The sequence below is a fragment of the Pinus tabuliformis genome, chromosome 8, assembly GCF_031772625.1.
Source record: "Pinus tabuliformis cultivar Carrire ecotype Pingquan chromosome 8, CPIR1, whole genome shotgun sequence".
Lineage (NCBI taxonomy): Eukaryota > Viridiplantae > Streptophyta > Pinopsida > Pinales > Pinaceae > Pinus > Pinus tabuliformis.
In genome coordinates, this window is record NC_142294.1 from 1,690,021,510 (window position 1) to 1,690,093,598 (window position 72,089).

General features: G+C 38.5%; 1 pseudogene; it reads right to left on the minus strand.

Moving 5' to 3' along the window:
- Positions 1–23,102: 23,102 nt before the first annotated feature.
- On the minus strand, positions 23,103–36,947 carry LOC149242743 (putative receptor-like protein kinase At1g11050 pseudogene; annotated as a pseudogene).
- Between the last annotated feature and the right edge of the window lie 35,142 nt (positions 36,948–72,089).

The window sequence follows — 72,089 nt, forward strand, 5'->3', positions numbered from 1 at the left end:
GTAGAATCCTATTTTCTTATTATTTTTGTTAACTTTTATTTAAATAATTTGTTCCATTTCTAAAAGATTGAAACTTTGGCTTACAATCTTTTATGTTGTCAGGTAAGAGGCAGAACTTGTAGCAGCTATGGCCCAACCCCTTCCCGATGATGATGATGATGCTTTTGAATAGCTTTGTTAAGATGCTTTTTCATATTTAGGGATTGGCAGATTCAATTAGTTTTGTATCATTGGATTTTGATCTTGAGTTCTGACATTCAATTCTGATTTGTATTTGGGGCTTAGAATAGCATTATCACATCTCTCTATATGTGATTTGGGTACTGTGCAAATGTTTTCATCTGTGGATTTGGCTAAGCTATCTTAGTTCAACTCCATTACAGAGCTTATTTTATACACTAAGATAGTTTTTTCCGTTATATACTCTTGCACATTTTGCACAAGAACTTTTTGTACTCTTCAAATATTTCAAGAATGCTCAAGTGCCTTTCGTTGTGTATTGTTGGGGGAAATGCTAGTTGCGATGCTTGTTGTTTGTAATATATTATGGCTTGTTAAAACTTTCTTTGAAAATTCTAGCTATGTCTGAGGATTTATTTTAACTTTGAAATTGGTTTACATAGTTGATAACTGTGGCTATCAAGCCTTCCTAGGTATTCTTTTGGGTATGTTGTCTCTCGAACACATAAAGGTATCAACATTTCATTAATTGGGCTCTCAATTTATTTCTGCATAAAGATTCACATTGTCTAAATCTAAAGTCGTTTCCATTCAACAATCTACAGATCCTTCTTTAACTATAGTAAAACTAGGAGATGGAACACTGATCAAAGCTAAGGTAGCATCTTAAATCCAAACTTTTGACTCCCATTTGAAGTAGATATTAAAGATTTATAAGATGGCACGTTGTTGAAAAGTTGACAATAATTAAATATGCTGGCTGAACATTGCATTTATATATGGGTGGCCATGTTAAACTCATGTCATATATCTCGCTGCAATTTTTTTTTTAATATATACATATACACAGCTATATAATTACCAACACATAGACATGCTTTATAAGGTTGACAGTCCTGTATCATGTGTACATAATTGTCAGCACATGAGTTATTCTCTATACGGTTGACAGGTATGCAATTCCTATTCTTATGTACGCTCACATAATGGCTCACTTTAAAACTTGCATGAAACAAGTCCTATAGTTGTACAACTACCCAACCGGTTGGACAAAACTGCAATGATTCCCACGCAGTTCTCCATGACTCGAACCTGTTATAAATTGACACGATCTCCACCCGATGATTTGTGTAATCCCCCAAGGCTATGAAATTAGCGATGCTGTCGTTTTTGTGTTGTTTGATACACATTGATCTGGGTTAACATTAATTGAGCATTAACTTGTCTGTCCCACCCTGGGTATGTGGTGTGGGTAGTCTCCAACTGTTGCCTCAGGATCCTTCATGTATCGATGGCTACAAGATGAGAGAGGCGATCCTACGGCTGCCATGGATGTGTGGCGACTTACACTACTCTTGGCACCGGGTTGTAGTCCCATTCTTCCACAAGAAGACCTGGAACTTGTTCTGCCTCCTACCTCAGCTGAGGGCTTGACAGTATCGACTCTATGGTTTGGTTGCAGAGAACATGTGCGCGAGGTTTCAGAACCTAATCCCACCACCAGAATTTATTGACTGGGTAATTATTTGACAGTTTCATTTCCTAGGTCGTTGATTTACAATCGTTTGATTTGCAGATAGACCCATCATATACAGGATAAGTATTTACAATTCTTTAACCACAGTGTTTTGCTGACACGCAGGTAACCCCACTCCTTCTGTCTAGGTTGCGGATGGCATTGGATGGAGTGGTGAGAGGATAATCATCCTGGCTTCCACCAGTATGATGATATTCCACTTGCTTTTGTTTGTAGGAATGGGATTTGGACCTAGTCTATAGGATATTGCGCCTGATTTATGTCTACCGCTTACCAGAGCTCACAGATAGGTGGCCCAGTTTCGGGTTCTGGTGAAGTTATCCCCGAGAGGGCTTCTGTTGTTTTAGTTAAATGAATATGAGGCTTCGTTCCTTGTGATTTTCTTTCTCTGAGCCGCGCTGGCTGTGCATGATGTTCTGATTGTTTACTTATACCAGGTCTGCCTGGAATTAACTTATGTCACTGGGTGGCTTCTCCATTTTCATGGCCCAACTTTTGATAATGCAATATGTATTGTGTGCTCCATTTATTTGTCTACTAGACTTGGAACTGAACATGGAAATTTTTGTTGAAATCTTGAACATGTATTATGGCTTCACTGAAATGATTTATTGCTCAGATTCTAGTTCTATTTGATTGTTTAGAGTTGTTTTTGACTCCCTAAATTGGTGGCTTTATACAATAGTATATATATATTTATTCAGTTTCTAGCTTTACGTTTCATCCTGAAGAATTGATTTTCGGTGTTAACTATGTCATTTGTTGTGTTTTCTGCTTAATCCAACCAGATGCATTTACTATTTTTAATCAGTTTGGGGGTTTGGCCCCGCATGAGGGTTTTCGAGGGTTACGGCTTTGCCACTCACAACCACTGTAACCTATCTTCCGGTTACCATGTATCAGTCTAGCCAAGACCCGAGACCCCCTGCCCATGAGTTCAACACTCTCCTAGACCCAGTGGTTTCTAATGTGGGCGCATGCAGTGTAAACTACAGAACTGGGACCTCACCCATTCTTGGTAGTGGAGATTTCCCTTTTTCATTTGGAGGAATTGTTCCACTGGAATTCCAGATTGTTAAACATCACTTATTTTGTAGGTAGGATGTTTACTACTCATCCTACTTTGTAGAGGATTTATCTTTTTGTTTTACTCCCCATTCCCAGGGCTTATACTCCCAGAGTCCACGAATTTTCAATCTGACACGTCTCACAAGGGTTCCAATGCTCAAGTTGTTAAACCTAGGGTGAATTCCATGAAGGAATCAACCTGACTTTCTTTCCTTTTTTTTTTGTTTTGGAAACCTTAGTGCTTAACTCCATTTTTTTTCGCGGTAAGGAACTTATAGCATTCTATGAAACTTGTACTTCTATTACTTATTGCACTAAATATTTCATGACTCGTTTGCTAATGATGTTTAACAAGGACGTTGTAATAGTTCTTTTCCCAACATAACCTCTACTATACACTCCCCCTTTATTTAGGAATATTCTGACAATAGTTGTCAACTACAACCACTCGGTAGCGTCCATAGCACTCGCCCACCTTCGTGGAGGTTTCGATTATCACTGCTACTATGATTTTTTCTTTAAAACAAACATTTATTAAACAACAGGGGAATACATCCTATGTTTTTTTTTTTTTCTTTTTTCAGTTATCACCACCTCAATGACAGCAGCAAGTTCTTGAGTTTTCTAAAAGTAGTTGTTAATTCTATACAGTACATTTACCTTTTCCTAATGTCCTTACAGAATTACTTATAAATGTTTACTCACTTACCTGAACTGCTGTAACTTACAAGTACTCCAGAGTCAGGCCTCCTCTATTTATCCCTCTTCTAATATGCCACCCAACCTTGAGATTCGTCCTCCAAGACCAAAATCTCCCCCCTAGCTCCCTTGCGAGACCACTACCCTCAGCAAGTTGCTGCACCCTCGTGCGTGGCTATCTGGTCCTCACCAGACTTAGGTTTTTTTTGTTTGTGTGTTTCTTTCCCTCTACCTGTCACTACAGTGCAGAACCCCCTTCCTGCCTCCTTTCCTCTGGAAGAAACCCTGTTAGGAAAGAAGTTAGGGTATATCAGGACACACATCAACCACCTTCTTGGGAAGTTGCTGTTATAGACATTTCTGTGCCTTACAGCATGAAGCATGAAATGTCAATAATCTAAGGGATCCAAAGTCCCTAAACATGTTGTTCCTACCCCTAGAGGAACAAGGTCAGCAAACCACAGCACTAAATATCAGTTCTCCACCTGAAAACACTCAAAAACAAGCTAATTCTGGATCATGTCAACTGCTCCACTGAGCATCTGCGCTGAATGTCAACTGCTCCACTCTGTACCTGCGCTGAATGTCAACAGTAATGAAGGCTACCTGCGCTGGGCGAGATTGGCCAAGTGGCACAGTCATTCCTCAATGTGTCAAATGCCCAGGAAGCTTCCAAAATGACACTTGGATCAGGGAATTCGCCTTGTGATGAGTAAGAGGATCTAGATCTCCAAGTGGAAGCAAGAACCTCCAAGTGGACTCAAGAACTGAAGAATAACTGAAGTGGGAGAGGACACTAGTCAGCTCCATGCCAAGCTCAAGCTGACTCATCCTTTCTCCAAATCTCCTATATATAGAGCTCTCTCATGAGGTCTAGGGAGGCTGGAATTTTGTGACTGTAAGGAAGTGCTGTTGGTTTGAGTTTAGAACTATTGGGTGATTGCTTTGAAGGAGGTGAAGAGGAGATTTATTTCTGCTGGGAGGTGTTGCTGGATTGGGCCTCTTATGGGAGGAGTTATGAATGTATGCTTCTTGTAGTTTCCCTCCCTTGCCATTTTGCAGGATCTTGGTGTAGCTGGGCCAGTGAAAGAGCAAGGAGCTGGGAGCAAGCAGCAAAGAGAGAAGATTGGATCAATCATTATGCTAATTGAAAATGGGTTAGGAAAGTCGTGGCTAGGGAACTAAAATTGTCGAAGGAGGCTCTTGGCAATTCAATATACCATTTAGCCGCTGGACCTATCAATGTCCTCTGAAAAAGGCGAAGCCTTATCGAATCGTCGTTTAGGGTGTTCGACGAACACCATAGATGAAAAGTCATCACGTGATTCGATGGGTCTTCACCTAGATTTCCATTGAATTTGGGAATGTCAGATGGAAGTTTATGAGGAATCGCTGGCCACCAAGGGGCATAAGCAATCGGATCATTGGTTAACCGGTGTAGATCGGGTAACTCTAAAGTTGCCACGAATGGTAACTGTTGATTCAGGTTAGGCGAAGCGTAACCAGGGTACGATGGAATCGCTTGAGCAGTGGGCCTTTGCATACCAGCGTAATGTAGTTGATACGGTTGGTGGACTTGACCACTATAAAGTGGTTGGTTTTGACCGCTTTGGATATATGGTTGTCCACTGTTCGCAAAGATCTGCTGCTCAGAACCTTGGTACACTTGCTGGAACTGCGGTTGTTGGTATTGCACAAGCCACGGTTGTGACGCCATGTTCTGTTGTGCTATGCTAACCGTTGGACCGAGGTGTGGGGTAATTGTACCTGTTTGGACCTGTGTCGCCCCACCAGTTGGCGATTGTGGTTGTGACCCATGATCAAGTGGTTGTTGCATTACAACCTGAGAAATCTGAGGTTGGCATGCAACAGGTATCGCTTGAACTTGTGACACTGTTACAATAGCCGGTGTGGTTGGGATGTTCGTCACAGGTACACATTGTTGCATAGAATATACAATCCTCGGTTGTTGAGGTAGGATAGGTACCCAACTACTTGACGCAATTCCAGTATAACCTGAACATTGTTGTGAACTCACGTATGGGTACCCTCCTGGAGGGGGTAATGAAAGGGCATATTTCCCCCCATACGGTATCAATCCCAAACTCAAGGGGATTGATTGCTCAGATTGACCTCCAAATGGATCAATTTGGCGAGTTTCAACATAAGAGTTGCCGGGTATTACTCCGGATGAACAAACTGGAACAGACCATACTGTCGAAATAGTCCCTTGGTGGACTCCTTCTAGCTGTTGTGAGCTAGTTGGGACATCTGGTATGCCGGCAAACATTGTCGGAGTGACGGCAGGGGCTTCTGCTGTCGCTGTGTCATTTGACACAGTCCTAGATGATGACGGTTGTTCAGACATCTTAAGTCTATCCAATAGATCACCTAGCGATTCTACAGGAACTTCCACTTGTGGTGGATTAACTTCTGATGAAGGAAATAGAGTGACCCCGACTCCAAAATGAGTTGGAGTACTTGCTTGCGGATCCTCTGCAATTTCCTCTATCGTAATCAAACCCGGTGGAAGAGGAATACCGTCAGGTCCGTAAAATATTTCTGGTGCCGAAGAAGTGGTTTCTTCGACAACGACAGTTGTTTGAGGAACAAAACTCTCTGGACCGGTTATAGATGGAACTGGTTCAGTTATACAAGTATTTTTCCCCAGACTAGGATCAGTATTACTGTCCTTCTATGGCTGTTGAACTTCTTCTATAGAGGCAGGGTTTCCAGAAATGTTTGGAGTAACCGGAACCTCAGATGTAGTTGGAACACTTGTTCTAACTTTCAAAGGAGATTTTGAACCGGTTAAACGAGTTCGCTTTGCCCGTACTATTTTCGATTCCGGAGACAAAGACGGTTGACTCGTAAGCCTCCGCGAACGACAGGGTTTCAATTGACTTTCTTCCACGATTGCGGATTACTCGATCAACCAAAATATTAAAAGGGGAAATTTGTGTTTTCGAATTGAATGAATTTTATTAGACGCTTTTAGACACAACTTGCTTTTTCAATTTTTAAGAGTCGAGAAAAAGTTAAAGATGACTCTAGTCTCCTTTGATGTATTAACGAGCCCGAAGTGACAAATGCTCGGTTGGACTTTTTCAGTTATAGAGTTTGAAAAAGGCCAAAAGAAACTGCTCTGGAGATCTAGGCAGAGGGTGTGCCAAACCTTTCGCAAAACCACAGAATACGTTTTACGGTACGGGTGGTCGATCTTCGTGAATGTTGTGTTCACTGCATTGTGATCAGTAGGGCGGTCGACATGACTTCCTAAGGATAAAAGATATATGCCTATAGGGGTCTCCCAATATATACGCGACGGTATGTGGGAGCACAAGTCCGTATTAGTGCCACCGACTCTCAGGAGGAATCACCCACCTTCGTGGAGATCGACAGTCACTACGTTTAACGACGCCGGAACACGTCTCTAGCTTAGACCTCTATGTGTTTGCGTTATGTTCCAAAGCATTGTTAGGTTCATTCAATATATTTTAAGTTGATCTTTTTAAAGTTTTCCTTTCAAGGTTCACCACGAGATGTATTGATACAAATTCCTTAATGCTTTCTAAGATGAGAAGCAAGCTTTTTCAATCTTTTCGACTTATGAAAATCTTAACTACTGAGGGAAAAGAGAGACAAAATCTTTTCACACAGATCAAAGAGCATTCACTAATGCACTTTTTCCTAAATCAACATACAAACTTATATGCAAAATGCAAAATGCAGGTATTTATTTTCTCTTTCTTAATGTTTGTGCGATACAAAAAGAAAGCTGTTGTATAACTTTGAATTCAATTTCAAGTGAAAGCAAACAAGCTTGTCCAAAATCAAAAGACACCTTAAGATTTACTTTTTTCGACACTAGAAATATATAAATTCAAACCATATGACGAAAGCAAAAGCTCAATCAGCTATGAACAACAAACAAACTAACTCTTAAGATCAAAATGACACTTTATCACAGGTCTAGATCTAAGAGGCCACAACAAGACTAGTTCACTTTCGTTACGGGAAACTGCAAATGATGTAAGAAATACAAAAAGAACAAACACAGTTTCTTTATACAACCAAGGCGGAATAGTGGCAAGGAAAGTTGGTTTCAGATAGGTACAATGACTGGTAACAGGCTGCAAAAACAAGAGTGAAAACAGGGCAAGAAACAGCATGAAACCCCAGTAGCACAAGGCAAGACTAGTTCAGTGAAGGTGGTACACTGGCAGTTTGACCTTCAGCATAGGTAGCCCCTTCAGGAACTGCGCTGAAATGCAGACAGCCTTCACACAGCCTGCACTGAAGAACGAAACTTTCGTTTCTCTTGGTTTCCGGGTCACAGATTGCTCAAAAATTCACAGTTTTTGGCCAAATCAGAAGCTATCAGTCAAGTACACACTAAGGGATGACAAGGAGGATGAAAAGCTATCACTAAGAGCTTATTAGAGTCCTTGTGGATCAGCTCTTCAAATCATAAACTTGCCCAGAAACTGAGCTAGAGTAGCTGCCCTCTACTTTGCATTTGAAAGATCCAAATGCAGTTCGATTCGGTACTCCCTGTGTTTATGAAATGAATAGCAAAAACACAAACAACCAACAAGATACGATCCCCAGTGGAGTCGCCAATTTGTTGTTGGGAAAAGTATCCAATACGGAATGACCCTATCCCACTCTAAGGGTGATAGTACCTCAGCAACAATCAAAGCAAAGCTATTCGAGATTACTTCTTTATGAGATGTAAGAGAGGGGAGAAAGAGATCCACTAACCGTTGTCTTCCGATAATGATTGATCCAATCTTCTCTCTTTGCTGCTTGCTCCCAGCTCCTTGCTCTTTCACTGGCCCATCTACACCAAGATCCTGCAAAATGGCAAGGGAGGGAAACTACAAGAAGCATACATTCATAACTGATTCAAGGATTAGAATAAATCAAATACACAAGTATAGCAATACACCATTGAGACACATGCATATAGAAGAACCTCGAATTCTTTATTAATGGAAGAAGTAAAGTTCTGAGAGTGTTACAACCATAAGAGGCCCAATCCAGCAACACCTCCCAGCAGAAAGAAATCTCCTCTTCACCTCCTTCAAAGGGAAACAGAATTATCCATGTCTAATATGTGATGATAAGGATCATGGCACAAAGAATTGCCCATTCAAAGCTGAGTTAGAGAGGTTCTTTAAAAGTTCCCAAACCTCAGTTGTGTTAACTGATCCATTTCCCAACCCGGGTCAAAATCTGGTTGATAGTGGAAATGCTTCCCCGTCACAAGTCCTTATGTTGTCGGTTTCAAAACAGCAGAATGATGCTTTGATTTTGACAAGGAACAAAGATTATGGGAATCCTCAGCTGTCGAACGAAAAAGGTAAAGATCAACCAAGTAGTTCGACAACAACTTCGACAGAAGTTGTAACACCCACCATCCCTGAATTAACAATAAAACCGCCAAAGGGTGTAGTACACAAGTCAACATTTAATCCTCGTGCCAGAGCGGCGCAACATTATAATATAGTGGAAGATTTGGCCCAATCGCCATCCGCTATGTCGACTCTTGAAGTGCTACAAAATTGTCCAACCCAAAGGCAGGCGTTGTTATCGGCAATTGGTGGGGTTGATCCCAAGGATTCCAATCTTGTATCCTTTGATCACAAGGGATATGATCCTCAGTTACCAGCTCAGCTAGCTTTCCTTATTCAAGTAAAATCCCTCAACAAAACTGTTCACAGAACAATAATTGATGAGGGAGCCTCGACATGTATTATGTCGATGAGTTGCTGGAAAACTTTAGGATCTCCAACCTTGTTGCGATCTTCGACGACATTAAAAGCTTTCGACGGAAGGACTTATACCCCATACGGTATCCTTAATAACTTGAAAGTTGAACTAGGAGGAAAAACAGTGGAAATTGATGTTGAGGTCATTGATGGAAATCTTGACTATAACATCCTACTGGGTAGACCATGGATTTATGCCATGGCAGCTGTCGTGTCGACTTATTTTAGGAAGATCACATTCCCGTTTGAAGGAGGGATTACGATCGTCGACCAACAGAATTTCCTCCCTAATGGTTCACAAGTTACAGGAAGCATTCCCATGATCCATGAGAGCAACCATTCAATTCAAGATATCGGAGTAGGATTATTGAAAGACCCCACATTGATGGGATTTTTCGCGCTACCACCTCCTATTTATATAGGAAATGTACCATTTGTAGCAACCTGCAACATGATATCTTCCACGAAGGTCAACATGGATCATTCAATGGTTTTGCCCCCAAGCCCTTTAGGAATATTGTAGCAATCAATGTTTCAAGCATGGGAGGCGAACCCAAATCAACGCTCATCAAGCGTTTGGGTAGATAGGTCTAAAGAATATGGAACCCCATTAGATCCTTGGTCGAGAGTACATGGGACTGACGAAGGAATCTTACAATCAATGATGATTGAGGGGGCACCATGGAATGATCACCACCATCGTTCCCTTCTTCCGGAATATGAAGAAGATACTCAAAGTGACCTTTATCACCCTTCAGTTTTTGAATTCCTAACAAATACTTTAAACACGATGGATTCCGAGCGAAACTTATCCAATATTGAAGAGACTATAGCCATAAATATCTCGACTAAAACAGATGTTGTAGAGAATATTTATGTCGGCAAAGGTTGTTCCCCTTCAGAACTGGAAATATATAACGCTCTTTTTCGCAAATTTAGAGATTTCTTTGCTTGGTCATATGATGAAATGCCAGGCATTGACTCGAGTATCGTTGAACATGAAATTAAAATGTATCCTGATGTCAAACTAGTAAGGCAACGGCTTCGGCAGGTGCACCCCAAGAAAGCCGTGGCCATTAAGGCAGAAGTTGAAAAACTTCTCCATGCTGGATCATCTACCCGGATCCTCTAACCAATTGGGTATCGAATATTGTCCCTGTTATGAAGAAACAAGGGACGATAAGAGTGTGTGTTGATTATAGGGATGTAAACCAAGCTTGTCCGAAGGACAACTACCCTACACCCTTCATCGACCAGATAATTGATGAATGCGCCGGATGTGAAATCTTTTCATTTATGGATGGATTTTCCGGGTATAATCAAATAAATATCCGTCCACAGGACCAGTCAAAGACTGCATTTATTTGTCCGTGGGGCACATTCGCTTATCGAAAATTACCCTTTGGTTTAAAGAACGCAGGGGCGACGTTTTAGAGGGAAATGAATTATGCCTTCCATGACATCAAGAACATTGTTCAACCTTATCTCGACGATCTTCCGGCTCATTCGCGAAAGCGGACTGATCATCCGCAGCATTTAAGAGCGATATTTCTACGTTGCCGACACTACAAGATAAGACTCAATCCACACAAATGTGTGTTTTGCGTCGGTTCTGGTCGTTTACTTGGCTTTGTAGTCTCTAAGGATGGGATTCGTCTCGAACCTTGTAAGGTTCAGGCAATCATTAATTTGCCTCCACCTTCAAATTTGCTTCAGATTCAGAAACTCCAAGGGAAAGCAAACTTTTTGAGGAGGTTCATTCCAAATTACGCAGAACTTGCTAAGGGTTATACTCGTCTTTTGAAAAAGGATGTGCCTTTTGTCTGGGACCAGGTGGCGCAAGCTTCCTTTGATGCTCTGAAAGATTGTCTAGTAAAAGCATCATTAATGTACGCCCCGGACTATCAAAGAGATTTCAACCTGTATCTGGCTGCAGCGGATACGACCATTGCAATGGTTTTAGTTCAAGAAGTCAATGGAATTGAGCATCCTATTTATTATTTAAGTAAAAACTTGAATGATACAGAAAGTAAATATTCTTATGTTGAAAAACTAGCACTTGCAGCTGTTCAAGCGATTCAAAGGTTTCGACATTATGTCCTCTTTCAGAAAACTACCATCTTGTCAGATTGCAACCCCATGACTTATATACTGTCGCGACAGTTGCTGGGGGGAAAATACTCAAAATGGATAGCAATCCTTCAAGAGTTTGATCTGGAATTTGTGAAATCCAAATCAAAGAAAGCTCTAGTTTTCGCAGAATTATTGTGTGATCTCCCATCGTCGTCCAACAATGAAACATCGGAAGAGTCAATCGTGGACGAAAGTTTGTTTTTGATATCTGTAAGCGATGAGTGGTATGGAGATATCATAGTTTATCTCCAAACCCAAAAGTTCAGGCCTAACACCTCTCGCTCCGAACAAAAACGTATACGATACCAAGAAAAAGACTACATGATCGTCGGTGATACACTTTACCGTCGTGGTATCGATACAATTCTGAGGAGGTGCCTTACCCATGAGGAGGCCGAAAAAGCCCTGAATGAGTGTCATTCAGGAGCGTGTGGGGGGCATCAATCTAGATATGCAACAGCACAAAGAATCTTACGAGCAGGATACTTCTGGCCAACCATGTTCAAAGATTGCATAACCGCAGTCAGAAGTTGCCATGCTTGTCAAATTTTTGATAGCAAAACCAGACGACCACCCGCACCTTTACAGCCTATTGTTGCTGTTGGGCCCTTCGCCAAGTGGGGCATCGATTTCATGCATTGTAACCCCACCTCGACCGGGGGGCATGGGTATATTATAGTCGCTATTGACTATTTTACCAAATGGGCCGACGCAATGCCTACATTGGATAACACTGGTGAAACAGCTGCCCTTTTCTTTTTCAATCATGTAGTCGCTAGGTTCAGCATACCACAGGCTATAGTTACAGATCATGGGTCGCATTTTCGCAATCACATGATGGTCGAATTAGCCGCCAAGCTAGGGCTATCTCACAACAGCTCTACCCCATATTATCCGCAAGCCAACGGACAAGTTGAGGCAATCAACAAGGTCCTGAAGCGTATGTTGCAAAGGATGATCGGGGTTCATAAAAGAAGATGGCACCTAATCCTGTACTCAGCTTTGTGGTCTTACCGAACGTCGGTAAAGAACGCAACTAGGTTCACACCTTTTCAACTGGTGTATGGCCTGGAAGCAGTCTTACCAATCCAGTGCGAAATTTCGTTGCTTAAACTTGCAATCGATCTTCTCCCCGGAACTTCAGAAGAAGAGGATCGTTTCTTGGAACTAATCCAATTGGATGAAACCCGTCGTGATGCCGCTTTGGCTAACGAAGCTCATAAGGAACGAGTCAAGGCTTAGTTTGACAAAAATGTCAAACCCCGTGTCTTCTCAGAAGGTGATTTGGTCTTGCTTTATGACCAAGAATCCGATAAGTTGGGAGCAGGTAAATTCAAGTCCTTATGGATGGGCCCCTATATTGTTAAAAGGGTGTTAGCAAAAGGAGCCTACGAGTTAATGGATTACGATGGAATTCCACTGGCGCAGCCCCGCAACGGGTTGTACCTCAAGCGTTACTATGCTTAAATAGTAACCTACATGCTTTTGTTGTATTTTGTTTTCGCTAAAGTATTTGTTCTGGTCGAGTGATCCACCTTTTCCATTTGTTGCAGATGTCGAACCTTCCGGAGACATGTGTTGGATATGCCGACGGAGCGAGTCGTAGTTCGCGGAACCTATCTTCCGCAGCTTGGGCCATTTTTGATCCAAGCGGCGAGTTAGTAAGTTTCAGCAGTGTATGTATTGGGCAATCAACGAATAACATCGCTGAGTATAGCGCGTTGATAGAACTACTCTCTGAAGCCATCACACGTGGTATACGCCGACTAATTGTCAGGCTAGAGCCACAGCTCGTAATACTACAACTCAATGGTATATATTATGTTCGCAATCCAACTATTTATCGCATGTTCCTAAGGGTTAAGATCTTGGAAAGACGATTTGATTCAATTCAATATCAACATATTTCAAGAAACTTAAACACGTTAACTGACTCATTAGCGAACTATGTGTTAGATAGACATTTGCAACATTTATAAAAGGGACACATCATCAAAGATTGTACATATGGATCACATAAATCAACCAGAATAAAACTCGAAAATCAAAATACATATAAGCTGTTTATATAGTTCATACATAATGTTCTGTAACCAAGAAAAAATTGGTCATATGACCTAAAAACTCAAAAAGATGCTAGGGGTCACCCTAGCCTAGTGGTGCTCATGATAGTACATCACGGCCTGTGCAATCATGCGCAAGAGATGAGTCCATCGTCTAGGCACGCCGATAGTATGCCACTGCAGCTGTAAAGGTAACTCGTCAATCTGTACATTCGGAAGACCGCGAGTAAGGCTCTCAACCTGCTCCTACATAGTTGTAAGGGTCTCAGTATCGTCAAGATCGCGAATAACAGCTCTCCTAGCAGGCTCCACTGCCGGGGCAGCAACTGGCGATCTTGGACGAAGTGCTGGACGAACAGGGCCAATATCTGCATGCACCCAAGAGTACAATTAAAAGTCTTGATAGAATAAAGCACAACAACATTATGAATAAGAACAGTAAACAGTAATATGGTCAAGGAATTTACCAATGGCGCCCCACTGTTCGCCATCCGGTAGCACCAAATCCGGATCACCTCGGAAATCCATACCCACATATGGATACTCAGAAAACGCCATATCCTGGCGCTCAAACCACCTAAAGAAGGCCTCAGTAAAAGTAATCTGAGGTTGACCAGCATGCCTAGACATGTGGTCGACCCACCTCTGCATGCGTGGCTCGGTCGGAGAAGGCAAGTCGAGTATGATGTACTGAGGCTGCATCAGTGGGATTTTCTCCAAGGCGAAGGCAGTCAGAATAGAACCAAATCCAAAGTTCTTCAGCTTCCCGTCCTTTACCTTGGTCAATTGACTTTTCATCTGAACAAGTACTGCATCACACCAGTTGAATACTTTCGGTTGGAGACACTCCAAGGCGTGCTGCATATAAGACCTGTTGGCAACATGTAGAGCTGCACTACCGGCCATCCTACCAATAGTGAACAGAATGGACCTGAGAGCCTGATCAATAATCTCACGGATAACAATCTTGCCGTCTCTGCTCGGCTGAGAACCTTCCCTGCAATACTGGCAGACATAATCTCTGGTGGAATCAGTCCCCCGAGCCGTACCTGACAAGGAAATGGGGGCACCTCGTCTTGACAGTCTAGTCAAGAAGTACATGTCCTCTATGGTCAAGGGGATGGCCTTTCCCCTAATCTGGAACACTTGGTTAACAGGATCCCAAGCATCAAGCATGTACTGCAGCAAAGAAATCTGTGCTCTCATGCTAGAGATACGGAAGAACTTCAGCAGGCCACAGTTCCGCAACACGTTCACCGTGACTGGATCATGGAGGGAAATCATGTCCTCCTCTTCATGTTCTCGTTCTCACCATGTAAGGGACATTTTGTTCCAGGTTCCCTGCAAAGCAAACAAGAGAAGGAGTAAGTTCCTGATTTTGATGAAAAACTGGCGAAAATTCATCAAAAAATGACCTGAAACCCCATTTTTCTGAGCTCAACGCAGGCAAAGAGTCTCCCACCTACGCTGAGGGTCAGGCTGCCTTAAGGCAGCTTGACATTCAGCGCAGGTTTCGAAAGGGGAACCTACGCTGAACCTAGGGCGCCCTGGAAAAACCCCAGGGGCTCTGAAAGACTGGAAAACAGGCATGAAACTGGAAAAGAAAACCATGAAAAGAAAGAGCTAGGGTTTAGCTCCTACCTGGTCCAGACGGTGCCAAAAATCGTCCGCAGAATCTCCCGGAATCAGCTGGTGAAAATCAAGGGGGAAGAGGCACCTCCAGAGCTCCAACAAACCAAATGCAAATGAAATGGTAAATGAGAGGTAAAAACACCTTTTAATGGCTTTTTACGTAGTTCAAAGTGAAATATTAGGGTTATAATCTCATTTTCATGCAAATATTATTCATTTCTAACAAAGTTTGTTGCAGCAATTGAAAATGCAGTACTATACTTGAAAAGAGAAAAGCTAGTAATGGTAAAAAATCAAAATTTGACCATATAATCGAGCAGTTTTAGCACATAGTTCATGCTCGTTAAAAAATAAACATAAGATCGAGCAGTTTTACCGTGGAATTTATGCTCGTTAAAAAGTAAAAAGCGTGAGCAATAGTTTCCTCCAGAGTTTAAGCTCATTAAAAAATGAACCTATTCCGGTAAATAACCATTGTGATCGTAAATTTATTAGCCATAAAAGCCTTGGTCATGTTTGCACCTGCCACCTCCATTCCATTTGGCCGATCGTTCACCCCCATATGATTGTTTACCCATTTTGAGGAACAGCTGCGAAGAGTGATTTCACTTAGCCATCCTTGTGACACTGTCGTGATTGGAAAATTCCAACCTGTACCTGGAATCTGCTGCTATCCCTGTTTATCACTCGTTCCTCAAAAGACGAGTCTTCTTTGAGCTCTTTTCTCCTAACTCATAAAATATGAAAATTTTGCCGAGTTTTGGCCTTCCAGCTCGTTAAAAGGACCAGAAGAGCTATCCCTCCTCTAGATTTTAATCTTTTTGGACCTGAGGTATTATTGCACAAAAAGGTCGAGCGCTTGTTTTATTCGGCTCGTTAAAATTATCGAAAACTCATCCCTTCTGTATTGTTTTATACTTTTTCGGACTTAAGGGATTAGATGACGAAAAAGGAACTTTGGAGTTCAATTTCTGTACCTTTTCAGGCTCTCTAAAAATGAAAAGGACTGAGTTTTCCTTGTCGTTAGACTCGTTAAAATGATTAAATAGCGACAAACTTGTCTTTAGACGAGAACGAGTTTCCCTATCGCTAGGCTCGTTAAAACATAGCGATGGGCTTGCCCGAAGGGCAGGTTATAGAACAAGCATATGTTATCCTCCTCAAGCTTAACAAAAATAAAGAGGTACTGGTCAGAAATGACTGGGGAAAAATTGGGAGAACCTCAAAGCTTTAATGGTAGCAAGTCACTCCTGAACATGACACTTTTTCCTCCGTATCACATCGGGTTGGGTTGTTTCATTCACCGGTCTCATCACCATGGTCCTCGCCAAACCATCCACATTTGGGGTAATGCTACCGATCCATCACATCAGTGTAGTTATATGTTCAAGAGATGTTGTTCAGAAAGAGTCAACCGTGTCCCATCCACTGCCATACATTAACCTTCATCCACCCATGATCGCCACCCTGAATCATATCTCACAGATTGTTTTCACCTCCACTAAAATCATTAGCTCCGTTTCGTGTCACTGATGTGGGATTCATTAAGGCCCTCCTTTGACGGATCGCTTCTTGTCGACTTCAGCTCATTATCCAAGAAGCTGATCTAGGAACAACCCCCTCAGTACTTTGAAGCTTGCATGCCTCAATGGCAAGTTTCTCACTTCCGGCGACAGGTATACATCAATGACCTTCGACCAGAAGATTTTGCGTGGTGTTCGACGCCAAGTCATATATTCACATCACGTGAATTGTACTGCAGTACCTTGAGGGTCATTGTCATTATCGGTGATTCCTCTCGCGCTTGTTAACGGTTTACATTATTGACCGGTAATCAAGCGATGTCTTTCCATGTTCGACATCAGCGCAATTCTCACATGGATCGACTTGTACTTAGAGTGAAGATCGAACGAGTTTGAAGACCCCGGATCTAGTTTCATCCATTCGGGCTGCGATATATATTCAGGATATAAAAACATTTGATATGTACATCATTGCAGCAGATGATCATCCTACTCAAAGGATGATAATTTCAGCAGAGAATTATCAGTCTACCATCAGACAATCGTCTGTTCTATGTACCAAAATGAATTTATAGAGCTGAGCATGGGAATGCCCACCTCAGCTAGATCATGAAAGCATAATGAAAAATAATGTATTGTATTGTATTGTATTACAGGTCACCTCTCAGCGATTGAATAAACTTCGGATCCTCCTGATAAAGCGTTTCACCCGATAAACGACCTCATACTTTAGGGGGCAACTGTTATAGACATTTTTGTGCCTTATAGCATGAAGCATGAAATGTCAATAATCTAAGGGATCCAAAGTCCCTAAACATGTTGTTCCTACCCCTAGAGGAACAAGGTCAGCAAACCACAGCACTAAATATCAGTTCTCCACCTGAAAACACTCAAAAACAAGCTAATTCTGGATCATGTCAACTGCTCCACTGAGCATCTGCGCTGAATGTCAACTGCTCCACTCTGTACCTGCGCTGAATGTCAACAGTAATGAAGGCTACCTGCGCTGGGCGAGATTGGCCAAGTGGCACAGTCATTCCTCAATGTGTCAAATGCCCAGGAAGCTTCCAAAATGACACTTGGATTAGGGAATTCGCCTTGTGATGAGTAAGAGGATCTAGATCTCCAAGTGGAAGAAAGAACCTCCAAGTGGACTCAAGAACTGAAGAATAACTGAAGTGGGAGAGGACACTAGTCAGCTCCATGCCAAGCTCAAGATGACTCATCCTTTCTCCAAATCTCCTATATATAGAGCTCTCTCATGAGGTCTAGGGAGGCTGGAATTTTGTGACTGTAAGGAAGTGTTGTTGGTTTGAGTTTAGAACTATTGGATGATTTCTTTGAAGGAGGTGAAGAGGAGATTTCTTTCTGCTGGGAGGTGTTGCTGGATTGGGCCTCTTATGGTTGTAACACTCTCAGAACTTTACTTCTTCCATTAATAAAGCATTTGAGGTTCTTCTATATGCATGTGTCTCAATGGTGTATTGCTATACTTGTGTATTTGATTTATTCTAATCCTTGAATCAGTTATGAATGTATGCTTCTTGTAGTTTCCCTCCCTTGCCATTTTGCAGGATCTTGGTGTAGTTGGGCCAATGAAAGAGCAAGGAGCTGGGAGCAAGCAGCAAAGAGAGAAGATTGGATCAATCATTATCGGAAGACAACGGTTAGTGGATCTCTTTCTCCCCTCTCTTACATCTCATAAAGAAGTAATCTCGAATAGCTTTGCTTTGATTGTTGCTGAGGTACTATCACCCTTAGAGTGGGATAGGGTCATTCCATATTGGATACTTTTCCCAACAACAGTTGCCAGCTTTTCAAGAAACAATTTCTTTTTAAGAAAAAAGAACCACAAGAAATATTATTAAATCAAATAGATAATAATAGTCAATTCAGTTTACCAATTACCACACTAAAATCAAATATTTACATTTATCCTGGGGCATCACAGCTCACGTGGTCTTGGAGGAAAGCATTTTCTGCTCTGTATTAATGCTGGCATGATTTATATTTTATAGGAGTGTTCCGACATCAATTGTCAGTCCTCACTTTTATATATTTATCACTTATATTCATGCCAATGTTTGGTAACTTTGGCTTTGAAGGAAATAGTTCTATGTTGTTTTATTGCTTAAGCATCACATTTTATCTGCTGTTGGTTTGACATGTTTAATGCTCGAGCAATATTTTATGAAGTGTTGCTTGTCTTCATGTCTATTGGAAGAAAACAACATTAGGCATGGAATGCTGCATTGTGATGTTGGTAATTACTGGTGCGGAAATGCGAATGCTAGATTGAGCGCTCCACACACATAGCTTGTTATTATTTAATTGGCAGAGTAAACCTATAGATTTACAGGGGTGCCAGGTTTTGTTGGAACACAAAGTAAAACTTGGGCATAAATTTAGTAATGAATTGAATCCCCTCTTGCTAAACAAAGTTAATACTAGAATTTGCACAAGATGTTGCAAAGGAAATGTTGTAAGGCAAGAGATAACATATAACACTATGTAAGGCAATAGATAGCATATAATACTAATTAGCTAAGTAAGGCAATAGATAGCATATAACACTAATTAACACTTCTTTGACAATTGTTGAAAGACAAAAAAAAAAGATCAACAAAAAGAAAGGACCATGCTATACACAATACATGCTTCTTAGCCTTACAAATCATGAGTCATATGTCATATAACACTAATTAATGCTTATATCATATCACACTAATTAGTGCTTCTTTGGCAGCTGTTGAAAGACAAAAAACGAGATCAAGAAAAGGAAAGGACCATGCTATAATGAAACAAATTAATGCTTCTTTGATAAGTGTTGAAAGAGAAAAAAAAGATAAAGAAAAGGAAAATACCATGCTATAATGAAATCTTACTGCAATACATGCTTTCTTAGCCTTACAAGTCACGAGTCTTATGTCATATAACACTAATTTAATGCTTCTTTGTCACTTGTTGAAAGACAAAAAAGAAATATCAAGAAAAGGCAAGGACCATGCCATAATGAAAACAAAATAATGGTTCTTTGACAAGTGTTGAAAGAGAAAAAAAGATCAAGAAAAGGCAAAGACCATGCTATAATGAAATCTCATTGCAATACATGCTTCCTTAGCCTTAGAAATCATGAATCCTCAAGAAGGAAAAAGGAATAATCAAAATTCTTTAACATATTATTTCTATTTTTGAAAATTAGTTAGAGAAGCATTTTGAGACCACCATAGTTTTTCTAGTTTAATGGGTCAAGTAGGTTGGTAGCTTGACATCTATTTTGACAAACTGAATCTTCCCATGTTGTTTTGGGAATAAGCTAATGCCCAGTTTCATTATGAAGCTCAAGAGAATTATTTCTTGTCTTAGAAATGTTCATTTTCTTCTTAACACTAGTAAAGATAGATAAATAATTATAGTTTTCAAGATTATAGTTGATCAACTCCATATAATATCTTAGTTTCCCTTTCCCCTTATCTCTTTATAGCTCCATAAATCCTAAATACAGGAATCCAAGTCCCATTTGTAAGTTGAAATTGACTTTCTATAAGTCCAACTATGAAATTTATATAATGCTCCTACATCATTATTTTATATTTATAAATACTTTGATTTTTAATTGTATATTTATTAATTAAATTTTTAATATTTATTAATTGTACCTTTTATATAAATATATGGCTATCAATATGAATTTTTGTTCTTTTTGTTTCTTTTAATGCGATATGATTGTAATTTTATTAATAAAAATGAGATTCCAATATAACAATATGAATTGAATCCATATATTATTTATTATTAATATATTTTAATTTAATGAATATTATGTTTTATGATTATTTTTTTTTATTATTTCACTTAATACTTTATTTTATGGAGGGAAAAATGAAACTAAGTTATTATAAGGAGCCCATAAGTTAAATATTGAAAACAATAAAAAATTTATGTGCCTTGGCTTATGTTAGGAAGAAAACAAACATTTCTAATATAAAAGTTAATTCTAATGAGCTTTGTAGTGAAACCATTTGTTTCCCAACTAGCAAAACACCATGGGAAGAAAGAGTGTAACTTGTGCCATATAAAGAGGGTTGAAGATGAAAATCACTTTCTCAAAACAACATGAGAAGAAAGAGTCTATGCTTGTGCCGTACTAAGATGGGTGAAGATGAAAATAAATTTTTCTTAGACTTATGAACTTTCATATCCATTCTAATTTTCAAAATATTTATCATATTACCAACATTCTTGACTTATTAATAAGTCTTGCTGAAAAAAAGTGAATACAATTCTTGGCCCTAATGTAAATACAATACTATCAAACTCCATTAACCTCTATTAGCAACTCTTCTTTCTTATAGATTGATTAGTAAATGCTACACTAAAAATAATATAATACATGTACTTATAAGCTTCATAAATACACTAATCTCCCAATCTGTATATTTTTATAACATTTTATCTATTTACCAATAAAATGATCAATTGCCATTTCTTACATTTCTACTTATACATTTCATGTATTAATAGATTTTATTTTTGTTGAAGTTTGAGACATATCAAGTACATTAGATACATGGTTAACATAGTCAATTTAGGACAAAATCGACTCTATTCACCTTTATTGGATATGCCATAATAATTATTCATGGCATGAACCTAGTTAATTTTTCTTTTATTTTCTTGGTAAAATTATAAACATAAATAGAACATATTATATGGTCATGGACCTATGAATATTTACCATTACAAATTCATTAATTCAATGCATTTAATAGTTTATACAACTGTGTTTTTATGACTTGACTCCATTGGTTTATGAGGTTGTACCACTACTGTACGTGGTGTGGGTGGACCTGACCAACCCCAGCTGCCACCTTGGGATTCCTCTTGTATTGATGGTATTGAGCCCTGTTGAGTGATCCAACGGCCAGGGTTGGTTCCTTCAACTTTCACTACCCTTGGCGCCGTATCGAGGTCTCATTCTTCCATCAGTGCTCATAACTCCTGCTTGGTCTATTGCTGCCTACTGTGGTCTCATTCCAGGTTCGAACGAGAGCTCTATTGAGGTTTTTGAAAGGCGCTCGAAGTGCCAATCCTTGTTCTCACTGTCAAAGTTGGCATTCCAGGTAAGTTAGCTACTCGTTAGTTTTCCTATTTTTTTTGCCTTTCCTACAACCTTGTTTTAACCTTTCTCCATAGCATATTAAGCTCTTCTCTAAGGAAATATTCGAATACTTAATATATTTGTGGTGGTTTTCTCGTAGGTACATCTTGCCCTCGTTTTTGAGTTTGCTACCAGATGGGAGCAGTGCCTTCGAGGAACAAAGATGACTCCAAGGTTTTCCACTGGGTATGAGAGTTTTCGCCCTGGTTTGTCTTACAACATGTTGTAGTTTTTTCTTGTTTCCTTCACGAAAGGAGATGGTTCACCCTTCCTGCATAGTCTAGCCCTCCTCTTGGGCGAATGTTCATATTTTCGAAAATGTTTAAGTGTATGCTTATGAAGAGGCATTGACCCTCTAGCTTCAGTCCGGAGGCCTGAATCATGTCTTTTGTTTTTTTTTAAGAAGCTTGTTAAATTTGAGGGGATTTCACCTCTGATATTTTGAGCCACACTGGCCAACTTTGTAGTTGTAATAGCTACCTTCTGTAAGTCCATTCTTTGTTTTAATTTTGGCACTAAAAGAAGCTTGTTAATGTGTAATAAAATGGTTGATTTTGTATTATCTTGAGTTACACTTCCTGGGTTATGTTCCACAAAGAACATTTTTTAAACTTATGTGATGCTTCCATATGTTACTAGCTTATTGACTATTATTTTCTTTCTGTCCTTCTGGTTATGCTATTCTGCAGAGGGTTTGGTTTAATAAATCATCTCAGTTGCCGGAAAATATACTTATTCTCTATTTCTTGATGCAATTTTAGCTGGAATTATCTCCATTGATATTTGTTGGGTTTGATTACAGTTGGGGTTTGGAAGCTCGTCCACCCAGAAATGGGGTCGAACCATGTTTTTCTTTAAAGAATTTAAACGTGTAATCCCTCTGAGTTTAATTCTGTTACATCGAGCGATAGGGTTTAGGCCTGAGTCCTCACATTCAGGGTCTTGGACTCACCTATGGTTGCATACATTCCTTTGAAAGAAATAGCTTAATTCTCTGTTGTAGAGTCATGACGAGAACCTGGTCTTTAGGAAAATATTTCCCTATTCCACCACAGTCTAACCCTGTTTTTTTTTAATAAGAACATAGTCTAATTTATTTCTGAATCATGTATTCTTCTTATTTTTTTAAGAAGCTTGTTAAATTCGAGGGGATTTCACCTCTGATATTTTGAGCCACCCTCGCAAACTCTATAATTGTAATAGCTACCTTCTGTAAGTCCATTCTCTATTTTAATTTTGAAACTGAAAGACATTTACCGACATATTCAACATCTCCATTGAGCTGAATGAAAGCCAGGAAACGCTATCAGAAAGAAGGATTAACGAACCATTCTAGTCTGTAGTAGGTGGACCCTGTAGCATAAGTGGCACAGGCCTGTCTAGGATTTCAAGAATATCACCCTCCCCCTCTAGCATCTTCACGGCTTCAACCATTCGAGGTCTGAATGCCAGCATAACATGTGAGCACAAAATACCCACCAAAACAAACTTTTACATCACGTCCTCCTCCACGCTCGGGCAGATACTTTGGTCTACTATTTCACTAGTCATGCCATTCTTCACTAGGGCCATTGCCCAATCCGCGATGAGATAATTGGCGGTTGACTGAGTAGTGGTGTCAAGAGCCTTTCTGCCGCTCATAATCTCCAACAATAGAACCCCAAAGCTGTGCACATCACTTCTGTGTGTAAGTTGGTCATAGAGAGCATATTTAGGGAACAAGTAGCCATGTGTCCCTGCTACTTTTGTCGTCAGATGGGATTCTCCTACTTCAATCATAATCCTCGCCAGACCAAAATCAGCCACATGGGCATTCATTTCCTCATCCAGTAAAATGTTATTGCGTTTGATGTCTCTATGATAAACTGCAGGCTCGATGCCATTGTGTAGATAAGCCAGTCCCTTGGAAGTCCCCAGGACAATGTTCATCCGTTGTGGCTAGCTCAAAGAAGGGCATTGGACTTTTCTCCAAAGATAGGCTCATACAAATTTCCATTGGACATGTAATCATATATTAGAAACCATTGGTGCCCTTCCTTCTTGTCACTAGCCACGCAGCAGCCCCTCAAAATGACTAGATTCAGTTGCCTGACGGTGTTGATGATCTCCACTTCGTTGAGGAATTCGGAATCCCCTTCTGGTGTGCGGTTTTTGAATCTATTCATAGCAATCTGATGACCATCGAGAAGCATCCTTTGGTACACCATGGCATTTGCTTACTTCAAACTAGAGCTCTATTGAGGTTTTTGAAAGGCGCTCAAAGTGCCAATCCTTGTCCTCACTGCCAGAGTTGGTATTCCGCGTAAGTTAGCTGCTGGTTAGTTTTCCTGTTTTTGTTTTTCTTTCCTGCAACCATGTTTTAAACTTTCTCCATAGCATACTAAGCTCTTCTATAAGGAAATCTTTGAATACTTAATCTATTTGTGGTGGTTTTCTCGTAGGTACACCTTGCTCTCACTTTTGAGTTTGCTACTAGATGGGAGCAGTGCCTTTGAGGAATAGAGATGACCTAGAGGTTTTCCACCGGGTATGAGGTTTTCTGCCCTGGTTTGTCTTAAAACATGCTGTAGTTTTTTCTTGTTTTCTTCGCGGAAGGAGATGGTTCACCCTTCCTGCATAGTCTAGCCGTCCTCTTGGGCAAATGTTCATATTTTGGAAAATGTTTAAGTGTATGCTTATGAAGAGGCACTGACCCTCTGGCTTCAGTCCGGAGGCCTGAACCATGTCTTTTGTTTTTTTTTTAAGAAGCTTGTTAAATTTGAGGGGATTTCACCTCTGATATTTTGAGCTACACTGGCCAACTTTGTAATTGTAATAGCTACCTTTTGTAAGTCCATTCTCTGTTTTAATTTTGGCACTAAAAGACATTTACACTCTTAAGCTTATTAATGTGTAATAAAATGGTCGATTTTGTATTATCTTGAGTTACTCTTCCTGGGCTATGTTCCACAGAGAACGTTTTCTAAACTTATGTGATGTTGCCCTACGTTGCTAGCTTATCGACAATTATTTTCTTTATGTCCTTCTAGTTATGCTATTCTGTAGAGGGTTTGGTTTGGTAAATCATCTCGATTACCAGACGATATACTTATTCGCTATTTCTTCATGCGCTTTTAGCTGGAATTATCTCCATTGATATTTATTGGGTTCGATTACAGTTGGGGTTTGGAAGCTCGTCCACCCGGAAACGAGGTCCAACCATGTTTTTCTTTAAAGAATTTAAACGAGTAATCCCTCTGAGTTTAATTTTGTTACGTCGAGCGACATGGTTTAGGCCCGAGTCCTCACATTCAGGGTCTTGGACTCGCTTGTGGTTGCGTACATTCCTTTGAAAGAAATAGCATAATTCTCTGTTGCAAATTCATGACCAGAACCTGGTCTTTAGGAAAATATTTCCTTGTTTCACCGCATTCTGACCCTGTTTTTTAAATAAGAATATAGTCTAATTTGTTTCTGAATCATGTCTTTTTTTTTCTAGGAAGCTTGTTAAATTTGAGGGGATTTCACCTATGATAGTTTGAGCCACACTGGCCAACTCTATAATTGTAATAGCTACCTTCTGTAAGTCCATTCTCTCTTTTAATTTTGGCACTATAAGACATTTATGCTCTTAAGCTTGTTAAGGTGTAATAAAATGGTCGATTTTGTATTATCTTGAGTTACTCTTCTTGGGTTATGTCCACATAGAACGTTTTCTAAACTTATGCGATGTTGCCATACATTGTTGGCTTATCGACTATTATTTTCTTTATGTCCTTTTGGTTGTGCTATTCTGTAGAGGGTTTGGTTTCGTAAATCGTCTCAGTTACCAGATAGTATACTTATTCATTATTTCTTGATGTGATTTTAGCTGGAATTATCTCCGTTGATATTTTTTGGGTTTGATTACACTTGGGGTTTTGTTACAGTTGGGGTTTGGAAGCTCTTCCACCCAGAAACGGGGTCGAACCATGTTTTTCTTTAAAGAATTTAAACGAGTAATCCCTTTGAGTTTAATTCTGTTACATCGAGTGATAGGGTTTAAGCCTGATTCCTCACATTCAGGGTCTTGGACTCACCTCTGGTTGTGTACTTTCCTTTGAAAGAAATATCTTAATTCTCTATTGCAGAGTCGTGACCAGAACCTGGTCTTTAGGAAAATATTTCCCTGTTCCACCGCATTCTGACCCTGTTTTTTTAATAAGAATATAGTCTAATTTATTTATGAATGTCGATGAAAGTTCATGTGTAAGGGTTGCACAACTTCCCACAGATTACGTAGTCTCTACTGCAGGGGGATACGTTGACCAACACGAGTCCTCCCACAGACTGTCTGTAGTACACACCCCCAATACTGCATCAACCATGCACCTTAACAAATGTGCAGTTCAGCATAAATATCATAGATACAGTTTCAAATCCGGTAATTGAAAAAAAAACGTGGGGAAAACAAATACGCCGTTACAGAGAAAATGGAAAACACTATATGCATTGCTAAAAGAAAACTCTTATGACTCAAATTTGCCCTGCTGCAATCTATTTTAAGAATTTGTGGCATATCAAGAAAATAGCATACTATATGAACCCAGAACATGTGAAATAGGAGATTAATAAACTGGCATCAAGATGGTATCTTTCAACGCTTCCTCGAATTTTAGTTGCACACGAATAGAGGACGATGATAGGCTGTGGCTTTAGTGACACAAGGACGATGTGGCTAGCCGGTTTCCATTGTTTACAGATGTTATGGAGGAAGAAGGGTTGTGTGCAGCTTTTTCATTAACTGTGAATGCAGCTATGGGCGCTTCAAGCTTTGCCCTAACTGTTAGTCCGGTTGTAAACCATTTTTTGCCAGTCTTTAAAAGAATGTTAGTCGCAAGCAGGGGAGTTGATTTTAAAGGGAACACCTTATGACGTAATTAATAACCCATATGCACTCGTTTCTATCAGACAACAATTTCTGTGGTGGTTTCTCTCATACACAAGTACTATTTGTGAACTTTGAATGTGAAACTACTTTGAAAGAACATTCAAAATGATTTTATTTATTTATTTTTAAATAATTTTTTATATTGTCTCTAGAGACAATAATTTGAATTATGGACATTTATTTTTTTTAAATAATTTTTTATATTGTCTCTAGAGAGACAATTATGGACATTTTTTTTTTTTTTAAATAATTTTTTATATTGTCTCTAGAGAGACAATAGTTTGAATTATGAACATTTATTTTTTTTTAAATAATTTTTTATATTGTCTCTAGAGAGACAATAGTTTGAATTATGAACATTTATTTTTTTTAAATAAATTTTTATATTGTCTCTAGAGAGACAATTATGGACATTTATTTTTCTTTAAATAATTTTTTATATTGTCTCTAGAGAGAAAATAGTTTGAATTATGGACATATTGTCTCTACAGAGACAATATGTTTTTAATCTCAGCTATTGTCTCTAAAAATACAAAAACGTAATTGTCTCTAAAGAGACACAAATGAAGTTGTCTCTAGAGAGACAAATGAAATTGTCTCTAGAGAGAAAAATCAAATTGTCCCTTAATAGACAATAATTATTGTCTTTATAGAGACAATAATAATGTGTTCTATATTGTCTTAATAGAGACAAATTTTTGAAACATTATATTTTGAGACACCCGCTTAGAGACAATATTTAAGACAATACACAAGTTTTTTTTTGTCTTAAGTTAAGACAATTGACTCAAATATTGTCTTAAAACCCCCTACATGTAGTAGTGATGGGAATCCTGATATCTCTTTGAACCAGGAAAATAAGCTGCTTGCTCGTCCCAAATTTCTTCCTCACACCATAGAAAGTAGGGCTACTGAGTATAGCCTCCCAGCTTTTGCACACAGCTTTAAGAGTATCATGTGATTTGTAAGGCATTTTCAGCAAACACTTTCGAACAACATCCTCGGGAATAACCTCCATTAGGACACTTTAAACACACTAATTTGCTGATCGATCGAGTTTACCCAGAGTTTTACCACATATAAAGAAATAAACAAGAAAGTGAACCACGGTAACTCAAAATGGAAAAGTGCAGTTAAATATATAGCGGAGATGTGGAAAACCTAATTTCAAGCCGACAAAAAACGGAGTTCATTATATCCATTCATAAACTACATTAAATGTTATTTATTAGTAATATGAAAAATATATAAATTTTTAGTTCACAATATAAGGAAGCATTTAATATTGGTCAATACTTTTAAATGGCAATGTTTTATGTAACAACAATTATGGCGAGACTCCCCTTGGGGAATAATATATATATATATATATATATATATATATATATATATATATATATATATATATATATATATATATATCTATATATATATATATATATCTATATATATATATATATATATATATATATATATATATATATATATATATATATATATATATATATATATATATCTATAGATATATATATATATACATATACATATAGATATATCTATAGATAGATATAGATATATATTAAAATTTATTTATTTATATTATGAAAAATATATAATTTTCTAATTCATAATATAATGAAGTATTTAATATAAATTTGACATGTAAATACTTTTACATGTCAATGCTTTATGTAAAAGATCATGACCTCCACACGCGATTTTATGGAGGAAAATTATATACATATGTGGGGCATGAAATGGGTTTAGTTAGTTTTGTGATTTAAATTTTTTAGATGAATTAGTATTTCACTTTATTACAACGTATTTTTTTATTATATTTTTAACTCATTCAATGTTAATTTATTATCAACATTTTATATTTAGAGTTTTTAATTTGAGGTTTTGTATTTTATTTATGGCTATTAATGATAATATGATGATGGTAAAATATTAATGATATAAAATGTGAATTTGAGTGCTATTAACTTGAGGTACCCTACAACTTGAGAATCCTTTTTTCGTCTATCCTCCTCATGACAAGTGACTGGTTAGATGCTTTTCTCACCTCAAGCTTGCCATCAAACATATGAATGGAGTGACCTTACTGGTGGATGTGGACCAAGGATAACAAGTTTCTCTTCAAGTCTGGGAGATATAGAACATGATGCAGCAGGAAGTTTGGAAGGCCAAACAATTTAAGCCTAATTGTGCCAAGCCGTGATGGCTTGAGTTTTGATATACTGCTTCATCAACATTGTCAATAAATTCTTCAAAAAAATCTTTTCTATGAGTCATGTGGCAAGTTGCTCCTAAATCATGCAACCAATCATTTTTCCAAGAAGCAAGTGAAGCATTTAATAAGTCTTCATTTACTCCAATATTACATTGTGCCACAACATAATGAGCGGACTCAGGTGCTTTACCTTTGTCTATGTCATTAGTTTCACCTTTGGTTTAGTTTATTTGTTGCTCAATTTTGTCCCAATGTAACTTGCATGTGGAGGCATCACGAGATCCATTTCTTTTGTACCGTACGCAATGAAAATCTGACTTTTCTCCTTGAGAGTGTCTGCCCCCCATACCTCTGAAATATCTTCCTCTTCCTCTTCGACCACCTCTTCCTCTGGAAAAATCTTGGGCAAGCTTCGTTTCTTTATGAGTAAGGCACACACTCTCTTCAGAAGATTCAAGGGCTATCTTCTTTCCAAAATCTTTCTCTCTTTTAGTAAATTTTTTCACAAGAGAGTGAAAGGTAATATCTTTGAGATTTCCATTTGCTTGCAATGACTCAAGATAATTGGAGTAAGTAGGATAAAGTGCCTTGAGAAAAGCTATCAAAGGAATATCTAGTTCAACTTTAGTGACTTTGATATCATGCATTATGGAGTTTACTTCTGATGCAAGAGCGAGAGGGTCATTGTTTTTTAATTCAAGAGTGAAGAGTTTAATAATGAGTTGAACAACTTCAAGTGCAGAATGTGAGTCATAGAGTTCTTTTGGCTTTTGTAAGGCTTCGAAAGCATTTGAAAATGGTGAAATATGTCGACTCACCTCTTCACTTACAGATGTTGCAATTAATGCATAGGCTTTGCTCTTGTTATTTTCCCAAATGGCGAACTCATTGTCTAAGCTACGTTGTCTTATCTCTTTGTCTCATCTCTAACACACACTCCTTTCCACAACTCATTGAAAATGAGGGTATGTTTTATCTTCTGATACCACTCATGATAGTTCTCCTTGTGAGTGAGAACTACTCCCACAATATATATTATTGAATGCATTGTAAAATCTAAGTGCTGTAAAAATACTTCTACTGGAAAAAAATGTGCTTTTGTCAAGAAGAAAAAAAAAGCTTCTGCTGCTAAAAAATAATTGATTCTGGTAGAGGTATTAGAGTGGATATACTTTTAGATCTTTTCGTTATCACTTCTTAACTTGCTATAGAAAGCAAAAATGGAAGAAACCTACTCAATCATCAAAAGCAACCTATTCTTAACCGTAAAATAAATGCATCTAATAGCAACCTAATCTACAAAATGAAATGAAACATACAAATACAAGTAAAGAGGAGCTTGGCTACTTGGATTTGGCCCTAACCCAAGAGCTTTAGCCCTCTGAGGTAACACAGTGCTAACTCAAAAATGATTCCATCTTTATTCCCAAAACAATAACAAGATTACATGAATTGTTAAGATAATAAGCTCAAAGTTGAGCAGAGTTTACATAAGGAAAACTACAACAAAAATCCAACCTTAATGAGGCCTTAGGCCTCTCTACATATACAAGTGAAGCTACCAATATCTTCCTTAAAATCAGGGAGGTTTGGCTCCCAAAACTCGAGATAATCATCAGTCATCCACCACTTGCTCGGCTGCCTTCTAGTGCATGACTTGGCTCTTGTTCTCCAAGCTAAATGAAGGGGAATTTGAAGTGAGGAGTAATAAATGACGGGGATTCCCTCCTATAAGTCCTCTTATTTTTCCACTTCGAGTTATTACTGCCATTTGTCCACTGCATCCTTGACTTTGACCACAAAACTCATCAATAATATGCATTAAACACATATTAGACCACATGGTATCATAACTAACTCAACTCACTCTCTAAGCATAAATATAATCAGAAAATCATACATTAAGCTAAGAGAATCGTTTATTTGACTAGGTTAGGAGGTAAAATGAGCCCATATAATTACCCATTTATGAGGCTCATCACAATGCACCGAGGGCTTCATTGCTACTACACCATATTTGGATCATCACTGTACCTTAGCTAGAAACATCATCATGCTTACTGTGAGTAGTAGAGAGTGTACTTTATGAAAAAAGTGCCAAGACAATGAGGGCAACGATAGATTCAATGTGATGCTTCTGAGACCGAGGCTATATGAAGACAGTAAGGATTCCAAGATTCTTTCTACCACATATATGCATTGACTGCTATGAATTAGGTTCACCGAAATCGTGATTACTTTCTTTCCTGCACTGAGATATTACTTTCCATTTAATACAAGACTGTAATGATTACTGTTGCTCCTTATTATGTCGAGATTGTAATTATTACTACTACTCCTTATTATGTCGAGACTGTAATAGTGTTCGATCACCGAGATACGCATTTATATGCCTAGATCAAAACTACAAGGATATATGTGAGGGCTTTACAGTCACTATCACAGCTTATTGTGCCACTTGAAGTTATTGTTGTCCCATATGAAATTACGGTGATCTGAGAACTGCACCTTACAGTCATGCAAAGGGTCTCATAGATATGTCAAGATCCTGTCCCCACATGGAGTTGCAGACTTGGCCGAGATTCCTCCTTCCTACTCCGTATACCTGAGATCATGACTGCACCTAAAACCCGAACGAGGTGCAGTCAAACCCTACTATGGATCTGCTCCTATATGTGAAATTTCATAGGCATGCAAGATTTTTTCTTCATGTATTTTTGCTGACCCTAGATGGGTATTTATAGCGGTTATGTCCATATATGCAAGACGACATAAAATCATGAACTGTTATGACTATTTTATTGAGTTGATGTTACTTCCATTTCTTTAATTTAATTCATTTTCGAGCCGAAATGAGGATCTTCATTATTCTGTTTCCAGACTTCAATGTTCTTGTATTTGGAGAAGTGTTCTTGCATTTGGGGATTGCTCTTGGTCTTGGAGGGCTATTACATTCAGTCGAAGATTTGTATACATCTGAATGACAGAGAATGCAAGTTCTGTGTCACTTAAATAGAATGTGAGTTGAAGATTTGAAATCATTTTTTATTTGAAATGGCTTCAAGAATGCAAGGATATCCATATGATATATGGGTTATCTTGCACGGAATAAAGGGGATTGACATAATCTTTATAGGGAAGGGAATTCATGAATAGGTCTCCTTTAAGCTCATGAGAAGGAACTCTTAAAAGTCCTCTCATCTCTATGTAGCAAGAAAGGATATAAATAAGAGATATATACAAATTAGAGAAGGAAATCTCCGACATGAAGTAGAGAAGAAATATATTCATGAGATCTCATTTGGGAGATCTAAGAAAGATGATACGAAAATAATCATCTACATTCTTAATAATAAAGATGTGAGGTGTCCTCGGGATATGGAAATTTCCTTCTGTAACAATTTGAGGTCTCTATGCTAGGTAGAGAAAGAAAACTTGAAAGGACCCAAATATGCGTGGAAAGGAAAGGGAAGGTTGACAAGGAAAAAAAATACTATATTTCCAGATGGGTGAAGGAGGCTAAAGAAAGGATCAAGGAAAAGGGAGTAATAGATCTCCATTATGAATGAGATGGTGTCCCTCTCAAAAGGATCCTATTAGAAGTCCTTGCATATATGATCATGGTAAGAAGATGCATTGTGGCATCATGGAAACAAGATATCCTATGAATCATGGACAACATAGCTCTTGGGAATCTCGTTTAATATCAAAGGAAAGGAAGAAGTCATCTAGGTCAAAGGTAACATTTTCCAAATAGGAACATTCTAGATGCTAAAGAGTCTCTGATAGAAACGTCAACGGAGGATCCCCTAGTCTGGAAAGGCAACAATAGTTTCATTAGGATTTCCAACTTACGGAAATCATGAGACAAAGGACTGATGACATGATGAAGACGATCAAGGGATTGAAAATCCATTCAATCAAGAAAGTTGTTGAAAGATACCTGAAGGAGAAATGAGGTATGTATAATTGTATTTTTATTTTCATTTGATATTGTAATGTCATGATATATGGTTGCAGATAAAATGGATCAAGCATGATCAAAAGGGAAAGGATCTCCTCCTCTGAAAGGGTGCAGAAAGACATAAGTCTAACTAGATGAAATCAACATAATATGCCCTCATATGAATTATAAGGTAGTTGACTACAACGGAAGAACTCTAAGATCTCTTGTGAATGAAAGATATTAGGATGGAAGAGATCGTGAAGTATGCAACATTGATGAAGGAAATCAACGTCCAAAAGATCAGGAAGACTTGACCGAGAAACCTCTTGGAAACATGTGAAGACTTTGGTGGAATTTTGAAAGGATGAGGACACTTGACAACATATATCATTGGAAGATGTGTCAACATCTATGCAGGATGATTGATACCTACAAGAATATGTCACTTGAAGAAGGCCATCATGAAAAGGTAATATGTAATTTGTTTTTGGTATATGACCTCTTGGAAAAATTATAGGTATGTGTGCAGGATTAAGAAAAGGAGAGCAATTCTAGGTATGTGTAACTTGTGATCCAGAGCAATCACTGTTGGAGGAAAGTGAAGATAGATGAGGTTATGAAGGAAGCCCCAGATGTAAAGCCAAGAAGGATACTTTCCGTGAAAGAACGAATGACATGATGGGGGAGAGTTATGGATGACTGAACCATACATATGAAGAAAGTGATGACATCAAAGTCTTGAATCGTCAGTCAACTAGAAGACCCTATAAAGCACTGATGATAGAGTCCCAGGGTAAGAGGGAGCTCTGGGAAGTTCCTACGAGAAAAGGAACTTGTGCAAGTTTCCGAGGAAAGATAAACTTGGAACTCTTCCCTGGTTAAGAGGGAGAGTTATACAGGACATTCTTGTCTTTAGTTTAGAAGAAATACCGGAGGATTGTGTAATCATCTGGCATCCAACACTCTTTGAGGATGTGGTAGGTAATCCAAGGCAAGAGTGAGTAAGAGGGCCAATATTCGTGAGGGTTGGGAACCCATGATGAGAATAGTCCTTGTAGGGCATACTCGGAGGACACCCAGGTGGGTATGACCCTAAGAGAAATAATGATGATGTGTGTCTATCAGTCATTGGTCTAACCAACATTGTGCTCTAATATAAGTGAGAGAGGGAGTTGTTAGTCAAGGCCTTGCTAAATGGAAACAATGTTGGTTGAAATGATGCTATAACAGATGGATTGCAAATATGATTCTTCTTATGAGAAATTCTTCAAATTGAGAATGACCAAGTACCATTATGAATACCTCCCTAGTTAAGAGGGAGTGTTGAAGAAAGTGTAACTAGGTTTGATCTTCATATTGACATGATGTTTGTATTTGTAATAAAAGGAAATAAATTATATTTGTAATATTGCCACATGGGTTTCATGAGTAAGAAGTGTCACTAGGTGAAATACTTGTTCTTTATGTCTTTAAGATTTATTTATGTGTATAGAAACTCTTCATGACTTTATGTAAATATAATCAAGTCCACAAAGGTGTGTAGAAGCCCTCCAACAACCAAGCATAATCCTCCAAAGAAGTCTGCTAGTGAAATCAAGAAGAAGATATTCATGTTGGCTGCAATATCAAATTAATTAAGAAAATGAAAGTCATTTTGGGTCAAGAAAGAGTCATGACGGCTCACAAAATCATGTTAGCTTGCATATATGGGCAAACTATTATAAATTCCCAGGAGAGGGTCACCAAGAAGAACATAAGAAATTTTGCATTTTTGTCTCTCTAAATTTTTGGGTGAAGGAACGGAAATCAAGAAGGCATAGAGAATGCAATCAAGGAAGAAGATCTCACTCTCAAATCTTGCATGGAGAAGAAATTCTGCACTAGGGTCTGACTGCACCTCAGCTAGGGTATTAGGTGTGGTCATGACAAGAAATTGGAGGTATAACGTGGACACAAAACTGATCAATGTATTGGGCTAAATACTCTCGGCATATCTATGAATAAATACATGGATTGATGAAGAAGGGACCTCATGATAGTAGATCTCGTATAGATGAAGAGGACTCTGTATTTATTTTAGTCTCATCTTCATGGAGATCATGCTATCTCAATCTCGACATACGTATATATGTATATCACATTCTCGACATAACAAGGAGCGACAACATCACTCACAGTCTCGGCTTACATAAAGAGTAAGGATCTTGGGGCAAGAGTATAATCACAATCTCAGTGGACCTATTCCATGACAATGAATGTATGTGATGAAGGAACCTTAGAATCCTGATTGTCCTCATATAGTCTTAGTCTCACTATATAATGTATGCTCTCTATTGCTCACAGTCAACATGATGATGATTCCAGCTAAGGTTCAATGATGATTCAAGAATCATGTAGCATTAATGAATCCCTTGATAAATTTATCAAGGGAGAAAATTAATATCACAATCAAATGAAGCAGATAAACAATGCAATTTTTTTTTAGAAACTAAATATTTATTACATTTTAGCCAAAAAAATAATAAAGGAGATAAAAAACACAAAGCTTGATTCGCCTGGTTTGGGAGGTTGGATTTGCATGCAATTTCTTGATTTCCTGGGTTGGAGGTTGGATTTAGCTGCAATCGCCCCAAATTCCTGGTTTGCAAATTGAGGGCATGGTTGAATTTAGGGGATTCTCCTACATAAGTTATATAGTCTCCATTCGTGCAGCTCATGACTCATTTTTTAACAAGAGACTCAATCTCAATTCGTGTAGGTCGTTATTCGTTTTCAAGAAAGAGACTTAGTCTCCATTAGTGCAGGTCATGACTAGTTTTTGAGCAAGAGACTCAGTCTCCACTTGTGTAGGTCGTGACACATTTTCAATTTTCAAGGAAGAGACTTTAGTTTAAATATAATATATCATAGCAGAGTAGCGTAGTCGTGAGTTTTACACAGGTCGTGAGTCGTTTTCAAGCAAGAGACTTTGGTTTTTAGATAATATATCGGATAAAAGAAGCTCCAAGGAGAAAATAAAGGAAATCCATATAAACCTCACCCCTATATTCAATCAAATTCATCTGCATTGTTGTGTTATGCTCTGCAAGTGCTCTTAGCGATAAAACTCCTTTAGTAGGAAGGTGGTTTATTTTATCTGTAATTCACACCCAATACTTCGTTGAAGGGGTATCAATAATTTCATGAGAATTTCATTGTTATATCTCACTGAAGCATATAAATTTACATGCAGAGAGAACTCTAAGAGGTGTGAAAATGATTGTTACTCCTAGTATTTTTATAGTGGATGGGAACTTTATGGTGTTGGGGCAATGTATTTTGTCCAAAATTCATGGAAAATCACCTTAACCCCTGCATTAGGTGTGGAAATCGTTAAAAATCCATTTTTGGGAGCCATGCCAGATGAGAGCAATAGTCATCATATTTTTCCTATATGGAAACTCAAGTGAGTTATACAAATCTTGCCTTTAGGATACGCCACTGTCTACCGCATGTTAAAAAGAAGCCAATATCATGGGGAATGGGAAGAGTAGATACAACACTCCAAGTGTCCTTCCCCACATCATACTTCTCCACCTGTTTGTGTTCTGTGAACACGTACAACTCCCCCCCACCGGAAGAAGAAGAAATGACACAACTTCTCCACAGTTCTCCCCTGAAATGTGCCATTCTCCACGTTCCCTCACTCGGATCAAAAACTTCTGCACTTTTCCCTTCCTCATCTAACACCATGAACTTACCTTCCACCAATCCACCACGGCTTCCCTGCCCTTGCGCTTCGATCATAGGACGCAATATTTCCCACTTGTCTTTCTCCAAGTCATATGCTTTTGCAGAGGCAAGAGGGTTGACACTCTCGTCGATCCCGCCAGCCACGTAGACAAGTCCGTTGGAAAAAGAGGAAGAGCACGCAAAGAATGCTCGAGGTGTGGGCATGTCAGCTCCACGACGCCACCTCACACACTCAAAGTCGTAAATATAAACACTCTTCATCAAAGTTGCTGATTGGAATCCGCCTATGAGAAGTAGCTTGCGATTCACAGCAACGCACTGACAGCATATTGGTATTTTCAGTATTGGGGGGATCATCGATTGGAGGTAGCCTTTCCGAAGTGCCCTTCACTGGGTCATATACCATTACTACAAGTAGGACGGGAATCCTGATATCTCTTTGAACCAGGAAAATAAGCTACTCGCTCGTACCAAATTTCTTCCTGTCACCATAGAAAGTACGGCTACTGAGTATAGCCTCCCAGCTTTTACACACAACTTTCAGAGTATCATGTGATTTAAAAGGCATTTTCAGCAAACACTTTCGAACAACATCCTCTGGAATAACCTCCATTAGCAGACTTTAAACACACTAATTTTCTGATCGATCGAGTTTACCCAGAGTTTTACCACATATAAGAAATAAACAAGAAAGTGAACCACGGTAACTCAAAACGGAAAAGTGCAGTTAAATATATAGTGGATATGTGGAAAACCTAATTTCAAGCTGACAAGAAACAGAGTTCGTTATATCCATTCATAAACTACATTAAATGTTATTTATTAGTAACATGAAAAATATATAAATTTTTAATTCACAATATAAGGAAGCATTTAATATTAGTCAATACTTTTAAATGGCAATGTTTTATGTAAAAACAACTATGTTCGGAATCTCCTTGGGGAATTATATATATATATATATATAAATTTATTTATTTAAATTATGAAAAATATATAATTTTTTAATTCATAATATAATGAAGTATTTAATATAAATTTGACATGTCAATACTTTTACATGTCAATGTTTTATGTAAAAGATCATGACCTCCACATGAGTTTTTATGGAGGAAAATCATATACATATGTGGGGCATGAAATGGGTTTAGTTGGTTTTGCAATTTAAAGTTTTTAAATGAATTAAGTATTTCATTTTATTACAACATATTTTTTATTATATTTTTAACTCATTCAATTATAATTTATTATCAACTTTTTATATTTAGAGTTTTTAATTTGAGGTTTTGTATTTTATTTATGGCTCTTAATTATAATATGATGATGGTAAAATATTAATAATATAAAATGTGAATTTGAGTTCTATAAAATTGAGGTACCCTACAACTTGAGAAGCCTTTTTTCTTCTATCCTCCTCATGAAAAGTGAGTGGTTAGATGCTTTTCTCACCTCAAGCTTGCCATCAAATATATGAATGGAGTGGCCTTGCTGGCGGATGTGGACTAAGGATAGCAAGTTTCTCTTCAGCTCTGGGAGATACAGAACATGATGCAGCAGGAAGTCTAGAAGGCCAAGAAATTTAACCCTAATTATGCCAAGCCGTGATGGCTTGAGTTTTGATATACTGCTCCATCAACATTGTCAGTAAATTCTTCAAAAAAATCTTTTCTATGAGTCATGTGGCAAGTTGCTCCTAAATCAAGCAACCAATCATTTTTCCAAGAAGCAAGTGAAGCATTAAATAAGTCTTTATTTACTCCAATATTACATTGTGTCACAACATAATGAGCGGATTTAGGTGCTTTACCTTTGTCTATGTCATTAGTTTTACCTTTGGTTTGGTTTCTTTGCTGCTTAATTTTGTCCCAAGGTAACTTGCATGTGGAGGCATCATGAGATCCATTTCTTTTGCAGTGTATGCAATGCAAATCTGACTTTTGTTCTTGAGAGTGTCTGCCCCCCATACCTCTGAAATATCTTCCTCTTCCTCTTAGACCACCTCTTCCTCTGGAAAAATCTTGGGCAAGATTCTTTTCTTTATGAGCAAGGCACACAGTCTCTTCAGAAGATTCAAGGGTTGTCTTCTTTCCAAAATCTTTCTCTCTTTCGGTAAATTTTTTCACAAGAGAGTGAAAGGTAATATCTTTGAGATTTCCATTTGCTTGCAATCACTCAAGATAATTGGAGTAAGTAGGATAAAGTGCCTCGAGAAAAGCTACCAGAGGAATATCCAGTTCAACGTTACTGACTTTGATATCATGCATTATGGATTTTACTTCTCATGCAAGAACAAGAGGATCATTGTTTTGTAATTCAAGAGTGAAGAGTTTAATCATGAGTTGAAAAACTTCAAGTGTAGAATGTGAGTCATAGAGTTCTTTTGGATTTTGTAAGGCTTCAAAAGCATTTGAAAATGGAAAAATATGTCGACTCACCTCTTCACTTATAGATGTTGCAATTAATCCATAGGCTTTGCTCTTGTTATTTTCCCAAATGGCGAACTCCTTGTCTGAGCTAGGCTATTCTAGCTCTTTCTCTTCGTCTCCAACACACACTCTGTTGGCATTATGATACATATGTTGTACTTTATGGCAACCCACTCATCTCAGATAATAAATTATAGTTCACGCACTTATATGCAAAGAAAATTTTATTTCATGTAGAGAAAAGTTCACGCACTTTTATGCAGAGAAAAGTTTATTTCATGTAGTGAAAAGTTCACGCACTTTTATGAGAAAAGTTTATTTCATGTAGAGAAAAATTTCACGCACATTCATGCAAGGAAAAGTGCGTATATGTTGGAGAACTTACCTTTGGTCCATGGTAGTTAGTCCTTGGTATTTGAACCTATGAGGAAAAGCGCGTATATGTTGGAGAACTTACCTTTGCTCCATGGTAGTTAGTCCTTGGTATTTGAACCTATGAGGAAAAGCATGTATATGTTGGAGAACTTACCTTTGGTCCATGGTAGTTAGTCCTTGGTATTTGAACCTATGGTTTTGGACCATGGTACCTCGTCAAAAGTGTTGATCTCACGCAATTTCATGGTTGGTTCATGGTATTAGTCCGACAATTTTTGATCCTATGGTTTTGGCCCGTGGTATTGCATCCAAACGTGTTGATCTCACGCACTTTCATGGTTGGTTCACGGTATTAGTCCAACAGTTTTTTGATCCTATGGTTTTGGCACGTGGTATTGTGAAAGGCCTAAGACTATAAAAGAGGAAGGAGATCATTTTGCAAAGCATCTTCTGAATTATCGAATATCTGATAAAGTGATAGATGTGGAATATTGTGATTGGGTTTTGGTGCATATCTGGATCTGAATGAAGAAGGAACCTGAGCATAAGGAGAAGGATAAGTTCTATTGATGGGTCAAAATCTTAAGGCTGGAATAGTGGTATCTCTATATGATTTTGATCTATGATATGTGGCATATGCTTGATCTTTAAATCTAATAATCTGGGTTTGAATTATTGATGCATGTTTTATTTTACACATGTTATGATCTGGATATGTCTGATGTAACAACTGCAAAGTTATAAGGAAATATTTGCAGATCTGTATGCGGGTTGGCTTTGGTGAAATCAGAGATTGATGATGAAAGTGTAGTTGATGGGTTTTTGATGTTCTTGGATCCAGTTTGAAAATTTATGAAAAGTGGTCCTTGAAAGAAAAGAAGTAGGGGGTTGTAGCTCCCTTCCAGGAGAGACTGGAAAATGAGAGAGAGTTGTAGCTCTCTGCAGGTTGCAGCCTGGGTACTGGTAAAGGATTGCACCAGTACAAAACCATTGTAAAAGGAGTTTCTAATTTGAAAGAAGATAGAGACATATTGCAGCAGGTGGTTTTCACCCACATTGGGTTTCCACCTTACATCTGGTGTTCTTTGGTGTGACTGTTTGTTTTCTTTATTCATGCTCATTATTTTATGGTACTGACATGCAACAATAATTCAAAGTATAAATAATGAAGATTTATTAAAAGAACTTGATAATACTGATTCACCCCCCCCCCTTCTCAGTATTATTTCCAACAATTGGTATCAGAGCAGGTTCTTCAGAGAAGCTTGATCGCTTGAAGGAAGATCACTCATCATGAGCAACTACGAGAGGGAAGCATCAATCAGGCCACCATTTTTTGATGGGACAAACTTCAATTATTGGAAGGTAAGAGTTACTGCCTATCTTCAATCTCTTGGTACAAAAGTTTGGGATATCATAGATACAGGCTACACTTTTCCTTTAGCTACTCCTACAGATTCGGCTGAGAAGAAGAAATATGAAACAAATGCTAAAGCAGTCAATACTCTGCTAGGATTTTTATCTCAAACAGAATTCGTAAAGGTTATGCAATATAAATCCACAAAGGAAATATGGGACAAGATTGTCTTGAGCTACGAAGGAGATGAACAGGTAAAGCGTGCTAAACTTCAAACCCTCAGGATTCAGTATGAGAATCTCAGAATGTATAATGATGAAAGTGTGGCTAACTATTTCCTTCAGGTAGACAAGATTGTTAGTTGCATGAAAAACTTGGGTGAAGAAATAAATGAGGCTATTGTGGTTGAAAAAGTTCTAAGATCATTGTCCCACAAGTTTGAATCTAAAGTGTCTACAATAGAAGAAAAGGAAAATTTACGAATTCTTACTATGTCTCAGCTACACGGAATTCTAACTGCTTATGAAATGAGAAAGGGAGGTCCATCAGATAGAAGAGAAGCTACTTTCAAGGCTTCAGGCAAAGGAGACTATTATGAAGCAAGCCACGTGCCAGAAGAAGAAGAAGAAGAATCAAATTTTGTCAGAAATCTTCAAAGGGGTACTGGAAGGTTCAGAGGTAAGTTACCTTTTAAATGCTTTTCTTGTGGAAGAGTAGGTCATTATGCTGCGAAATGTCCTCATAAGGATAAAGGAAAGGAACCTGCTAGATGGAACAAGAAACAGATTGCAAATAAGAAAAGCTACTACACTCATGAAGATAGTGATGGTCTATCAAATAGTGATGAAGATGAACGAGGTAATGACTATAAACTTTTAATGGCATTTGAAGATGATGATTACATGGATGCTATAGTGTGGATAGCTTTTGTGAAGAAATCTCTAGACTCAAGACATGTATAGAAGAAAAGAATAGGATCATTGATACTTTACAACTTCAAATTGATGAAAAAGAAAAATATCTTGAAAAGTTAGAAGGTGAAATTGTTGGTCTTAGAAAAGAGATTGAGAAAACAAAGGATATTAATCTTAAGTTTGTCAAAGGATCTGAAACTCTGGATGAGATCATCAATGTACAACGTTCTCCTCTAAACAAGACAGGTCTGGGCTATAATGGAGAAACTTCTCAAGCATCCACGTCAAAGAGTTATCTTGATGCAGCAAGAAGGAATGAGCAAAAGCACAATGGAGATCACCAGGTAAAGCAGGGACCAATTACAAGCAAAGACTATCAGGCAAATCAGGGGCAATCCATCTTAAGGATGAACAAAAGCTACAACCAGCCACAGGTAAAATCCTCTCAATTTGCTTCAAGAATGAATGACAGTATAAATTACAATCGTTTGGCTGGAAGATTTGATAACCGCAGAAGTTTCTTCAATGGACAATGCTTTTCTTGCGATAATTTTGGTCACAAAGCAGCTCAATGTGTTGCATATAAAACGATCCTGACTAGAGAAGCTCAAAAACAAAGAAGTATGACCGGGATTACAAAAAGGACCTATAACAACTTTTCGGTTCTTGAAAATTAAGTTGAATGTTCTATTTGCAATAATTTTGGTCATGAAGATTCTGAATGCAGGAGCAGGTTTCAGCAAACAAAGGAACAAGCCTCAAGCACCAAAACATGGAGAATAAAGGAACCACAAACAGAAAGATGTGGGATAGCATTTTATGCAGAGGGATAGGAAAATCTATGGTACACTGACAGTGGATGTTCGAAGCATATGACAGGTGATAAAGAAAAACTTGAATCATATTCTGCTCTAGAAAAAGGAAAGAAAGTTTCTTTTGGAAATGATACTCCTGCAACTATAAAAGTAAAAGGCGTTGCTCAGTTAAAAGAAAAGGTCAAAGCTGGAAATGTTTTGTATGTTGATGGATTGAAGCATAATCTTCTAAGTGTCAGCCAGATGTGTGATAAAAGAACCGAGGTGATATTCAGATCAAATGGATGTCTTGTTCGTGATCTTGATACAGGTAAAACAGTGATCAAAGGTAAAAGAACTCCAAATAATCTATACATATTTGAAGGAGGACAACAAAAATGCTATCTGAGCAAGGATGATGAGCACTGGTTATGGCACTGGAGGTTGGGGCATCTAAGCTTTTCACAAATAAGGAAAGCATTCAAATTTCAGGCAGTTCGTGATCTTCCAGATATCAAAGTTACAGAAAACACCATATGCTAATCATGTCAGTTTGGAAAGCAAACCAGAACTACCTTTCCGGAGAAGGAAGGATCAGCTAGCATGCCTCTTGAGCTAGTACATACAAATACATGTGGTCCATTCAGGAAAAGGACACCTCGAGGAGATGAATACTTGATATTATTCATTGACGATTTCTCCAGGTTTGTCTGGTTAGGACTTATGAAGCACAAATATGAAGCATTCGAAAAATTCAAATCCTTTAAACCCTTGGTTGAAAAGGAATCAGGATACAAAATTAAGTGCCTTAGATCCGACAGAGGTGGGGAGTTTACCTCAAATGAATTTTTCGATTTCTGTGAAGAACATGGGATAAGAAGAGAATTCTCTACAGCTAGAACTCCTCAGCAAAATGGAGTGGTGGAAAGAATGAACAGAACTGTCCAACAAATGGCTCGTGGTATGCTTGATGAGTCTAGAACTCCCGCAACTTTCTGAGGTGAAGTAGCACATGTTGCGGTTATTATTCTCAACAAAACAAATGTCCGGGTGAACAAAACTCAAACCCCTCATGAGCTCTGGTATGGTGAGACTCCTTCGGTAAAGCACTTCAAAATCTTTGGGAGGAAATGCTATATTAAAAATACTGATGAGCAACTTGGCAAACTTGAACCTAGAGCAGATGAAGGCATTCTTCTTAGTTATTCTCCACACAGCAAAGCATACAAATGCTACAATAAAAGACTTGGAAGAATTGTTGACAGCATTGATGTACTGGTTGATGAGAAGGGATACATTCCTAGGCAAGTAAATCCTGAAGATATCGAAGAAGATGAAGGCCACCCTCAAAGATAGAATGATGAAGAAGAAGAACCTCAAGAAGAACCAGAGGAGCAGATAAGGATAGAAGAGAAGACTCCATCCAGATATGTTGAGAAGAATCATCCAGAATCTCAGATTTTGGGACAAAAAGAAGCAGGTGTACAAACAAGAAGAAAATTTGTAGAAGCTTCAAGCTATTTGGCATTACTCTCGTCCACTCAACCACAAAATGTGAAAGATGCATGCAAAGATGAATGTTGGTCAAAGCAATGGATGAAGAACTTGAGCAGATCGAAAAGAACAACACTTGGGAGCTGGTTCCTAGACCGAAGGATAAGAACGTTATAGGGACAAAATGGGTCTTCAAAAATAAATTGAATGAAAATGGAGAAGTAATTGGAAAGAAGGCTAGACTTGTTTGTAAAGGTTATGCGCAATAAGAAGGAATAGATTTTGAAGAAACCTTTGCTCCTGTTGCAAGACTTGAGGCCATCCGAATGTTCCTTGCTCTCTCAAGCTTTCAAAACTTTAAAGTATTTCAAATGGACGTGAAATCAGCCTTTCTGAATGGAGACTTGGAAGAAGAAGTATACATTGAGCAGCTAGATTGTTTCATTCTTGGAAATGATCCAAATCTTGTATGCAGATTGAAAAAGGCTCTCTATGGTCTCAAACAAGCTCCAAGGGCTTGGTACTATCGTTTGGACAAATATCTTCATCAACAAGGTTTTTCAAAAGGATCAGCAGACAACAATCTTTATATAAAAGTTGAAAATGACAAATTTCTAATACTTGTTGTGTATGTAGATGACATTATCTTTGGCAGCAATGAAGAAGCTATGAGTCAAAGATTTGCCTTGGTGATGCAGAAAGAATTCGAAATGTCCTTGCTGGGAGAATTGACATATTTTCTTGGTTTTCAAATCCAACAAAAGTAAGGAGGGATCTTTTTGTCTCAAACAAAGTATCTCAAGAAGATTTTGAAGAAATATGGCATGGAAGATGCAAAACCAGTATGTACACCCATGGTCACAGGATGTAGCCTCAGTGCAAATGATGAATCAGCAGCAGTGAATCAACCAACCTACAAATCTATGATTGGAAGTCTACTTTATTTGACAGGTACCCGACCAGACATCATGCATGCAGTGGGAATAGTTGGAAGATTTCAAGCAAATCTGAAGGAAACTCATCTTCAGGCAGTGAAGAGAATCTTTAAATATCTTCAAGGGACTCAAAATTATGGCTTATGGTATCCTAGAGATACAGATCTCACACTTCATGCTTATACAGATGCAGATTGGGCAGGAAGCGTGGATGACAGGAAGAGCACAAGTGGTGGTGTGTTCTTGATGGGCTCCAGATTGGTATCTTGGTTCAGCAAGAAACAGAGTTCGATTGCCTTGTCTACAGCTGAAGAAGAATATGTTGCTGCTGCATCTTGCTGCACTCAACTCCTTTGGATGATGCAGACCTCACAGGACTTTCAAATCACTTGTACACCACCTATTTCCATCTTATGTGATAACACAAGTGCAATCAGCATTCCAAAGAACCCAATCATGCATTCAAAGACCAAGCACATACCGATCAAGTATCATTTTCTCCGGGAACAAGTACTTGAACAAAAGGTTAAGTTGGAGTATGTTCCTTCTAAGGAACAAGTTGCTGATATACTCACGAAACCATTGCCCAGGGAGACCTTTGAATACCTCAGACAAAAGCTGGGGGTTGTTGATGCATCATCTTGTTGAATCTCTTCTTATTGTTGGTTGTACGCAAGGTTCATCTGAAGTATATGCGTACATGTGCTGGGTTGCGGATTGGTCAAAGATCGAATGGCACAGGTTCAGGGGGAGCATATCATGCATTGTTGGCATTATGGAGGAAGTACAGAAGGAGATAATGGATGCTGGTCTGAATATTGCTGCAATACGTCTCTATCTCTTTCATGGAAATGGATTATGTTTCTTCTTTGCAGATTTGGTTTATAGTCAGGGGGAGCATGTTCTTAGGGGGAGCATAACCCTTTGCCCTTGATGTCAAAGGGGGAGAGTGATTGGTTGTTGTTGCCATCAAGTCCAAAGGGGGAGATTGAGTGATTGGTTGTTGTTGCCATCAAGTCCAAAGGGGGAGATTGTTGGCATTATGATACATATGTTGTACTGGATGGCAACCCACTCATCTCAGATAATAAATTATAGTTCACGCATTTATATGCAGAGAAAAGTTTATTTCATGTAGAGAAAAGTTCACGCACGTTTATGCAGAGAAAAGTTAATTTCATGTAGTGAAAAGTTCACGCACTTTTATGAGAAATGTTTATTTCATGTAGAGAAAAAGTTCACGCACTTTCATGCAAGGAAAAGCGCGTATATGTTGGAGAACTTACCTTTGGTCCATGGTAGTTAGTCCTTGGTATTTGAACCTATGAGGAAAAGCGTGTGTATGTTGGAGAACTTACCTTTGCTCCATGGTAGTTAGTCCTTGGTATTTGAACCTATGAGGAAAAGCGCGTATATGTTGGAGAACTTACCTTTGGTCCATGGTAGTTAGTCCTTGGTATTTGAACCTATGGTTTTGGACCATGGTACCTCGTCGAAAGTGTTGATCTCACGCACTTTCATGGTTGGTTCATGGTATTAGTCCGACAATTTTTGATCCTATGGTTTTGGCCCGTGGTATTGCATCCAAAAGTGTTGATCTCACGCACTTTCATGGTTGGTTCATGGTATTAGTCCAACAGTTTTTTGATCCTATGGTTTTGGCCCTTGGTATTGTGAAAGGCCTAAGACTATAAAAGAGGAAGGAGATCATTTGGCAAAGAATCTTCTGAATTATCGAATATCTGATAAAGTGCTAGATGTGGAATATTGTGATTGGGTTTTGGTGCAGATCTGGATCTGAATGAAGAAGGAACCTGAGCATAAGGAGAAGGATAAGTTCTATTGATGGGTCAAAATCTTAAGGCTGGAATAGTGGTATCTCTATATGATTTTGATCTGTGATATGTGGCATATGCTTGATCTATAAATCTAATAATCTGGGTCTGAATTATTGATGCATGTTTTATTTTACACATGTTATGATCTGGGTATGTCTGATGTAACAACTGAAAAGTTATAAGGAAATATTTGCAGATCTGTATGCGGGTTGGCTTTGGTGAAATCAGAGATTGGTGATGCAAGTGTAGTTGATGGGTTTTTGATGTTCTTGGATCCAGTTTGAAAATTTATGAAAAGTGGTCCTTGAAAGAAAAGAAGTAGGGGGTTTTAGCTCCCTTCCAGGAGAGACTAGAAAACGAGAGAGAGTTTTAGCTCTCTGCAGGTTGCAGCCTGCGTACTGGTAAAGGATTGCACCAGTACAAAACCATTGTAAAAGGAGTTTCTAATTTGAAAGAAGATAGAGACATATTGCAGCAGGTGGTTTGCACCCACATTGGGTTTCCACCTTACATCTGGTGTTCCTTGGTGTGACTATCTTCTTTCTTTATTCATGCTCATTATTTTATGGTACTGACATGAAAAAATAATTCAAAGTATAAATAAGGAAGATTTATTAAAAGAACTTGATAATACTGATTCACCCGCCCCCCCCCTCTCACTACTATTTCCAACAATTGGTATCAGAGCAGGTCCTTCAGAGAAGCTTGATCGCTTGAAGGAAGATCACTCATCATGAGCAACTACGAGAGGGAAGCATCAATCAGGCCACCAAATTTTGATGGGACAAAATTCAATTATTGGAAGGTAAGAGTTACTGCCTATCTTCAATCTCTTGGTACAGAAGTTTGGGATATCATAGATACAGGCTACACTTTTCCTTCAGCTACTCCTACAGATTCGGCTGAGAAGAAGAAATATGAAACAAATGCTAAAGTAGTCAATACTCTGCTAGGATGTTTATCTCAAACAAAATTCGTAAAGGTTATGCAATATAAATCTGCAAAGGAAATATGGGACAAGATTGTCTTGAGCTACGAAGGAGATGAACAGGTAAAGCATGCTAAACTTCAAACCCTCAGGATTCAGTATGAGAATCTCAGAATGTATAATGATGAAAGTGTGGCTAACTATTTCCTTCGGGTAGACGAGATTGTTAATTGCATGAAAAACTTGGGTGAAGAAATAAACGAGGCTATTGTGGTTGAAAAAGTTCTAAGATCATTGTCCCCCAAGTTTGAATCTAAAGTGTCTGCAATAGAAGAAAAGGAAAATCTACGAATTCTTACTATGTCTCAGCTACACGAAATTCTAACTTCTTATGAAATGAGAAAGGGAGGTCCATCAGACAGAAGAGAAGCTACTTTCAAGGCTTCAGGCAAAGGAGACTATTATGAAGCCAGCCACATGCCAGAAGAAGAAGAAGAAGAATCAAATTTTGTTAGAAATCTTCAAAGGGGTACTGGAAGGTTCAGAGGTAAGTTACCTTTTAAATGCTTTTCTTGTGGAAGAGTAGGTCATTATGCTGCGAAATGTCCTCATAAGGATAAAGGAAAGGAACCTGCTAGATGGAACAAGAAATAGATTGCAAATAAGAAAAGCTACTACACTCATGAAGATAGTGATGGTCTATCAAATAGTGATGAAGATGAACGAGGTAATGACTATAAAATTTTAATGGCATTTGAAGATGATGCTTACATGGATGCTATAGATGTGGATAGCTTTTGTGAAGAAATCTCTAGACTCAAGACATGTAAAACGATCATGACTAGATAAGCTCAAAAACAAAGAAGAATGACCGGGATTACAAAAAGGACCTATAACAACTTTTCGGTTCTTGAAAATGAAGTTGAATGTTCTATTTGCAATAATTTTGGTCATGAAGATTCTGAATGCAGGAGCAGGTTTCAGCAAACAAAGGAACAAACCTCAAGCACCAAAACATGGAGAATAAAGGAACCACAAACAGAAAGATGTGGGATAGCATTTTATGCAGAGGGACAGGAAAATCTATGGTACATTGGCAGTGGATGTTCGAAGCATATGACAGGTGATCAAGAAAAACTTGAATCATATTCTGCTCTAGAAAAAGGAAAGAAAGTTTCTTTTGGAAATGATACTCCTGCAACTATAAAAGGAAAAGGCACTACTCAGTTAAAATAAAAGGTCAAAGCTGGAAATGTTTTGTATGTTGATGGATTGAAGCATAATCTTCTAAGTGTGAGCCATATGTGTGATCAAAGAACCGAGGTGATATTCAGATCAAATGGATGTCTTGTTCGTGATCTTGATACAGGTAAAACAGTGATCAAAGGTAAAAGAACTCCAAATAATCTATACATATTTGAAGAAGGACAACAACAATGCTATCTGAGTAAGGATGATGAGCACTGGTTATGGCACTGGAGGTTGGGGCATCTAAGCTTTTCACAAATAAGGAAAGCATGCAAATTTCAGGCAGTTCGTGATCTTTCAGATATCAAAGTTCCAGACAACACCATATGCAAATCATGTCAGTTTGGAAAGCAAACCAGAACTACCTTTCCGGAGAAGGAAGGATCAGCTAGCATGCCTCTTGAGCTAGTACATACAGATACATGTGGTCCATTCAGGAAAAGGACACCTCGAGGAGAAAAATACTTGATATTATTCATTGACGATTTCTCCAGGTTTGTCTGGTTAGGACTTATGAAGCACAAAGATGAAGCATTCAAAAAATTCAAATCCTTTAAAGCCTTGGTTGAAAATGAATCAGGATACAAAATTAAGTGCCTTAGATCCGACAGAGGTGGGGAGTTTACCTCAAATGAATTTTTAGATTTCTGTGAAGAACATGGGATAAGAAGAGAATTCTCTACAACTAGAACTCCTCAGCAAAACGGAGTGGTGGAAAGAATGAACAGAACTTTCCAACAAATGGCTCTTGCTATGCTTGATGAGTCTGGAACTCCCGCAACTTTCTGGGGTGAAGCAGCACATGCTGCGGTTATTATTCTCAACAAAACAAATGTCCGGGTGAACAGCACTCAAACCCCTCATGAGCTCTGGTATGGTGAGACTCCTTCGGTAAAGCACTTCAAAATCTTTGGGAGAAAATGCTATATTAAAAATACTGATGAGCAACTTGGCAAACTTGAACCTGGAGCAGATGAAGGCATTATTCTTGGTTATTCTCCACACAGCAAAGCATACAAATGCTACAATAAAATACTTGGGAGAATTGTTGATAGCATTGATGTAGTGGTTGATGAGAAGGGATACATTCCTAGGCAAGTAAATCATGAAGATATCGAAGAAGATGAAGGCCATCCTCAAAGAGAGAATGATGAAGAAGAAGAACCTCAAGAAGAACTAGAGGAGCAGATAAGGATAGAAGAGAAGACTGCATCCAGATATGTTGAGAAGAATCATCCAGAATCTCAGATTTTGGGACAAAAAGAAGCAGGTGTACAAACAAGAAGAAAAATTGCAGAAGCTTCAAGCTATTTGGCATTACTCTCGTCCACTCCACCACAAAATGTGAAAGAGGCATGCAAAGATGAATGTTGGGTCAAAGCAATGGATGAAGAACTTGAGCAGATCGAAAAGAACAACACTTGGGAGCTGGTTCCTAGACCGAAGGATAAGAATGTTATAGGGACAAAATGGGTCTTCAAAAATAAATTGAGTGAAAATGGAGAAGTAATTGGAAACAAGGCTAGACTTGTTTGTAAAGGGTATGCGCAGCAAGAAGGAATAGATTTTGAAGAAACCTTTGCTCCTGTTGCAAGACTTGAGGCCATCCGAATGTTCCTTGCTCTCTCAAGCTTTCAAAACTTCAAAGTATTTCAAATGGACGTGAAATCATCCTTTCTGAATGGAGACTTGGAAGAAGAAGTATACATTGAGCATCCAGATGGTTTCATTCTTGGAAATGATCCAAATCTTGTATGCAGATTGAAAAAGGCTCTCTATGGTCTCAAACGAGCTCCAAGGGCTTGGTACTATCGTTTCGACAAATATCTTCATCAACAAGGTTTTTCAAAAGGATCAGCAGACAGCAATCTTTATATAAAAGTTGAAAATGACAAATTGCTAATACTTGTTGTGTATGTAGATGACATTATCTTTGGTAGCAATGAAGAAGCTATGAGTCAAAGCTTTGCCTTGGTGATGCAGAAAGAATTTGAAATGTCCTTTCTGGGAGAATTGACATATTTTCTTCGTTTTCAAATCCAACAAAAGGAAGGAGGGATCGTTTTGTCTCAAACCAAGTATCTCAAGCGGATTTTGAAGAAATATGGCATGGAAGATGCAAAACCAGTATGTACACACATGGTCACAGGATGTAGCCTCAGTGCAAATGATGAATCAGCAGCAATGCATCAACCAACCTACAGATCTATGATTGGAAGTCTACTTTATTTGACAGGTACCCGACCAGACATCATGCATGCAGTGGGAATAGTTGGAAGATTTCAAGCAAATCTGAAGGAAACTCATCTTCAGGCAGTGAAGAGAATCTTTAAATATCTTCAAGGGACTCAAAATTATGGCTTATGGTATCCTAGAGATACAGATCTCACACTTCATGCTTATACAGATGTAGATTGGGCAAGAAGCGTGGATGACAGGAAGAGCACAAGTGGTGGTGTGTTCTTGATGGGCTCCAGATTGGTATCTTGGTTCAGCAAGAAACAAAGTTCGATTGCCTTGTCTACATTTGAAGCAGAATATGTTGCTGCTGCATCTTGCTGGACTCAACTCCTTTGGATGATGCAAACCTTGCAGGACTTTCAAATCACTTGTACACCACCTATCTCCATCTTATGTGATAACACAAGTGCAATCAGCATTTCAAAGAACCCAGTCATGCATTCAAAGACCAAGCACATACCGATCAAGTATCATTTTCTCTGGGAACAAGTACTTGAACAAAAGGTCAAGTTGGAGTATGTTCCTTCTAAGGAACAAGTTGCTGATATACTCACGAAACCATTGCCCAGGGAGACCTTTGAATACCTCAGGCAAAAGCTGGGGGTTGTTGATGCATCATCTTGTTGAATCTCTTCTGATTGTTGGTTGTACGCAAGGTTCATCTGAAGTATATGCGTACATGTGTTGGGTTGCAGATTGGTCAAAGATCGAATGGCACAGGTTCAGGGGGAGCATATCATGCATTGTTGGCATTATGGAAGAAGTACAGAAGGGGATCATGGATGCTGGTCTGAATATTCCTGCAATACGTCTCTATCTCTTACATGGTCATGGATTATGGTTCTTCTTTGCAGATCTGGTTTATAGTCAGGGGGAGCATGTTCTTAGGGGGAGAATAACCCTTTTCCCTTGATGTCAAAGGGGGAGAGTGATTGGTTGTTGTTGCCATCAAGTCCAAAGGGGGAGATTGAGTGATTGGTTATTTTTGCCATCAAGTCCAAAGGGGGAGATTGTTGGCATTATGATACATATGTTGTACTTGATGGCAACCCACTCATCTCAGCACTTACCTTTGGTCCATGGTAGTTAGTCCTTGGTATTTGAACCTATGAGGAAAAGCGTGTATATGTTGGAGAACTTACCTTTGGTCCATGGTAGTTAGTCCTTGGTATTTGAACCTATGAGGAAAAGTGCGTATATGTTGGAGAACTTACCTTTGGTCCATGGTAGTTAGTCCTTGGTATTTGAACCTATGGTTTTGGACCATGGTACCTCGTCAAAAGTGTTGATCTCACGCACTTTCATGGTTGGTTCATGGTATTAGTCCGACAATTTTTGATCCTATGGTTTTGGCCCATGGTATTGCATCCAAAATTGTTGATCTCACGCACTTTCATGGTTGGTTCATGGTATTAGTCCAACAGTTTTTTGATCCTATGGTTTTGGCCCGTGGTATTGTGAAAGGCCTAAGACTATAAAAGAGGAAGGAGATCATTTGGCAAAGCATCTTCTGAATTATCGAATATCTGATAAAGTGCTAGATCTGGAATATTGTGATTGGGTTTTGGTGCAGATCTGGATCTAAATGAAGAAGGAACCTGAGCATAAGGAGAAGGATAAGTTCTATTGATGGGTCAAAATCTTAAGGCCGGAGTAGTGGTATCTCTATATGATTTTGATATGTGATATGTGGCATATGCTTGATCTATAAATCTAATAATCTGGGTCTGAATTATTGATGCATGTTTTATTTTACACATGCTATGATCTGGGTATGTCTGATGTAACAACTGCAAAGTTATAAGGAAATATTTGCAGATCTGTATGCGGGTTGGCTCTGGTGAAATCAGAGATTGATGATGCAAGTGTAGTTGATGGGTTTTTGATGTTCTTGGATCCAGTTTGAAAATTTATGAAAAGTGGTCCTTGAAAGAAAAGAAGTAGGGGGTTGTAGCTCCCTTCCAGGAGAGACTTGAAAACGATAGAGAGTTGTAGCTCTCTGCAGGTTGCAGCCTGCATACTGGTAAAGGATTGCACCAGTACAAAACCATTGTAAAAGGAGTTTCTAATTTGAAAGAAGATAGAGACATATTGCAGTAGGTGGTTTTCACCCACATTGGGTTTCCACCTTGCATCTGGTGTTCTTTGGTGTGACTATCTCTTTTCTTTATTCATGCTCATTATTTTATGGTACTGACATGCAAAAATAATTCAAAGTATAAATAAGGAAGATTTATTAAAAGAACTTGATAATACTTATTCACCCCCCCCTCTCAGTATTATTTCCAACAAACTCCTTTCCACAACTCATTGAAAATGAGGGTGTGTTTTATCTTCTGAGACCACTCATGATAGTTCTCCTTGCCAGTGATAACTACTCCCACAATAGATATGATTGAATGCATTGTAAAATCTGCGTGCTGTAAAAATACTTCTGCTGGCAAAAAATGTGCTTTTGTCGAGAAGAAAAAAAATCTTCTGCTGCTAAAAAAAAATTGTTTCTGATAGAGGCATTAGAGTGGATATCAAAGTGTGTTTGGACCCCACGGCAGTATTTACAAACAATATACTAAATACAGTCAAACGCAGGAGTGTTAACTATGTTAGCTACTTTGAAAACAATGTTATGAAAGTGACATTATGGGAGCCCAACAACGTGTTATATATGGGATATCGTCCATATGAAAACAACATTGCGGTGGATACAACCTTATATATACCAGCATATATATGAAAACAAAATTCAATATACCAAATGAATCCCTTCAAAAAATACAATGTATTTGAGTTTACCAAATGAATCCCTTAAAAAATTCTGCTGCTTCACATCAGTGCACAGATTTTAGTGGTGAGGGTCCCACCGTGATCACCAAGAGTATGTCAACTCAAAGAAACGCAGAGTGAAGGTATGCAAGCTCAATCCAATGGTATGAGCCGCACCATTTCGCACCTCTCTCATACAATATAGCCTTCAAAAAAAATTTGCACCTCTCATTCCAAATTCAACATTGTAGGCTGTATGTCAAGGGTCAAGGTATAAGAGGGAGGTGTATGGAGGAGGGCTATGGAGGAGGGTTGTGGATGAAGCTGAAAGTTCTAAAATTCATCGTCTAATATTGAAAATAGAACCCATACATAGCTCTAGGAGTGGTATGGTGCATTCAAGCTTAGCGTCAACTTCAATTGCAGCACTGGGTTCTTCATTTCATGATGGGGTGAGTTATAATCTAGAAAACTCACCTAATAACAGTGCAGGTGGTAGTCTAGATGAAGCAAACTGTGAGGGTGCTAGGTTTGTATGGGTATGGAAACTAGTATGGAAAGCACAGAAAGGCTAAGTGTTTTGTCTGTAGGTGGAGCACCAAGAAGAGTAGCGTAGAAGATAAGGCATCAAAGGTAGGCTTGATGGTTACGGAGGGTGCCAGAATCAGTACAATATTAGTGAGTCACAGGGGAATAATGATGCGTTCAGGCCAGTGGAAGCATCAGAGCTTCCAGGCTAGCAAATCTACATAGGATTCATAATACCATAGGCAGAATAGGGAGCTACAAAGAAGAGGGAAGCCAAAAATGGCACTAGATTTGATACCATGTCAGACTAGGAGGTAACTCCTCAAAACAATTCATTGATATTCATTCAGGTTAGTCTTTATTATATACATGAGGGAGATAGAAGAAGAAAGGCTTCTCAAGCCATAGGGTACCTCTACTCGTGCATAACATTTATCATACAATTCTCCTTATGAAGAAGGTACACTTCCATCAGGTTTATTATGGCATGCTAGATTTGGGCATTTGAACTATGACAGCTTCTGCTTGTTGAAGAAAAATGGTGTTACTAGTTTTCCTACAATTCCTAGGAAACTTAAGCAATTTGATGCTTGCATTCTAGGAAACCATAGAAAACAGTCTTTTCATGATTCACATTCAAGAGCACATAGAAAAGTTGAACTCATTCATTTAGATTTATGTGGTCCAATGCCTATTCCTTCTACAAATGGAAATAAATATATGATGAGATTTATTGATGACTACACCAGAATGTGTTGGGTTTATTTATTGAAGAACAAATCTGATCCTTTTCAAACGTTCAAGAAATTTCATACATGGATTGAAAATGATACACAATCTCATATTGGCTCTATTCGCACTGATAATGGAAAAGAATACACTTCAAATGAATTTTAAAACTATCTTCGCCAACATGGGATCAAACATCAAACAACTATTCCTTATAATCCCCAATAGAATGGTGTAATTGAAATAATGAATAGGACAATCTTAAATATGGTGTGCTCCATGTTGTTTTCAAAAAATGTGAAATTGATGTTTTGGGCTGATGCAGTTCTATGTGATGTATATATAAAGAATAGATGTCCATCTAATGCTATTAGAAACAAGACTCCCTATGAAATGTGGTATGGGCACATTCCTTCGGTAGAGCATCTCAGGGTCTCTTGTTCCACCTGTTATGACTTGATACCAAATGTACATAGAAACAAACTTGGTGCAAGAAGTCGTAAATGTATCTTCCTGGGGTATTCAAACACCTCCAAAGTATACCGTCTCTATGATGAATTCAATAAAAAGTTTGTTGTATCTAGAGATGTAATCTTTCTTCAAACATCCAAAACTGACAATGTTGTTGAGCAGAAACTTGATCGCTTGGATAGACTCACAAATGCAAAATCATTTCAAGAATTTGATAATCAAATTCCACATCTTGAAGGGGGGATTCCTATATTATATCAACCTATTGATTCTTCTTCTGAAGCACTCTCTCCCGCGCATGAAACTTCAACAACGAATGATACTTTAATTGATGTGATCGATAGAATTGGGAGACTCAATCTTGATTCAGTCCCAACTCAATCAACGGAACAACCTGGACCGTCTGAGAAAGGTCCCCAAAAGTGGCTAACAAAGACACTTGAAAGTGTTCATCCTGATGAGGTTGGAAAGACAGAACTAGAAATTCAAACAGGCAAAAATGGAGGTGATGTAGATGACTCTGATTGAACTGTTGATATGGATGTTTCTTATGATTGTGAATTGAATTTGTCTACAGATTCCGAACCAACTTCCTCCAAAGAAGATGCTTCTCATGATGAATGGAAAGAATCAATGCAAAAGGAGTATGATGCCCTGAAAAATAATGGCACATAGAAGCTGGTTCATCCCCTATTAGGAATCAAACCAATTGGCTGCAAGTGGGTCTACAAGAACAAGTATAAAGTTGATGGCTCACTTGACAACCACAAAGCTAGGCTTGTGGCAAAAGATTTTGCATAGAAGTAAGGGGTCGATTATGAGGATAATTTTGCCCCCACAGAAAAATGGGCTACCATCCTGACACTCTTTGCCCTAGTAGCTCAGAACGGTTGGAAAGTCCATCTAATGGATGTAAAAACTACTTTATTGAATGGAGATTTAAAAGAGATGTTTTTATGACCCAGCAGCCTGAAAGTTTTGCTATGAAAGGACATGAAAATAAAGTATGCAAACTTGTGAAATCCTTGTATGGCCTCAAACAAGCACCACGAGCCTGATATGAAAAACTAACTGAGCATCTTCTGAAACTCAATTTCAAACATTATGACCTTGATGACGCAACTTTATTTGTCAAGAAATTTGGCAAAATAGTTGTGTATCTTATGGTATATGTAGATGATCTTTTGATGACAAGAACAATGAAAGCTACATTGCATCCATAAAGAAGGAATTGGGGAAAGGTTTTGAAATGACTAATTTGGGCTATGTTCATTACTAACTTGGTATTGAAGTAACTCAACATCCGAAGTCCATATTCTTTTCTCAGAAGAAGTACATTGGAGATGTGTTGAATAGGTTTGGCATGAAAAAATTCAATCCTCTTACTACTCCAATGGAACAAAACGTAAAGCTCACATCCATTGAAGGAAAATAATTTGAGGATGCAACAAAGGATAGACAACTTGTAGTAAGTCTCAACTACCTAACTACTACTAGACCAGACATTTCATTTGCTATTGGAATCCTCTCTAGGTTTATGCAAAAGCCTTGGGAGGGACATTTGTCTGCTGCAAAAAGAGTTCTAAGGTACTTGAAGGGAACTCAAGACTTTGGAATCAAGTAAACACAGGTGGACGACTTCAGCTTGATTGGATACTCTGATTCAGACTTCGATGGAGACAAATAAACTAGGGTATCTACTTTATGTTATGCTATGAGTCTTGGATCAGGAGCTGTCTCCTGGAGATCACACAAACAATCAGTTCCAGCAGATTCCACAACAGAGGCAGAATATGTGGCAACAGTTGAGGAAACAAAAGGAATTTTGTGGCTCAGGAAAATTCTTAAAGATTTGTAGGTAAAACAAGTACAATTGACTCCACTCATGGTTGACAATACCTCAGCAATAAATTTGACCAAGAACTCAAAGTTTCATGATTGAACGAAGCACATCAATACTAAATATCATTTGATTGGACATCATGTTGGGGCCAAAACAATCCATCTCCACCATTGTTCCACTAATGAGAAAATTGCAGACATCTTCACCAAAGCACTTGGAAGAGAAAAGATTGAAAGATTTAGAACAATGCTTGGACTCACCAACATCCCTTCAGACTAAGGGGGGGAATGTTGACACCTAATCATTAGGATTGTGTAAATAACTGAAATTGATGTAAAGAAATAATAGAAAATATGAAGAGCCACCAGGAGATGAAATGAACAATCTCTCCCTCATGTATATAATAAAGGCCAACCTGAATGAATATCAATGAATTTTTTTGAGGAGTTACCTCTTGGTCTGACATTAACAATAATAACAAAAAACGTTGATGGATGAGAGTCCCCTTATTATGAGATTAACAAATTGGTGTATGAAATCCCATTGGTTGTTGCACCACCACATTGGTCCATGAGGGCTCCTTGTTTGTGGTGTTATCACAAAACCAGTACTAGGGGCTGCAACCAAGCAAGGTTTCATGTAACTGTTTCAGACCAGACTTTAGATTAGGAATTAGCCTTCCTAATCAGAGAGGGCTCTCTCACAGGCTTTTGATAGAGAATTAATCACAACAACAGAGGGCTAACTCTTCACATACTTATGAAAATATAGCTGGTTGGACACACATCAAATTGGTCTTCATTGGGCTATGGAGTCTCTCACATTTAATAAACAAAATCACAGTCATCTCATGGAAGTCAAGGCTCTTTGCATCAGATGTTCAAACCTATTTTACCTAAACCAAAGCCTGCTAAACATACAGGAAGTCAGAGCATTAAAAATGAATTCTGAGTGATGTTCAAACAGGCTTCACCAAAACCCACAGCTTGCCAAACACACAGGAAGTCAGAGCATATAATATGAATTCTGAGGGATTGTGCTATAACAAGGCTGTAAAAAGAACATTAAGAAACTAAACCATCATCACATTTGAACACAGTGATCCATTGAGAATCTTGAGAAGAAACAACCTGTTTTACCATTACTGTAACAGTCTTTACATATGCTCAAAAAAACTCTGTTTTTGTATATACAGTCCAACCCCTATTACATTCTAATTTTCACCATATATAGGAATACATTTCTCCCTCTAGAATGAGTTCGAATCTCCTATTAACTACTCCTACATGCCTTTAACTAACTGCATTAATTACATACATGCTAAACTATAATTACATAAAGTCCTAATCAAACTAAAACAATAATTCTTTTCTCCTCGTAGACTTGATGCTTTCTTGAATGCTTTGACAGCTGTCCTCCTTCAATTAATCTGATATGGCTGAGCTACAGGTGCAATGGATGCTGATTTAGGATGCTTAAGAGCGCTGATGGCTCATTTAATGACCAGAAGGTGTGCTCCTATTTATCGGTTTCTGTCTCCCAACATTCTCCTAAAATATAGCAGTCTGCTCCCAAATCCTTTAATAACCCCAAGTATGGAGTGATGCCAGGTTTCTGATGTGCTGTAGGTGGTCTTTGATAGACATCTGTTCCTTTTCCTCAAACCCCCGCTCACTGTGTCACACTAGCTGCTCACAGTATTACACTAGCTGCCCTGCGCTTTAAATCATCACCTACAGCAGTTTCGTAGCGTGCTACGAAACTGCTGTAGATAACCTCTATTTGTTCCGTAGCAAATAAATCTTGAGTTGGTAAATGATCTTCTTGAGAATCTGTGTTTTCTCTGGTTACTTTGACTATGATTTGAGTCACTATGAGCTCCTTTATTGTTTTGATGCTGTGGTGCAACTTCAAATCGGATCTCTGCAACCTGAGAAGTTGACTGGGTTGCATTCACAAAGTCATTCTTGTATGTTGTAGACAGACAAAAGCACCTGGTGTTAACTGCACACAACAACAGAAAGATGTAAAAATATCAACATATAATACATTCTGGATCCTCCTCAGTACCGCCAACATGTTCAGGATACTTTTAAATTCACATCTTCTGCGCAATTCAATCCACAATTGAAACCCTTGCTGTTGTAATTTGAACTCTGAGATATACTCTGAACCTTCTCCTTCCGGGCACTATTATGCAAATCTGACATTGATGCTCTCTGCGCGCCTCAGGCAACCCAAAAACACAATAACAGAAACCGAAACATGATAATGGAAACAGAAATCTTCATATCCCCCGTTGTTTTCGAATCACGCATAAATACTAGCCCTTGAATGTCTCCTTTCACTCCATCAGCTATTAAAATCTACTTTATAATCTCCCTTTCCAGTTGTCGTTGTCTCGGCCTTAATTCCTATTCAGAAATCACCTCACCTTTCTTGTTTTATAATAACATCGGCTTTATCATCCACGGAAATCAGTACCTTGAATAGTACCAAGTATATATATCAACTATACATTTTGCCAGCTGCGATATATCACCATGATTACTACGCAGAATTTAATTTAAAAACAATGACCGCATAATATTTTGCCCACAGTCCAACATGGGGAGGAAATACAAAAATATTCACTTCATCAACCACGCCTGCCTTCACACTTGAGACATATGTCATGGTGACAGCGTCCAAAGGTGTAGCATTGTTACAGCTCATTTGAGTGTAATTGGTGATATGTTCTCCACGCAGCTTGAGAAACCAAGCAATGTACCCAGGCGGACATTGATAGATGGCACCAACGCTTTTTAATCATTTGTATGAGACTGCGGTTTCTGAACCTTTTGAAGTAGCTTTTCATTCTTCCACCAGCAACTTGGGTAATAAATCATAACACTGTAAACATCTCTTATGAACTAGTTTTTCCACAAAAGGCTTCATAATTCACTTAAGGCTAATATTTAGTGAACTACTTGGATTTCTTATCTCGTGTCATTGCTCAGATAGTGTGCATGGATAAAACGAAAGTCTAAACGGAAAGAACCCTGTTCGGATGGTGCAGGTATATATAATAGCATTTTTGTATCTTTTCGAAGAACCTTTAACCCTGTTATTTGGTCCGCCAATGACAATTCTCCATGAACCAATCCCATCAACGAGAAAAGGTCAATGCTCTCGATGTTTATTAAATCTCCATTTATTGCTATCAGGAATTTTCATCCGAGACAAAGACAAAACCAAATTTGGAAAATTTTGGTTTATTTCTTGCACAGAACGCAACGAATCTGAAGCCTGAACAATCCTCTGAGCTGTTTGATGTCCTAGATCTTTAACCCCCTAAGAAGTGGACACTCTCCAGCGCAAACATTATGGTGACCATTTTTTAGACACCGAATGCGGTCTTCCCATCTGTAAACACTCGAACAAATGTTCCAGCTCCTATGGACAGCAAACTACTTTGTAGTCCCTTTGCGCTAATCTTGAAGACATGACCTCTGATAATAAGAAAAACCTCACACCTTCAAAAACTTCTGGTAGTACGCTGTGACAACACTCGACTCAGGAAACAGTATGACCATTGCATACTTGAACATAAAATATATCAAAACTGGCACCTTTACATGTTTCGTGACTAATTTATATGCCTCAACAATTAAGCTTACAAGTTTTCGAGTGTCCTTTGAAATACATCATAAATTCACAACCTATGGATGGTGTAAAGAGAGGATCCCTGAGAAAGACTGTTGGCATGAAGCAACCAGCAATTTTGCATTCTCCTCGAAACTATACTCAAACCAAAGCAGTGGAAAACCTCTGTTTATCCTCTGTAATCAAAGATACTCTAACATATTCCTGTGGCTTAAATGGGCATTTTCATCCGAGCCTTAGCTGAGAAATCTTCAATATTTAACTGATAAGTAAAACTATCAAGAGTACCACCTGCAGCTTGCATTACTTTGTTTGATGATTGCTCATGTGTGTTTGTAAAGGTGTTCCTTGTTTCGCTGACTGCCTTTGCTCCAGGGGTCACAAGTAATCTTGGGTCAAGACCATCTGCAACAGGCTGGGAGAAATAGCCCACTAAAGGAGCCATATATATATCCTGCCTATAGTTAAGAACATCACCGGAATGTCTGTTTATCTTCAAGCCTGTACTCATGTATAACCCAATGGATTTTGATAAACATGACAACTGGGTGAAAATGGTAATGATTTCAGACAAATTCCCAATTTGGTAGCGCAGTCAGTGCAAGGTCAGTGCTTTCGCTACGAAATCACTAAAACATATGGCGCTGCGAAACTGCTAAAAAAAATTCAGGCGCTGCGAAAACACCCGATCCTTAAGCTAGGCTAAAAATTTTTGACAACAGCATTTTCAGTGATAACAGTGGCTCCACTAGGGATAGTGTGCCCTTGTGGTGCGCTAAGAACATGCAGCTCCAGTGCCTTATCCATTTGTGACAAACAAAAATTTGCTTGACAAGCATGACTGTAGGAGAAAGAAACTACTGCTACTGAAAAATAAATGCTCAGCCAACCTTGAGCTTATTTGCAATCTACCTACCTACCTACCCTAACAATTCAAACTTTCCTCAGCTCAATCAATATGAAACTTCCAATGCAGCCAATCATTTGTCTCATCTGATACTTGATTTCTTTGCCTGTCCCGGAGTTTAGAGCCAATATGACAATGTAATGACCGCTGCCACTGAAATTTTCTCTGACTGTATCGGATTTCAGAACTGATATAATAGTGTAAAGACCGCTGCCACTGAAACTGTCTCTGATCTTCATAGGTAAACTGAAATACTGGAGAGTAAAACTCTTCCATGTAGTCAGCTACAGGATCCCAGAACACATGATCAGCTTGTCCTTCCACGACACTTTCCAGCTGTGCAAACTGATCTTCAACCACAGTGTTCAGTTCCTCAATTGTAAAAGAGAGGGGAACCAGCATAGTCTCCTTGCGTTCAGTCATAAAAAATTTCTGGGAATAATGATCATGACCATGAAAATTGTATGCCTGAATTTGTCCTTCTAAACCTTCAATTTCTTTCTCAATGTCTTTGGCAAATTCATCAAAAAATTTCATCTTATCCTCTGACTTGCAGTCAAAAGATTTCAGATATGAGGACAGGGACAAAGAAAAAGATTCATTTGTTTCTTCTTTATTATGATCATCATTCCACTGTTTAAAACCTTCAACTGAAGGAGAGTTCACTTCCACCTCTGACCTATCTATCCATTCCTCCAAAAACATAAGCCAAAAGTCTGGCAATGACTTAATGGACTTGGCAGGCAAGCATTCAACCCACTGTTTGCATTTCCCTTGGAGTGAATCATAAAATAACCTTATGCAAACATCCTCATGTTTAACTCTAAGAAGCTCAGCAAAATGACAGAAATCTGAAATATGATCCAAGGTTAAACTCAAATCTTCTCCATTGTATTTGGGACCATTCCTTAGAAAATATTCATCCTTGGGAAAATGGTTTGGAAAACCATGAATTCCTGAGAAATCTATGCATGCATACCTTGAACAAAGAATGTCAACTTCTGGGTCTTTCATAACTCCAGTGGAATCACCATGAATATATAAACCTTGAATTCTTCAACAATGGAGTCGCCAAGGTAGTTTTGCAGCCTTGAAAATCATTTGAACTCCTGCTACCTTCAGAAATTCAATCTTAAGCTCCCGGCAGACGCACCAAAATGTTATCACAAAACCAGTACTAGGGGCTGCAACCAAGCAAGGTTTCATGTAACTGTTTCAGACCAGACTTTAGATTAGGAATTAGCCTTCCTAATCAGAGAGGGCTCTCTCACAGGCTTTTGATAGAGAATTAATCACAACAACAGAGGGCTAACTCTTCACATACTTATGAAAATATAGCTGGTTGGACACACATCAAATTGGTCTTCATTGGGCTATGGAGTCTCTCACATTTAATAAACAAAATCACAGTCATCTCATGGAAGTCAAGGCTCTTTGCATCAGATGTTCAAACCTATTTTACCTAAACCAAAGCCTGCTAAACATACAGGAAGTCAGAGCATTAAAAATGAATTCTGAGTGATGTTCAAACAGGCTTCACCAAAACCCACAGCTTGCCAAACACACAGGAAGTCAGAGCATATAATATGAATTCTGAGGGATTGTGCTATAACAAGGCTGTAAAAAGAACATTAAGAAACTAAACCATCATCACATTTGAACACAGTGATCCATTGAGAATCTTGAGAAGAAACAACCTGTTTTACCATTACTGTAACAGTCTTTACATATGCTCAAAAAAACTCTGTTTTTGTATATACAGTCCAACCCCTATTACATTCTAATTTTCACCATATATAGGAATACATTTCTCCCTCTAGAATGAGTTCGAATCTCCTATTAACTACTCCTACATGCCTTTAACTAACTGCATTAATTACATACATGCTAAACTATAATTACATAAAGTCCTAATCAAACTAAAACAATAATTCTTTTCTCCTCGTAGACTTGATGCTTTCTTGAATGCTTTGACAGTTGTCCTCCTTCAATTAATCTGATATGGCTGAGCTACAGGTGCAATGGATGCTGATTTAGGATGCTTAAGAGCGCTGATGGCTCATTTAATGACCAGAAGGTGTGCTCCTATTTATCGGTTTCTGTCTCCCAACATTCTCCTAAAATATAGCAGTCTGCTCCCAAATCCTTTAATAACCCCAAGTATGGAGTGATGCCAGGTTTCTGATGTGCTGTAGGTGGTCTTTGATAGACATCTGTTCCTTTTCCTCAAACCCCCGCTCACCGTGTCACACTAGCTGCTCACAGTATTACACTAGCTGCCCTGCGCTTTAAATCATCACCTACAACAGTTTCGTAGCGTGCTACGAAACTGCTGTAGATAACCTCTATTTGTTCCGTAGCAAATAAATCTTGAGTTGGTAAATGATCTGCTTGAGAATCTATGTTTTCTCTGGTTACTTTGACTATGATTTGAGTCACTATGAGCTCCTTTATTGTTTTGATGCTGTGGTGCAACTTCAAATCGGATCTCTGCAACCTGAGAAGTTGACTGGGTTGCATTCACAAAGTCATTCTTGTATGTTGTAGACAGACAAAAGCACCTGGTGTTAACTGCACACAACAACAGAAAGATGTAAAAATATCAACATATAATACATTCTGGATCCTCCTCAGTACCGCCAACATGTTCAGGATACTTTTAAATTCACATCTTCTGCGCAATTCAATCCACAATTGAAACCCTTGCTGTTGTAATTTGAACTCTGAGATATACTCTGAACCTTCTCCTTCCAGGCACTATTATGCAAATCTGACATTGATGCTCTTTGCGCGCCTCAGGCAACCCAAAAACACAATAACAGAAACCGAAACATGATAATGGAAACAGAAATCTTCATATCCCCCGTTGTTTTCGAATCACGCATAAATACTAGCCCTTGAATGTCTCCTTTCACTCCATCAGCTATTAAAATCTACTTTATAATCTCCCTTTCCAGTTGTCGTTGTCTCGGCCTTAATTCCTATTCAGAAATCACCTCACCTTTCTTGTTTTATAATAACATCGGCTTTATCATCCACGGAAATCAGTACCTTGAATAGTACCAAGTATATATATCAACTATACATTTTGCCAGCTGCGATATATCACCATGATTACTACGCAGAATTTAATTTAAAAACAATGACCGCATAATATTTTGCCCACAGTCCAACATGGGGAGGAAATACAAAAATATTCACTTCATCAACCACGCCTGCCTTCACACTTGAGACATATGTCATGGTGACAGCGTCCAAAGGTGTAGCATTGTTACAGCTCATTTGAGTTTAATTGGTGATATGTTCTCCACGCAGCTTGAGAAACCAAGCAATGTACCCAGGCGGACATTGATAGATGACACCAACGCTTTTTAATCATTTGTATGAGACTGCGGTTTCTGAACCTTTTGAAGTAGCTTTTCATTCTTCCACCAGCAACTTGGGTAATAAATCATAACACTGTAAACATCTCTTATGAACTGGTTTTTCCACAAAAGGCTTCATAATTCACTTAAGGCTAATATTTAGTGAACTACTTGGATTTCTTATCTCGTGTCATTGCTCAGATAGTGTGCATGGATAAAACGAAAGTCTAAACGGAAAGAACCCTGTTCGGATGGTGCAGGTATATATAATAGCATTTTTGTATCTTTTCGAAGAACCTTTAACCCTGTTATTTGGTCCGCCAATGACAATTCTCCATGAACCAATCCCATCAACGAGAAAAGGTCAATGCTCTCGATGTTTATTAAATCTCCATTTATTGCTATCAGGAATTTTCATCCGAGACAAAGACAAAACCAAATTTGGAAAATTTTGGTTTATTTCTTGCACAGAACGCAACGAATCTGAAGCCTGAACAATCCTCTGAGCTGTTTGATGTCCTAGATCTCTAACCCCCTAAGAAGTGGACACTCTCCAGCGCAAACATTATGGTGACCATTTTTTAGACACCGAATGCGGTCTTCCCATCTGTAAACACTCGAACAAATGTTCCAGCTCCTATGGACAGCAAACTACTTTGTAGTCCCTTTGCGCTAATCTTGAAGACATGACCTCTGATAATAAGAAAAACCTCACACCTTCAAAAACTTCTGGTAGTACGCTGTGACAACACTCGACTCAGGAAACAGTATGACCATTGCATACTTGAACATAAAATATATCAAAACTGGCACCTTTACATGTTTCGTGACTAATTTATATGCCTCAACAATTAAGCTTACAAGTTTTCGAGTGTCCTTTGAAATACATCATAAATTCACAACCTATGGATGGTGTAAAGAGAGGATCCCTGAGAAAGACTGTTGGCATGAAGCAACCAGCAATTTTGCATTCTCCTCGAAACTATACTCAAACCAAAGCAGTGGAAAACCTCTGTTTATCCTCTGTAATCAAAGATACTCTAACATATTCCTGTGGCTTAAATGGGCATTTTCATCCGAGCCTTAGCTGAGAAATCTTCAATATTTAACTGATAAGTAAAACTATCAAGAGTACCACCTGCAGCTTGCATTACTTTGTTTGATGATTGCTCATGTGTGTTTGTAAAGGTGTTCCTTGTTTCGCTGACTGCCTTTGCTCCAGGGGTCACAAGTAATCTTGGGTCAAGACCATCTGCAACAGGCTGGGAGAAATAGCCCACTAAAGGAGCCATATATATATCCTGCCTATAGTTAAGAACATCACCGGAATGTCTGTTTATCTTCAAGCCTGTACTCATGTATAACCCAATGGATTTTGATAAACATGACAACTGGGTGAAAATGGTAATGATTTCAGACAAATTCCCAATTTGGTAGTGCAGTCAGTGCAAGATCAGTGCTTTCACTACGAAATCACTAAAACATATGGCGCTGCGAAACTGCTAAAAAAAAATTCAGGCGCTGTGAAAACACCCGATCCTTAAGCTAGGCTAAAAATTTTTGACAACAGCATTTTCAGTGATAACAGTGGCTCCACTAGGGATAGTGTTCCCTTGTGGTGCGCTAAGAACATGCAGCTCCAGTGCCTTATCCATTTGTGACAAACAAAAATTTGCTTGACAAGCATGACTGTAGGAGAAAGAAACTACTGCTACTGAAAAATAAATGCTTAGCCAACCTTGAGCTTATTTGCAATCTACCTACCTACCTACCCTAACAATTCAAACTTTCCTCAGCTCAATCAATATGAAACTTCCAATGCAGCCAATCATTTGTCTCATCTGATACTTGATTTCTTTGCCTGTCCCGGAGTTCAGAGCCAATATGACAATGTAATGACCGCTGCCACTGAAATTTTCTCTGACTGTATCGGATTTCAGAACTGATATAATAGTGTAAAGACCGCTGCCATTGAAACTGTCTCTGATCTTCATAGGTAAACTGAAACACTGGAGAGTAAAACTCTTCCATGTAGTCAGCTACAGGATCCCAGAACACATGATCAGCTTGTCCTTCCACGACACTTTCCAGCTGTGCAAACTGATCTTCAACCACAGTGTTCAGTTCCTCAATTGTAAAAGAGAGGGGAACCAGCATAGTCTCCTTGCGTTCAGTCATAAAAAATTTCTGGGAATAATGATCATGATCATGAAAATTGTATGCCTGAATTTGTCCTTCTAAACCTTCAATTTCTTTCTCAATGTCTTTGGCAAATTCATCAAAAAATTTCATCTTATCCTCTGACTTGCAGTCAAAAGATTTCAGATATGAGGACAGGGACAAAGAAAAAGATTCATTTGTTTCTTCTTTATTATGATCATCATTCCACTGTTTAAAACCTTCAACTGAAGGAGAGTTTACTTCCACCTCTGACCTATCTATCCATTCCTCCAAAAACATAAGCCAAAAGTCTGGCAATGACTTAATGGACTTGGCAGGCAAGCATTCAACCCACTGTTTGCATTTCCCTTGGAGTGAATCATAAAATAACCTTATGCAAACATCCTCATGTTTAACTCTAAGAAGCTCAGCAAAATGACAGAAATCTGAAATATGATCCAAGGTTAAACTCAAATCTTCTCCATTGTATTTGGGACCATTCCTTAGAAAATATTCATCCTTGGGAAAATGGTTTGGAAAACCATGAATTCCTGAGAAATCTATGCATGCATACCTTGAACAAAGAATGTCAACTTCTGGGTCTTTCATAACTCCAGTGGAATCACCATGAATATATAAACCTTGAATTCTTCAACAATGGAGTCGCCAAGGTAGTTTTGCAGCCTTGAAAATCATTTGAACTCCTGCTACCTTCAGAAATTCAATCTTAAGCTCCCGGCAGACGCACCAAAATGTTATCACAAAACCAGTACTAGGGGCTGCAACCAAGCAAGGTTTCATGTAACTGTTTCAGACCAGACTTTAGATTAGGAATTAGCCTTCCTAATCAGAGAGGGCTCTCTCACAGGCTTTTGATAGAGAATTAATCACAACAACAGAGGGCTAACTCTTCACATACTTATGAAAATATAGCTGGTTGGACACACATCAAATTGGTCTTCATTGGGCTATGGAGTCTCTCACATTTAATAAACAAAATCACAGTCATCTCATGGAAGTCAAGGCTCTTTGCATCAGATGTTCAAACCTATTTTACCTAAACCAAAGCCTGCTAAACATACAGGAAGTCAGAGCATTAAAAATGAATTCTGAGTGATGTTCAAACAGGCTTCACCAAAACCCACAGCTTGCCAAACACACAGGAAGTCAGAGCATATAATATGAATTCTGAGGGATTGTGCTATAACAAGGCTGTAAAAAGAACATTAAGAAACTAAACCATCATCACATTTGAACACAGTGATCCATTGAGAATCTTGAGAAGAAACAACCTGTTTTACCATTACTGTAACAGTCTTTACATATGCTCAAAAAAACTCTGTTTTTGTATATACAGTCCAACCCCTATTACATTCTAATTTTCACCATATATAGGAATACATTTCTCCCTCTAGAATGAGTTCGAATCTCCTATTAACTACTCCTACATGCCTTTAACTAACTGCATTAATTACATACATGCTAAACTATAATTACATAAAGTCCTAATCAAACTAAAACAATAATTCTTTTCTCCTCGTAGACTTGATGCTTTCTTGAATGCTTTGACAGCTGTCCTCCTTCAATTAATCTGATATGGCTGAGCTACAGGTGCAATGGATGCTGATTTAGGATGCTTAAGAGCGCTGATGGCTCATTTAATGACCAGAAGGTGTGCTCCTATTTATCGGTTTCTGTCTCCCAACATTCTCCTAAAATATAGCAGTCTGCTCCCAAATCCTTTAATAACCCCAAGTATGGAGTGATGCCAGGTTTCTGATGTGCTGTAGGTGGTCTTTGATAGACATCTGTTCCTTTTCCTCAAACCCCCGCTCACCGTGTCACACTAGCTGCTCACAGTATTACACTAGCTGCCCTGCGCTTTAAATCATCACCTACAGCAGTTTCGTAGCGTGCTACGAAACTGCTGTAGATAACCTCTATTTGTTCCGTAGCAAATAAATCTTGAGTTGGTAAATGATCTGCTTGAGAATCTATGTTTTCTCTGGTTACTTTGACTATGATTTGAGTCACTATGAGCTCCTTTATTGTTTTGATGCTGTGGTGCAACTTCAAATCGGATCTCTGCAACCTGAGAAGTTGACTGGGTTGCATTCACAAAGTCATTCTTGTATGTTGTAGACAGACAAAAGCACCTGGTGTTAACTGCACACAACAACAGAAAGATGTAAAAATATCAACATATAATACATTCTGGATCCTCCTCAGTACCGCCAACATGTTCAGGATACTTTTAAATTCACATCTTCTGCGCAATTCAATCCACAATTGAAACCCTTGCTGTTGTAATTTGAACTCTGAGATATACTCTGAACCTTCTCCTTCCAGGCACTATTATGCAAATCTGACATTGATGCTCTCTGCGCGCCTCAGGCAACCCAAAAACACAATAACAGAAACCGAAACATGATAATGGAAACAGAAATCTTCATATCCCCCGTTGTTTTCGAATCACGCATAAATACTAGCCCTTGAATGTCTCCTTTCACTCCATCAGCTATTAAAATCTACTTTATAATCTCCCTTTCCAGTTGTCGTTGTCTCGGCCTTAATTCCTATTCAGAAATCACCTCACCTTTCTTGTTTTATAATAACATCGGCTTTATCATCCACGGAAATCAGTACCTTGAATAGTACCAAGTATATATATCAACTATACATTTTGCCAGCTGCGATATATCACCATGATTACTACGCAGAATTTAATTTAAAAACAATGACCGCATAATATTTTGCCCACAGTCCAACATGGGGAGGAAATACAAAAATATTCACTTCATCAACCACGCCTGCCTTCACACTTGAGACATATGTCATGGTGACAGCGTCCAAAGGTGTAGCATTGTTACAGCTCATTTGAGTTTAATTGGTGATATGTTCTCCACGCAGCTTGAGAAACCAAGCAATGTACCCAGGCGGACATTGATAGATGACACCAACGCTTTTTAATCATTTGTATGAGACTGCGGTTTCTGAACCTTTTGAAGTAGCTTTTCATTCTTCCACCAGCAACTTGGGTAATAAATCATAACACTGTAAACATCTCTTATGAACTGGTTTTTCCACAAAAGGCTTCATAATTCACTTAAGGCTAATATTTAGTGAACTACTTGGATTTCTTATCTCGTGTCATTGCTCAGATAGTGTGCATGGATAAAACGAAAGTCTAAACGGAAAGAACCCTGTTCGGATGGTGCAGGTATATATAATAGCATTTTTGTATCTTTTCGAAGAACCTTTAACCCTGTTATTTGGTCCGCCAATGACAATTCTCCATGAACCAATCCCATCAACGAGAAAAGGTCAATGCTCTCGATGTTTATTAAATCTCCATTTATTGCTATCAGGAATTTTCATCCGAGACAAAGACAAAACCAAATTTGGAAAATTTTGGTTTATTTCTTGCACAGAACGCAACGAATCTGAAGCCTGAACAATCCTCTGAGCTGTTTGATGTCCTAGATCTCTAACCCCCTAAGAAGTGGACACTCTCCAGCGCAAACATTATGGTGACCATTTTTTAGACACCGAATGCGGTCTTCCCATCTGTAAACACTCGAACAAATGTTCCAGCTCCTATGGACAGCAAACTACTTTGTAGTCCCTTTGCGCTAATCTTGAAGACATGACCTCTGATAATAAGAAAAACCTCACACCTTCAAAAACTTCTGGTAGTACGCTGTGACAACACTCGACTCAGGAAACAGTATGACCATTGCATACTTGAACATAAAATATATCAAAACTGGCACCTTTACATGTTTCGTGACTAATTTATATGCCTCAACAATTAAGCTTACAAGTTTTCGAGTGTCCTTTGAAATACATCATAAATTCACAACCTATGGATGGTGTAAAGAGAGGATCCCTGAGAAAGACTGTTGGCATGAAGCAACTAGCAATTTTGCATTCTCCTCGAAACTATACTCAAACCAAAGCAGTGGAAAACCTCTGTTTATCCTCTGTAATCAAAGATACTCTAACATATTCCTGTGGCTTAAATGGGCATTTTCATCCGAGCCTTAGCTGAGAAATCTTCAATATTTAACTGATAAGTAAAACTATCAAGAGTACCACCTGCAGCTTGCATTACTTTGTTTGATGATTGCTCATGTGTGTTTGTAAAGGTGTTCCTTGTTTCGCTGACTGCCTTTGCTCCAGGGGTCACAAGTAATCTTGGGTCAAGACCATCTGCAACAGGCTGGGAGAAATAGCCCACTAAAGGAGCCATATATATATCCTGCCTATAGTTAAGAACATCACCGGAATGTCTGTTTATCTTCAAGCCTGTACTCATGTATAACCCAATGGATTTTGATAAACATGACAACTGGGTGAAAATGGTAATGATTTCAGACAAATTCCCAATTTGGTAGCGCAGTCAGTGCAAGATCAGTGCTTTCACTACGAAATCACTAAAACATATGGCGCTGCGAAACTGCTAAAAAAAAATTCAGGCGCTGCGAAAACACCCGATCCTTAAGCTAGGCTAAAAATTTTTGACAACAGCATTTTCA